This window comes from Lycium barbarum, chromosome 3 (genome assembly GCF_019175385.1).
Source record: "Lycium barbarum isolate Lr01 chromosome 3, ASM1917538v2, whole genome shotgun sequence".
In the NCBI taxonomy this organism is placed as follows: Eukaryota; Viridiplantae; Streptophyta; class Magnoliopsida; order Solanales; family Solanaceae; genus Lycium; species Lycium barbarum.
In genome coordinates, this window is record NC_083339.1 from 145,280,314 (window position 1) to 145,352,402 (window position 72,089).

Below are 72,089 nucleotides of genomic sequence, written 5' to 3' on the forward strand. Positions count from 1 at the left end.
CGACACAAATCACAACCATGAAGAAGATTTGCTAATTGGAGGAGTTGTGCTCAAGGAAATAAAATTTAATCTCATAACAACTTTAAGCCATATATCTTATGAAAGAGATTTAATATATTTATTTTAGCAGGTGTCTGGTTGTGAATTAAGTGAAATTGGAAAAAGTGGATTCACAATTTGAAGCTTCTGATTGGACATAAATTTCACTTGAGAAAAAGTTAAATTTTATGAGTCAAAAAAAGAAAAAACCACTTGAAAAAGCACGTTTTGGAAAAACTTATCTTAAAAAAATAACTAAACCATTAATCACATAGTGTAAAAAATTACTATTACTATTATTATTAGTAATAATAATATCCAAACGGTTCATGTAAATTTACCAAGAATTTAATGCGAGCATGAAATTACGGAAAGACCCATGCGGTGCTTCCCATCTGGAGCACTTGTACTTGCCTAATTCCTTACTCGTGAGATAGTAGGGTTGAAGAAGCAGATAAAAGCCACTTCTCCTCTCTATGCTCTCTTGTTTCTTATTTCTCTAATATCGCAGCAGCCCTTAAACACAAACAAACAAAGCCCTCAACACTTTCAAATCTAACAATCATTATCTGCAACAATGGGGGCTTCGCTTCCTCCTAAGGAGGCCAACCTCTTCAAACTCATCGTTGTAAGTCTTCAATAATATTATCTTCTACTTCAATCGCTGCTTTACACTCCATTATTCTCACTTGATTTTTATTCGTTGCATGTCTCTTTTTTTTTCTTTTCATTATTGTTAATTTAACCCTAGAATTCGTGCCAATTACTTCATTGACTTTACAAGATGCTTGAAGCAGTCGAATTGGATGTCTGATTTGAATGCTTTACAGTGAATTGTTTGCAGTTGAATTTTATTGGTCGCATCTAATTTTATTCATTTATAGTTAATTCTTGTTAATTTTAATCCTAGAATTCATGTTAACTACTTCACTGACTTTATAAGATGATTGAAACCATTCAAATTGGAGGATGCTACTGTAATCCTCACATAGCTTTGTGAATTTGAACTAAAGCTGGTGACTTTTCAAATTTTCGAATCCTTACTTAGGTAATTCTTTTTAGTTTACTTTACTGACTTTATAAGATGATTGAATCATTCGAATTGGATGTCTGATTTGAATTGTTACTGTAATCCTCACTTAGCATTGCGGATTTGAACTAAAGCTGGTGACTTTTCAAGATCCTTTAGCAGTGGAGAGATAATGATTCCTTCTGTCAAAATACCTGTTTGGATGGAGCAGTATAAACTATTTATTACATTTTCCATTTCCATGCTTTACTGTGAATTGTTTTCAGTTTATTTTTATTGTTCACATATCACGTTATCCATTAATGATTGATAATTTAACCCTAGAATTCATGTCAATTACTTCACTGACTTTTTAAGATGATTGAGGTATTCGAATTGGATGCCTGATTTCAGTGTTACTGTAATCCTCACTTAGCTTTGCATATTTGTACTAAAGCTGGTGACTTTTCGAGATCATGGTTCTTTCGGCATACACTATTTATTACACTGAAACTAGTATTCAATTCTATTTTCTATTCAATTGCTCGAATCTAATTTTATTCAGTTAGGTAATTTTTATTAATTTAACCATGGAATTCATGCCATTTACTTCACTGACTTTGTAAGATGATTGAAGCATTCAAATTGGATGTCTGATTTGGATGTTACTGTAATCCTCCCTTAGCTTTTGCGGAATTTGAACTAAAGTTGGTGAGTTTTCAAGATCCTTTAGCGATGGAGAGATAATGATTCATTCGGTCAAAATATTTGTTTGGATGAACATCATACAGTATTTGTTACAGTTTCCATATCAAGCATATGTTTTGATGAGTGTAAAATGGTGCCGACTGAATAACCTTAAAATCAATAAATGATTTCCATTATTTTTTCGAAGTAATGCAAGTGCTTTTTACTCCTCTAGTCGTCGATACAAGTGATAGTGTTTGTATTAGTTTTGAGTGAGTTTTTTTTTTTTTTTTCCTTTTTGGGTCTTTGTTAAGGGCAGCTCTTTATTTTATCTGATCATGTGAGTGGAGAAGATTGCGATTACAGGCTGGCAATAACACTTCCTTAGACTTCATTTTGAATTCCATTATTTTTTAACATTTGAGGCAATTGATGATGCCACTGATAGTTGTCCCCTTCAGGCTTCAATAAAGCCTTTTGCACCATTCAAGTGTGTATATATATTGTAAAGAGGCAGGAGTCCCTTGACGTACGTAAAAAAAAAAAACTTTTTCTTTCTTAGCATGTGGGCCATGGGGCCAACATATGTTAATTTATTTTTTCAAAAAAAAACAAAAACAAAAAACATATGTACATTTAATGAAAAGTGGTGTCGGATGACACTCTAGTTCAAAGGCATTACCGAAAGACCCCTGCGGAGCTTCCCATGTCGAACACTTCTACTTGCCTAATTCCTTACTTCAGAGTAGGGTTGAAGCAGATAAAAGCCACTTCCTTTATGGTCTCCTTTTTCTTATTTCTGTATTGCAGCACTTAAACACAAACAAAGCCCTCACACTTTTCACTTCCAATCTAACAATCTTTCACTTTATTCTCAACAATGGGGGCTTCGCTTCCTCCTAAGGAGGTCAAGCTCTTCAAACTCATCGTTGTAAGTCTTCAATATTATCTTCTACTTCAATCGCTGCTTTACAGTGAATTGTTTTCAATTGAATTTTATTGGTCGCATCTAATTTTATTCGGTAGGTAATTTTTATTAATTTAACCATGGAATTCATGTCAATTACTTCACTGATTTTATAAGATGATTGAAGCTTAAAAATTGAATGTCTGATTTGGATGTTAGTGTAATCCTCACTTAGCTTTTGCGGATTTTGAGCTAAAGTTGGTGTCTTTTCAAGGTCCTTTAGCGGTGGAGAGATAATGATTCATTCGGGCAATGTATTTGTTTGGATGAACAGCATACAGTATTTATTACATTTTCCATATCAAGAGTATGTTTTGATGAGTGTAAAAATTGGCGCCGACTGAATAATCTTATTATCAATAAATGATTTCCATAGTTTTTTCGAAGTAATGCAAGTGCTTTTTACTCCTCTACTCGTCGATACAAGTGATAGTGTTTGTATTAGTTTTGAGTTAGTTGGTTAGCATTCTCTTTTTCCTTTTTGGCTCTTTGTTAAGGGAGACACTTTATGTTATCTGATCATGTGAGTGGAGAAGATTGCGATTACAGGCTGGCAATAACACTTCCTTAGACTTCATTTTGAATTCCATTATTTTTTAACATTTGAGGCAATTGATGATGCCACTGATAGTTGTCCCGTTTAGGCTTCAATTTAGCCTTTTGAACCATTGAAGTATATTTTTTTGGTAAAATGGCAGGAGTCCCTTGACGTACGTAAAAAAACAACTTTTTCTTTCGTAGCATGTGGGCCATGGGGCCAAAATATGTTGATTTATTTTAGTAGGATTGACATATAGTTATCTGACTAATATTAACATTGCTTAGATAACTGCATGTGACAATTGAGTTATTTATTGCGAGTGTATTTCCTCATTCTGACTACCCATGACTTGATATGAAGAGATGGTCTGACTTTATCTTTATTCCATTTCTTGTATTGTTGGTTGTTGAAAACATGGTTAATTTGATAACCTATTCCTCAATTCCTGCAGAAATCTTACGAGGCTAAGCAGTATAAGAAAGGACTAAAAGCTGCTGATACGATTCTCAAGAAATTTCCTAATCATGGAGGTAAACCCAATTCTATTGCGGCATATCCAGAATGAAAGTTAAAAAAAAAATATGTTGTTCCTTTTCACGGTTCCGTTGAACATACACGTCAGTTTGTTCAATTTAAATTCTTTGAAACATCTATATGCATGGTGACTTTCTCTTTACCAAAAAAAAATATGCATGGTGACTTTCTACTCTAAAGCCATTTCTACCATGTTAGATTGTCAGATTCAAATCTTAACTAGCTTCACCCATTCAAAGCATCTAGCTTGTTCTCTCAGTGGTATATGCCAGAAGGCAGTAGGACATGAGTTTACATCTGAGAAGCAACAAGTTTGTTTGATGCCAAAGTTAAAAGTCCTAAACTTGTGGCATGTTTATTTGATTATTTCTAGTTGGTGTGATGTACTCTCCTTTTTGTTTCTCAATGATATGAAGATGGAGAAACACACATATGCTGATTATTTAGGTGTGTTTGGGCCTAGTCTGGTTTGGTTCAGTCTCAGTCATAGATGAAGTTGTCTTTTCTGGGACATCCGATAAAATTGGTATTGTAGATGCTGACATGAACTACAATGTGTTGTCACTGTGCTGCTGCTTACGCCTTAAATAGGTCCGAGCATGTCCAAGATAAAATAGTATCCACGAATGCAAGGGTAGAGCTATCTTGGAGAAAGGGGGTTCAATTAAACCCCCTTCAGTAAAAATTATACTGTGAAATTAGGGAAAGATTAGTTTTTTTTTTTTTTTGGGTTATATATAAGCTGTTAAATCTCTTTGACATGAGGAAAAATTCTAGTAAAATTGGTAAAGGAGGTTCAAGAATTACTCGCATGTTCATATCTCAAGTGTAACATTTTTAATCCCCTTGTATAATGTCCTGGCTCTGCTACCGCCGAATGAGGAAAACTGCCCAGTAAAACAGGAGAAATTATCAATAAACCAAATCTAAGAACACTCCTTAACATGCTTGATTGCTTCTTGGGAACTTAGTAATCAGTAAAGCGATGAACGGTGGATACTCTAAGAGAGCTATAGGCAGTATGCATGCCATCTGGCCTTTTATCCTTCGATCTTTTGAATATGTGGTTTAAACTGCTTTCATTCGAGAAGTTATAGGAGCACCAGTTTCCAAAAACTTCAAGCTGAACTACTAAACCATAACTGCTGCTACTAAAAGGCAAAATGAGAATAGGCAACCTCCTGATCATACTTGAGAAAGGAAAATGCGCACATGCAATGATCAGTCAAAAGCATAAATGGCTCACCACTTTGTCAGTTCGAAATGAAATGACTTGCTAAAAGGTAAAAAGCATAAAAACGGTGCAAAATGTGAACATACACCTTTATCCTCACACTTTAAGCAAGCATTAATAAATGCCAGCAACACCACACTTGACCCTCATCCTCCATCGCGATACCCACCTCCATCAGTATAGCTACTGCTGTCAACATCACCACCGTATTAATTACCTCCACCATTGCCATATCAACCATCACAATCACCAGATCGATCACCGTCAAACTGTATTCATTGCTTCCTCCTTATCTACTACCTTCACCGATGTATCCCCACCACAGTATCTTCCACCTTACTGCAGTATCCCTCACCGCAACGGTCGCCACTGCCAATGTTCTTGGAGCTGTAGATAGCTGCACCACCAGCTACGATGTGGACAACTTTGGTATGTTTTCCACGTTTGTGGATCAAACATCGAACTCGAGGACTTCACCTTCAACTTAGTTGGGAAAGCCCTTAGGTTTTACACCAGATTGGTGACAACCATATCTTAACCATCATCATTTTAGGAGTAATAAATTGAAACTCTTTCGGCACTGTACCAACTCACAGACCCTTGATCTTAATAGTTCGTTCCAGGTTCGCTCTCCAATGCCATTCCTGTCTCCCATAAAACCCTAAAGACCATATCAAAGCCATAATATAGTTTTTCTATCCTGATATTATTTAGTGTTGTCAAAAGCTCATTTCAGGTGCGCTTAAGTGCTAAATTTGAGACAAGCTCAGGATAGGCGATTCCGCTAACTTAGGACGTGATTCAGTGTAGGCAAGATATTAAGGCATGTGCCCCGTCGCCAAGAAGTTGTATGTTGAATAGAACGGTACCAAAAAAATTTAAAAACAACAACAACATACTCGGTATAATCCTATGAATGGGGTATGGGGAGGATGGGGTGTACACAAACTTTACCCCGATGAATGAAGTTGTTACTCATTCCCTGACATTACATATATATAAAATTTCTATTTTTTGCTTCATTGCATTTTTTTAAACTAAGGCCCACATTTTAATTGCACATTTCGCCTTGATAACACTAATTTACAAAATCATCTCCAAACTACTGACAGAAAGACTTAAGAAAGTAATATCCAAACTAGTGGATGCTCAGCAAATGGCATTCATTAAAGGAAGGCGGATCATGGATGCTATCTTGATTGCAAATGAATGTGCGGATGTGAGGAAGATATCTAAGGTTCCTGGGATTGTTTGCAAGTTAGATATAGAAAAGGCTTATGGTCACCTTAACTGGGATTACCTATGGAAGAATTTGGAGTTGATGGGTTCTGGACTTTGGAAGCAAGTGGGTTAAGTGGATTCAGTTCTGTACCAGCACAGTTAAGTTCTCAATCTTAATCAATGGCTCACCTTCTGGCTTCTTTTCTTGTGAGAGAGGACTGAGACATGGGACCCTCTATCCCCTTTTCTCTTTATTTTGGCAATGGGAGGATTCTGTGATATGTTGAAAACAACTCAAGCAAATTACCGAATCAGGGGTTTCGAGAAATGCTGGAGCCATTCTAGGATTATCAATTTCCCGCCTCCAATATTCTGGTGATACCCTTTGTCTTTTGTGATGCAGAGAGTGAGCAATTAAAGTACCTGAGAATTATCTTTATTCTATATGAAGCCATTTCTGGACTCCATGACAATTGGGGGTATGAGTTTTGTTTATCCTGTTAATGAAGTTGCTGATATCAACAGTTTAGCAAATATTTTGGGTGGCAAAATTGGAGAGTTACCTACTACATATCTTGTAATGCCCCTGGGTCCTAAGAATAAATCTATGAACATCTGGAATACTATTTTGGAGAAGCTTGTTAATTGGAAGAGTCTATATCTATCACTGGGAGATAGATTGACTCTAATTAACAATGTATTAGATGCCTTGCCAACATATATAATGTATCTATTTCCAATTCCAGGGGAGATTATTAAAAAGCTGGATACCATCCGAAGAAATTTTCTATGGCAAGGCAATTGTGAGACAAAGAAGATTCATTTAGTGGACTGGGAAATTGTCATTTCCAGCAAAGAGGTGGAATGGGAGTTATGAACCTGAAAATTAAGTTACTCGGACTCTCCTACAATGTCGTCGGGTGCGTGTCGGATCCTTCAAAAGTAGTGTATTTTTGGAGGATCCGACACGGGTACGGCAACACTTTCGAAGAGTCCGAGTAACTTAGAAAAATTCACAACCAGAGCCTTTTACTGAAATGGCTCTGGAGATTTGCATCAGAGGAACAGTTTTTGTGGAAAGAAACTATTCTGCCTAAATATGGGATGGAAGATCAATGGATTACCAAGGAAATGGAGAGTCCTTATGGTGTTGGCTTGTGGAGATCCATCAGGAATTTGTGGCCCAAAAGTTGGCATAACTCACAAGATTAGAGTAGGAAATGAAGGGAAAACATATTTCTGGCATGATGTTTGGGTTGGTCAATACTCTTTGAAGCATTTGTTCCCTGAGTTTTACAATTTGAACCAACAGAAGATGGCAACTATTTTGGAAGTTAGGGATAATTTTGGTTGGAATCTCAGTTGTAGGAGATTGCTCAATGACTGGGAGGTGGAAAGGTTGACAGGATTTTACAACACTATTGAGCAGTTCAAAGATTTTTCCACTAGTGTGGACAGTCTAGTTTAGTTGAAGGAAAAGAAGGGGATATTCTCTGTCAAATCAGCCTATGCTGGCCTTGAAATTTGATTTCGAAAGTTAAGATTCCTTAAAAGGTGGCAATTGGCATGTTTCACTTGGTTAGTGGCTAGACAGGCTGTTTTAACTCAAGACAATGTGATGAAGAGGGGTCTTCAACTATGTTCCAGAGGTTTTTTTTGTGAAACTGAAGCAGAGACGATTAATCATCTTTTCTTACACTGTAAAGTGGCAGAACAACTATGACAGATTTTTCTTAATTTGAAGGGTCTAAGATGGACAATGCCAAGGAGTACAGTTGAAGTTCTAGCTTGCTGGGACAGAGTTGGGACACAGGGAGAGCTGGAAGATCGTCCCAGCCTGCATCTGGTGGACAATAAGGAAGGAGAAGAATCATAGATGTTTTGAAAATAATAAGTATCACTTTCCAGAGGTTAAAAATGAACTGTCTAGTGTTTTTCTATTTTGGTGTATTCATGAACTCCTTCAGGAGGCAGAGGATATAGCTAAGATTTTAGATAGCATATGAAGGAATAGGTGGCAGGTTTTGCTTTTGTGACTACTATTTGTAATTACTACTGAAGTACACTATTGGTGAATTTCTTTGTTCATAATAGAAATGTTAACTGTATAAAAAACCAAACCAAAAAAACATGGCTTTTGATGATGCAGTAGCCTGATGCATGGGCTATCAATAAGATGATTGCCATTTTTTCTACGGATGCTGATGCTATTGTTTACTTACCAGAAACATTGTCCATGAAAGGATTAACATTGAATTGTATGGACCGAAAGTCAGAAGCATACGAACTTGTCCGGCTTGGATTGAAGGTGCAGTTTTCCATCCCCCCCCCCCTTCCTTTTTTGTTTTTTGCATTTTGGAATTGAAAGCTCCTAATGCTTTAGGTTGGATTCTTATTTGCGATGTATTGGAACTAATTGTACTCTCTCTTTGCAGAATGACCTTAAGAGCCATGTTTGTTGGCATGTTTATGGTCTCCTATACCGGTCTGATAGAGAGTACCGAGAAGCAATTAAGTGCTATCGAAATGCCCTCAGGATTGATCCTGACAATATTGAGATATTGCGAGACCTATCCCTTCTACAGGTGTGGACTCTTCTTAGTAACAAATGTTTCAGTTTTTGTTCTTTTTTCTTTCTTTCTGACCATTTGTGCACTTCAATTTATCTCCCCCCCCCCCCCCCCCCCTGGGGGGCTCGTCAAACCTAAAGCCTCATTAACGTGTTTTCTAGTGTTTTACGTGCTTATGTTCTTCCCAAAAATGTCCCTTAAGGAGTTCTTAACTCCACAGGTAGTATAGTAGGCAGATTCAATATGTTATTGTATTAGAAAAGGGCAGGCTAGAAGTTCATCATATATAGTTATGATTTTGCCATTATTTTTCTGTTGATACTTAGTTTCATGTTCAAGCTGACAATACCTTGGAAGCACATTGATTGTGATTTGGCTTGTGACAAATATATTTCTGGAATTACACACCGTTGGTATTTTATGCCTATTTTCATTGATCCAAGTGCTATCTCTGGAGTCTTACACAGTGTTGACATTCCATGCCTTCTCTTGTTAATCCAATTGCAATTTGACTTTTGACATGTACTTATTATGTTAATAGCATTTCAGCGATTCATTTTGTGTGCTCTTTGATGTGGCATATCTGTAGTCTGGTCATCTTCTTTAGTTGGGTTCTTAAGACGATGCTTATCACATGGAGCTGTTGATTTTCCAGAAACTTGTAGATGTGCGAACTCTGGCCCATACGGACTGCATATTGTTTTAATATGTGCGTAATGACTTGCTCTGGTTACTTGATCTTATCTTTGCATATCTAATTTAGTGAGGGGAAGGGCTTCTTGATTGATCCTCAACCTTTCAAAGTTTTATTAGAGTTATAACTAAGAGCTTATCACAGTAACAGCGCTAGCATAATGCTTCTGTCATGCTGACTACCTTTTCTCATTCATTGTTAAGTTCATCTATCCTGCTCTGTCCAATTTATGCCTTGATTTATTTTTTATAGGCACAAATGCGTGACTTGGAAGGTTTTGTTGAAACAAGACAACAATTGCTCACTCTAAAACCAAATCATCGTATGAATTGGATTGGCTTTGCCGTTGCTCATCATTTAAACTCAAAGTATGCCTTGCTTCTAGTATGGTAGAAATAGCTACTACGAGTATTATAATTTAGATGTGTTTTTTCCTTCCTTGGTATGTCGTCGTTGATGTGTTTTTCCTTCCTGGTGACTTTGTTTTGATGACGCATTTGAGGACTGCTGCATTGTGTGCTTTTCCTGATGTTGAACATCCATGTTGGGGAATAATATCAACACCTAAAACCGTTTGATTGAAAATTTGCAGCTTCTCTTTTCTACTAATCAGTCGCAAGGAGGTAGCAAAAACCTGCAAAATGCGGATTTGCTTCATCACACGATAGAGTCCAAGTCCAATATCCATTCTTTTACAATGCTCTTCCTATACCAAAAATATAAATTTTGAAGACATTTGACTCTACAAAAATGACGCTCCTTTTACCCGCAAGGGTGGCTCAGTTGGTTGAGCATGGGGCTTTCATAATGGAGGTCTCAAGTTCGAAACCCCCTGCCTATGACAGCAGGGGGTTTTTCCTTCTGGGTCAAGCTCGTCGCACCGGGCTTGCCTAGTGCGGGTTACCTCTCCTGTGTGGTTTGCGAGCTATTGCACAGGAGCTGGGTTTACCCTGTGCGCACCCGAAGGGTAGCGGCTGCGGGTTCTCATGTCATCAAAAAAAAAAAAAAAGACGCTCCTTTTCCCTATCTACAAACCAGGAAATTTGCAGTTGATCTGATTCCTCTTAGTTCCTTTGCTAGTTTAATTTCATTTTCTCTTGTTTGAGTCCACTAATAACACCTCGTTTGAGTTTATGCGTGGACAACAATTACGTTGCTTAAGTGGCTTAGTTGATATTAAGTCCTGTTCAGCATTTAGCTAATTTGCGTCAGTAGGAAAAAGAAAATGACTCTTAGCTAATTGAAGCATGAAGATGCCGCAGACGTTTTATCACTTGGTATGTTGTACCGTTTGAATCTTTCTTACCACTATTGGCATGGATTCCTATGTTGTTGAAAAGCAATAAAATTAACTAGAAAAGAAATCAAAAGTCGTCATAACAATTGAAGTCTGATATAGCTACTGGAATGAATGTATTGCATCTTCAGAACTTATAGTTTGTAGTGTCTTAGAGGAAGTTCATCATTTTCTTTCTTGTTGTCTTTAGTGGGTTTCCTTGGCCTGAATCACTAAGTTGTTTAAGTAGTTTGATGCATGGTGCTAATGGTGCTCCATCTTGTTGTTGCTGCTTTAACCATTTATTTCACAAATATTTGTGCCCTTGACATTCGATATCATTCAGTTATATTATCTAATCCGTGCATGTTGAGGTAGTTCCATTTGTTATTTGTTAGTGGATCAAAAGCTGTTGATATCCTCGAGGCATATGAGGGGACTCTTGATGATGACTATCCCCCAGAGAATGAACGCTGCGAACATGGGGAGATGCTCCTGTACAAGGTAACAGTTGCTGCTAGGAATAGGGTTTTACTTTTGTTTAAGATTTTATCTTAATCTGGGGACTCTGTTCGGTAGCAGCAGAGACACTTGTGCAAGTACCTATCTGCCTTAGCTTGGTGCTGCTAGGTTTTGCACGTTCAGGCTTGAAGCTTCCCATAATTGCATTTATTAGCATTTTTCTCTTTTCAGTAATTAAATGTAGTAGGAGAGTAGTTTTTCAAGCTGGAATTATTTACTGATCTACTGTCAATAAAATGAGTCCGGGATAACCTGAAGGTGCTGCCTAGGATAGCTGCAGCATTGTATTATAGTCAGGCAGAATACTTAAGTTGCTTTATATCTTGATAGAAAATTTTGGATGATCATGAGTTATGTGAAAACATTTTGCTTCTTTAATCACTGGTTTCCCTAGCTAACGATTTAATATAGATGAGTTTTTTTTTTCTCATGGGGGAGAATTTCTTGTACTAGCTTGATTGTGTTTGCTGGCATTGTTGATTATGGAGCTTTTAGATTTTATTTGCCTCTTAGGATGATGTTGTTTACTTCTGTAACTCCTGTGTCACGTGCTTGTGACTGTTTCAGATCTCCTTGTTGGAGGAAAGTGGCTTTCCTGAGAGGGCCCTTGAAGAATTACACAAGAAGGAGTCAAAGATGGTATGTGCATATAATTTAGTCCCTTGATTTTTTTTCCTTCAATTTAGGAATGTTTATTGATTATATTATGCCACCTTAGGTTGACAAATTGGACTATAGGGAGCAAGAAGTCTTGCTTCTTTTGAAGCTTGGCCGCCTCGAGGAAGGTGAAAAGTTGTTCAGAGTGCTTCTCACCATGAATCCTGACAATTACAGGTACATAATTATCTAGTTTGTTTGTTTTTGAACTTTGCTGTAACGGATGGTGGATGCCTTCATCTAATAAAATCACTGTCATCAGGTGAGACTGTAAGCACATCATTTCTATTTGTGTAAATCTTTCCTTTCAAAATCAGGTGTTTGTTACTAGATTACTATTTGGAGTTGTTCTCCTGAGGCATTTTTTCCCAATAGATATGCTAAGTAGAAAATGGAATTTAAATTCAGGTCTCTGCTGTTTGGTACACTGTGTTGGAACATCAGAAAGAAACTGATTAGTGATAAATATGTAGCTTTTGTCTTTAGTTGTTTCCTATCAAAATCTTTGGCTTTGTTTTGTTATGTGTTTCTTTAGTCCCTTCTGTTTTCGAGGGCTTCTCTGTTGTTCTCTTTCCTTTAAGCAGAAATCAGGTTCGTCAATTTCTTCTTTTGAAAAAGAATTACACATATGCAACTATGTGGTCTGCCAAACTTCTTAATTAGTCATTCTTTTGTAATATCTGGGTTTTCTGTGTTTGCAAAGTGGGCCAAATTAAGCAAAATAACCTAAAAAAGGTATTTATTCACCTCATGATTCAAGGTCCAGGGTAAGTGTTCTTCCTTTTCTTATTAGTTAAATGATTTTATTAAAGATAGGGAGAATTTTTGTATGCAAGTGGTACCAAAAAGTAGAGAACCTACAAAAACAAATGATCTCCAAAAAAGACACCCAAACTTCTATACAAGTTGGAACCTCACTGGTGCACCAAAAAGAAACGAGGGTTAAGAGGCTACCTCAATTGTACAAGTCTTTCTCTATCCCAAAAAACTCTCCTATTTCTCTGTCTCCATACTACAAGTAAGACTTCTTGTGGAGCATCCTTTAAGGGTGTTGGCAATGAATAGGAACTTTCATGAGGTGGGATATGGGTATTTCCTGGTATCTAATGTTTAAAATGAATCATCATACCTTGTATGTGTCGGGTACAAGGTAAGCACGAGAAAGGGGAAGCTAGTTTGAAATTTTTGTTGTTGCCTGTTTGGTTTGTATTAGTCTGTTGAGTTAAAGAGAGGAATCAATATTAAATTGGATTCCCTTATGAAATCCTTCTTTTAGTTTTACATTGATTCTCTTCATTTCCCTCATCTCGAACACCAAACTCGGGTATTTTGTGCTGGTTTGTAATAATGGCAGGCATGCATTTTTGCTTCTTATGTTGCTAGACTTTTTTCTTTTCTGGAACAACATGACCTTTACCTTGCCTTTACTCTAAACTGAAGAAGTAACTATTCCCGTGATATGTTCTGTGTAACTTTCAGATACTATGAGGGTTTACAAAGATGTTTGGGACTGTATTCTGAAAAGGGGCAATATACCGCTGATGAAATTGATAGACTAGAAAGTTTGTACAGAGTACTTGGTCATCAGTATAGTAGATCATCTGCTGTAAAGGTAATTCACTTTGTCCTGCCTTAATGATCTCCATTGATGGTACCCTCTATGGCACTTTTTTCGTTGTTTCTCAACATGATTGATGACACATTGTTCAATGTTAACCAGTAACGTTTTTTGAATATTCTAATGTTGCTGCGTCAGTATTTTGTTTTATGTCCTAAGCATTACGTTTCTCTGAATAGTTCATGAAATGTAGGATATAAACATTTTGGCTATAACATATAGTTTATGTCACACACAATCAAAGAACTTACGACAAGGTGATGTTCTTGGTGAAGAATTTTCAACTTGGTGATCTTTGGAGGTTTTAGTTCTACGTTTGTTACATGGTTCCTCACTTTCTAATGTTATATTCCTTGAAGTCGGGGTGCTTATATATTTTAGAAGAGAAAAAGACCCAGTGCTTGTGCTCCAGCTCTACATTTCACTGTGGAGATGGAGGACTTCAGTTCTCTTGTATGATATGAAGACGGCGGAAGATGCTTCAGTTTCATGGCAATGGTTGCCAATCTCTTCCCTGGCAATAATTTCCCTTCAAGTTCTTTCTGTTCCTTTCTCTTCAAAGCACCCACATAAGTGCTTATGGGGTTACAATCCACGCTCTGCATTATCCTCTTTTTCTCGTTAATGCCCAGCTATGCCTCATCCCCTGGCCTGTCTCAGGCGTTGCCAATTGTACTCCAAACAAATGCAGGACTGTCCACCTTAACTGACTCGCCATCTTGTAGTGCACTAGTAAGTTGGTTCAGGTCTTAACGGCACAGCTAAGAATTTTTCCTTTCCCCCAAATTCTCCGCCATCAATGTTGCCTCCCTAGCTGCCAACTGTGTAAAGAAAAAAATCCCTTCCTCTGCCCCCCTCGACATCCAAACTGATAGGTATTGAAATCCAGAACCCTCCCTCTTCAATAGCCTGTTGTAGAAGGACGTCACTGTAGACTATGAAATCCAGAATCCTTCCTCTTTAATAGCCTGCTGTAGAAGGACATAACTGAGAATAATCTGTTCCCCTTTCTTTCCACTTCCATATGCCTGTTTCAATTAGGTGATGTTATTCTGTAATATACCACATCCATCAGTCTCTGTAGTTCTTTTACCTCCCATCTGGTAAATTTCTCCTGAATTCAAGTCCCATACTGTCCCTCCGTTTTGCTGTCCATATACTTGTCCGTATTGCCAATAGAATGTATCAGAGTGTCTTGTAACTTTCATGACTTGCATGTATACATTTATTGTTAGTCTACTCCTTTGTTTGATAAAAATGGCATTTTATTCTCAATCTAGACCTTTCATAATCTTTGTGACTGTGAGCTGTAAATGGAGTTCTTGTGTAGTGGCTCGGGTTTTTTTGTCTAGTGGTAAGTGTGCAGTACGTGATGTGTGGGTAGGCGCGCATCACGGGTTCAAACCTTTGTGCACAAAAGTGGGGTATTTAAGCGGAGAAGGGTAGAGTATTGGGCTCATTGCCTACTGAATTCCGAATGGTGCGCCACTGGCCTCGAGGATTTCTCTGTTATCTTAAAAAATGGAGTTCTTGTGGTGTAGTAGCCAAAAATGTTCTCTTTGTTTGGTTGTGGAAAACTTGTGATCTTACTTTTTTGATGTAGGAAAAGTGATTAAATTTTCTTTATTAAACATAATTTTTCAGTATGCATAATAAATTTTCTTTGTTTATTTGTTTCTCTTGTCTTATTCTTCTATTTCCTTTTTCCATGTTCTTTTGCAGAGAATTCCACTTGATTTTCTCCGAGATGACAAGTTTCGTGAAGCTGCAGAGAATTATATTCGACCTCTTCTGACAAAAGTATTTACTCTTGCACCCCGTTTGGTTTCCTTGGTCTTAGAGCTGAGCTGATATTTCTTTTACTGATGCATATGTAGGGAGTTCCTTCTTTGTTTTCTGATCTTTATCCGCTATATGATCATCCTGGCAAGGTTAGTGCAGATGCTACTTGATGTGCAACATAAAAGAGTATTGCATGATTATTGTAATCCTGCTTATCTTTCGATTGATTTCTGGTTTCTTAATATCTTACAGGCAGATATTCTAGGGGAATTGGTTTTGAAGCTTGAACAATCACTTAAGAACACTGGTGGATACCCTGGGAGGTATACGTTTGCCCAATTTTGGTCTATGTTGCACTATGACATGTTTCTTGATTCCACCGAAGGATTAACTAAATTGCTGTACTGATCTTATTGAACTGCTTCTACCTGAACTGAATTTCCTTTTCACGTGTTATTCTTAGTCACGTTTCATGTCAATAAGAAGCTTGACTAGTCTTTATGCTGTCCATTTTGCACTATCTCAGCCTTTCTGAAGACCACCTTGAGGGCTTGACACTTGACAGTCTCTGATGAGTATTTTTGAGTCAAGATTAGACCTGTTTTGAAGAGGTTCCTGTGATAACTAATTCAGTGTTATGCAAATTTGGCAGGATAGGGGTGTTTCTGAAGAAATTCTATCTTTGAACCGAACAAAAAGATATTTAAATACAATTTTGAGATTACAGCGTTCTTGATGGTTATACCAGTTCCCAATTCTTTACTGGAGCCTATTTTAGCAGAACTTATTTTCCTTTGTCTTGGTAACCTTTATAAATGTATGTTATATTGAGTGTGTGAAAGAGCAAACAAGATGTTAAAAGTTAGTGACATATGGTCATGTGCTGTAGGGTCTCCACAGTTTTCGAAACATCACATGATATAGTTGCGCATCTGAGCACTCCCTTTTTCTTAAAAACAGTAGGTGACATCTGGATTTTATAAAAATAAAGTGAACTACAACACTCATTGAAATGCTTTTAGCTTCAAATACTTTGTGGATGCATTGCCTTTGCTAGTCAAACTTAATAAATCCTCCTGCAGATGCTGTGTTGTTCTATTCAGGATTCTCGAAGACACTACTGAGTACTGACTGCTATTATCTATCAACTTTAGATAAATACAGTGTAACCATCTAACTTGGAGTGACGGTTATTGAGTTATCTCAAAGCCATAATAATTAGCCAGATGCAGTTGAGAACTCAATTAAAATCAACTCAATTGGGACAGTATTTGCCTTTGTTAATGTGTAAATGTACTTTGTGCTTGCTGTGTTCAATGCCTATAGTAATTCTTTAGGGTCTCTGTAGGCTTTTCTATGTTTATTTTGGTTATATACTTACAGATTTAACCGTATGCTTTAAGTGCAGTGCGGAAAAGGAACCCCCCTCAACACTTATGTGGACTTTATTTTATTTGGCTCAGGTTTGCTCACATGTCCTATTAGTCAAACCTTTCTGTGTTTCCTTATCACCCTCCAAATTGCTGAAAAGCTATGTTCCTGCAGCACTATGATAGACGCGGACAAAGTGACATTGCTCTTACTAAAATTGACGAGGCAATTGAGCACACTCCAACTGTAATAGATTTATATTCTGTCAAGGTATATTGACTTATTATCATTTTTCTATTTTGTTACTTTTGTATCCTTTTGACTTTACCGTTTGGTAACATTGATTGTTGTTTCTAGAAGTTACTTTTAGAGTCTCGGTCAAGATTCTTTAAATGAAAGGTCGCCTATCTAGTCTCTTTCCCATTATTTTACAATTGAACCAAGTGACCCTTTTAATTTTGCACCCAAGGTTGTAGGGATGGCAATAGGGCAGGTTAGGGCAGGGCAAGCCTTGACCTGCTAAGATTTTGACCCGCCCTGCCCTGCCCCGTTTAGCATTTTTCAAAATATCTGCCCTGCCCTGCTAAGCCCTGCCCCGCCCCGTTTATGTTTTTACATCATTTTTTTATTCTTTATTCTGTAGTATTCTAAATAATTTTTTTCCCATTTTTATATTCCCATGTAGATGCAGAGTTTCAATATTAACATCTTGTAATTGGTCCATGAAACCCCTAACCTTAATTCTTCTCTGACTGATTGTATACTTGCATATTACTAAGAGAAAAATAATACTGACATGTTAGTTTGTGCAAGTTACATATAACATAACGTTGGGAAAATTGTATCTAATTTACACCTTTACCCAAGTACAATACTTTTAAGTTTTAAATGATTTGTTATCATTTTTAAGACACTATTTGGACAACTTTTGGAGAAAGCTTTTTAATCTGGATACTTGACAGTGAAGAATAAATTTCTTTCAAAAATCTCTAACACCACTTCTTGATCAAGAGTAAATCATTATGTTTTCCCACAAGCAAATGCATGTCATTAATTTACTGACCATCATTTTCTAATTATATATAATGTAAAGTTCTTCTGAATTTATATTGTTGTTTGAGTGAAACATCCGGCACAAATTGAAGAGAGCCACAGCCATAGTGTGACTTTGAAAAGCAAGAGCAGAGAAGGAAAGGCTGTCTTTGTAACAGGGTCATCTTTTTTTAACCCGACCCAGATATTGACCTGCCCCCTGCCCTGCCCCATCAACTTTTTGCAAAAAATAAATTTTGCCCTGCCCTGCCCCATTTAAATGTTCCCCTGCCCCGCCCCATTAAGAGAAATCCCTGCCCTGCCCCGCCCTGCCCTGCTCCAATTGCCATCCCTACAAGGTTGTGGCTTGATCATCAATGACGTTAGTGAAAACCTTGGAGAACGAGGTTCAATCCCAGCAGAGACAAAAAACGCTAGGTGAATCATTCCCATTTGCCTAATCCTTGGTGGGAAGAGTTGCCCAATAATTGTGCTGGTGGGAGATAGAATATGTCTGGTAGAATGGTCGAGGTGTGCACAAGCTGACTTGGACACCAAATGATTCGTACAGGCTCTGGTTGGGACTTGGGATTAATATTTAGTAGTTGTTACACATGGATTACCAGTTTACCACCAGTGTTTGGCGGGTCTCTTTTTGGTTTGGTTAGAGATGGTATGTTAGTGTAAGGATAGGTTGTGAGATTTAGAAAACGTCTAGTTTTAGAAAGCACCTAAAGGCAAATTGTTTTTATACACGAATATGGGCTATGGTAAATTGGAATCGAAATAGAGGATTCTTACAGTGACCTCAACTAGTTTGGAATCGTGGTATAGTTGGCTGATTGATATGTTGAAGATCGGTAACCTTCATGCCCTATCCAATAACACCAAAACCTGTTACTAAATGTAGGAATAGGGAAAGGACACATGAATGATAGTTATCCATTTCTTATGTAGTCGGTAGAGCATCAAATTTACGTCTGAGAGCTAATTTTGACTCTTAAGATGATTGCTGGATTTCCGAATTGCTGTTTTATTGCTTGCTGTTTGTGATGTTATGTGCTTGAAGTTGGGTCTGTATGATCATCTGCAAAATGTTTTTTTTTTGGTTATTTCATATCTTTACACCAAAAAATGAAATAGCAAAACACAACTCATTTGTCAAAGCTCTAGCTTTGCTACAAAGTAACCTCTCCCTTATAAAAAATCCATTTCAACCCAAGTATGGGCTTTGGTTGTATTTCAAAATTTTCCTTTTAATGTTAGTTTTGGCACTGAACTCTTTGAGAATCTGCTACGATTTCGAACTCACTTTCATCTTCCCTTTTTTTGTTTGATCCAAAGTTAGGCCTTCTGTTTACCATCAATGAATATAATAGATATTATAACACATGATAAATTGTGTGTCTTTGTTTGTCCCCGCCTTTTTGGTAATTGTCATACTCTTGCATATTTTCTGATCCTCCATTGCCTTTGTAATTAACATTCTTTATTACAAGAAAAGCCAAAAATTGACCTTGCAACGTTCACATTGACAAGAAGCCTATCTGATACTGAGACTAGTTCTTTTGACATATTAACCAGAGACAAAATTTGCAACTTCCTTCTTTCCACTCAAATTCTATGAATGTTCCAGGATTTTGGTACCTGGAGTAACTTAAGATTTGTTTAGTAAATCATTGCTTTTGCCTCATGTATTTACGCTTGAATACCTTTTCTTGTTTTCTGTTCAAAACAGAGCCGCATACTAAAGCATGCTGGTGACTTGGCAGCAGCTGCTGCACTTGCTGATGAAGCTAGGTGTATGGATCTTGCAGATCGATATGTTAATAGCGAATGTGTTAAGCGTATGCTTCAGGCAGATCAGGTGGAAATCTTTGTTATGCGTTCTCTCTTTTACTTGACTGTATTTTCTCTTGTAGTTGTCAATTCTTATGAATTACCTTGTCTCCTAATTTGTCTTCCAATTACTTTGTGCTGGACATATGACTGAAGGTCGCATTGGCTGAGAAGACTGCTGTACTATTCACCAAAGATGGGGAGCAGCACAATAACCTTTACGATATGCAGTGCATGTGGTAAGTCTCTTCTTGGAGCCTGATCATGATCTGCAGTTCTGTGTGTGAGGATCTTACTCTTCTTGTTTAATTTAATATATGAAAGGTATGAACTAGCATCAGGGGAAAGTTATCTTCGCCAAGGTGAGCTGGGAAGGGCCTTAAAGAAATTTCTGGCGGTGGAGAAGCATTACGCGGATATTACAGAGGATCAATTTGATTTTCACTCCTACTGCCTAAGGAAAATGACTCTTCGGGCCTACGTGGAAATGTTGAAGTTTCAAGATCGGCTTCATTCATATGCTTATTTTCGCAAAGCAGCTTGTGGTGCTATCAGGTACTGATTATTGACTTGCTCAATCTTCAAATTTTTGGTTGCTCTCAACTCTGTGGTGGTATTTTGCATCATGAGTGAACTTTCCTGTTAAGTAGAACAATAGAAGACTTCTGCTTATACTATTCTAGCTTTCCCGTTTGATTACCTGCACGCTTACTGAGAATTGCTTTGCTGAAACTTTTTATTTTTAATATGCTTTGTTTTGCCTGTACATCAGATGCTATCTGAAGCTGTATGATTCTCCTTTGAAGTCAGCATCTGAAGAGGATGATGCCATGTCCAAGTTGGCCCCTTCTCAGAAAAAGAAATTAAAGCAAAAACTGAGGAAGGCCGAAGCACGAGCTAAGAAAGTACTCTAATTTGCTTCTTTTTGTTCTTTGAAAATATTAACTTAGGACAGGTGCCTTAATCTTCTGAACTGTTTTTAGGAAGCAGAAGTTAAGATTGAGGAATCCAATGCAACTAGTGTTGCTAAATCTGGAAAGCGCCATGTGAAGCCTGTAGATCCTGACCCACATGGTGAAAAATTGATTCAGGTATTCCTTTTCTGCCATCTGTCACATCTTTTAGGTATGAAGTATGAAGTATCCATCAATTTTTTGCACAATATCGGGTATGACTTTAGAGTAGTGGAGGAACTATTAAATAATCTTTTTTTTAAATGAAAATTCCATTATCTTTTTATGGAGTTAATTATGCTGGGTTATGTTGTTGCACTTTGGATTTGAATTTGGATGGAATATGAAGTATCCATGTAAGATGTTTTGAAGATATAAGTAGCTCAATACAGAAGTAAGATGAATTTAATTTTGTTATGTCATTTTGGGTGTAACAAAAAAATATGTAGATGAATCAATCATGATGTCATAGAATCCCTGTGAGCTGAGCAGGTGATATTTTTTGCTTTTTGTAATCTTTAAATATCGATTCCAGCACTTCCTTTGTGCAAATGTTTTAATATACTGTTACCATTTCAAATTTATTTTTGAGTGATCAATATCTGTTACTCTGGATATCGTGTCAAACATTTGGAACGCTCGAAAAAAATGCAAATATGTCCAGTAAAATGGGAACAACAAAGTTTTGTTAATTTCGGCCACTTAATATTTTGTGATTCTGATAAGAGTATTATCTTGTCACTAAACCTTTCAGATTGAAGATCCTCTGGCAGAAGCTTCAAAGTACCTCAAGCTTCTCCTTAAGCACTCATCAAATTGCTTGGATACGCATTTGCTGTCCTTTGAAGTAAACATGAGGAAGCATAAGATCTTGCTTGCCTTGCAGGTAATATCCTATATAATGAAAATTTATTCTCTCAGCCGAAGATTCTGCCAATTTCCATCTTTGTGACATAGTAGTGGCCACGCATCTAGTTAGCAGCTTGAGATTACTATGCTTCCTTGTCTTTCCCCCTTGGTTTAGCTGGATCCATGAATTCTAGTCTTCCTTCTCTGCTGTGGTACACAAGAAAAAAGATAAGAGAATGTCACCTAAAATAGTTGGGTCATGTTCTATATAGATCCTTAAATGCACTGTCATTAAAGATGTTAAAAGAATGAGGTAGACCTCTAATCGTATGGAGGATAGCTTTCTCAAAAGACTTACATAGAACATAATGAAAGCATGGAAGCAAATATGTTCATAGGAGATATCAAGAACTAAGGTTAATCATTGTTGGTACTTTTTTTCCAGGTCTGGTATTTGATATGAGTTTTATTAGTTTGGTCAGGGATTGTATGCTAGTGTCAGGATGTTTAAAAGTATTCCTAATTCCACGAATTTAAGTGTTAGAATGAAAGGGCGATGCTGGGCTTCTCCAACACTATTCTAGACCTGGATTTGATTGACCCTCCACTTCAGGGAGCACAATTTACCTGGTCAAGAGGGGAGGAGTCTCTCCAAGCCTCTAGAATTGACAGGTTCCTTATCTCAACAGAATGGAGCGAGATGTTCAATACTATCAAACAGTACCCCTTGCCTAGAGTTTTTTCTGATCATAAACCAATTATCCTGGAAAGTGGAGATTGGGAGACCACACCTTCTTATTTCAAATTTGAAAACATGTGGCTTCAAGCTGAGGGTTTCATGGACATGATAGAAGGATGGTGGATTTCTTACACTGTATTAGGCACCCCAGACTTTGTGCTAATGCAGAAACTAAGGAATCTCAAGAAAGACATTACTAAATGGAATAGGGAGGTCTATGGAACAATCGAGACTCAAAGGAACAAGGCACTCAAAGAACTTTGGAAGCTGGACCAGTTAGCTGAGCTCAGAGCTCTCTCTACAGAAGAGAAAGGTCAGACATTGAATCTCAAACTTGAAATTCAGCAAATAGCAACCGCTGAAGAGATCTCATGGAGACAAAAATCAAGATGTTTATGGTTGAAAGAGGGGGATAAGAATACAAAGTTTTTCCAAAGAATGGCCAACTCTCATAGAAAGGGCAATACCATTGACAGACTCAAAATAGGGGATGAAGTAATTGAAGACAAAGGAAGGATCAAGGATGGTATTCTGGAGTACTATCAACAAATTTACAAAGAAACTGAATCTTGGAGACCCTCAGCTGTCTTTGAAGGTCTGTCAAGTCTCAACACAGTGGATAAAGAGGACCTTGAACTTCCTTTCACCGAAATGGAGATTTTAGAAGCTCTCATGACTTGTGCCCCTGACAAAGCTCCAGGCCCTGATGGTTTCACTATGGCTTTCTTTCAAAAATCATGGAACTTCATCAAAGCAGACCTGCTAGCAGCTTTTAATTTCTTTCATCAGAACTGCCAAATGGTGAGATCATGCAATGCCTCTTTCATTGCTCTTATCCCAAAGAAGAAAGGGGCCGCAGAGCTTAGAGATTATAGGCCTATAAGTCTTATAGGCAGTGTCTACAAATTGCTGGCCAAAATTTTAGCTAAGAGGCTCGGAAAAGTGGTGGATTCCTTAGTTTCTGGACAACAGAGTGCTTTTCTGAAGAATAGACAGATCACTGATGCATCTATGATTGCCAATGAAGTGCTAGACTGGAAAATTAAAAGTGGTGAGACTGGGATCCTATGCAAATTAGATATTGAGAAAGCTTTTGATCAGCTTAACTGGGCTTATTTAGTCAACATTTTGAAGCAAATGGGTTTCGGGGAAAGGTGGATAAGGTGGATTTATTTCTGTATTTCGACAGTGAAGTTTTCAATTCTGGTGAACAGAAGTCCAGTTGGGTTTTTCTCTTCTCAAAAGGGACTCAGGCAGGGGGATCCATTGTCCCCTTTCCTCTTTATCATTGCGATGGAAGGATTATCTCAGCTGTTAGCAAAGGCCAAAGAACTTCAGTGGATTCAAGGGTTCCAAGTGGGCAGAAATCCTTCCACCTCAGTCTCAGTCTCTCATCTACTCTATGCAGATGACACCCTTATATTTTGTGGAGCTGATTGTCAGCAGGTCTCTAATCTCAACACTACCCTCATGATCTTTGAGGCCATCTCTGGACTTCATATCAACATGCGTAAGAGCACTATATATCCAGTGAATGAAGTGACCAACCTAGAAGCTCTTGCTGATATTCTTAGCTGCAAAACAGGCTCCTTTCCCACCACCAATTTGGACTTCCTTTGGGTGCTAAATTCAAATCATCTGGGATATGGAGTGGGGTCATTGAAAGAATGGAGAAAAGACTAGCCACTTGGAAGATGCAATATCTCTCATTGGGTGGCAGGCTCACCCTCATCAAAAGTGTCCTAGACAGCATTCCCACTTACTTTATGTCACTCTTCCCTATGCCAACCTCAGTTCTAAAGCAAATTGACAGGCTTAAAAGGAAATTCCTATGGGAAGGTAACAGTGTTACTCATAAATTCTCTTTGGTCAAATGGCAATCAGTTATTCAACCCAAAGGCCAAGGGGGGCTGGGGATTAGAAATCTTAAGTTTCATAACAACAGCCTACTCATGAAGTGGCTTTGGAGATATGGTCAAAATGAGGCAGGGTACTGGAAGGAAATCATCAAAGCTAAATATGGTATTCAAGACCACTGGACTGCAAAGAAAAGCAATGAACCACATGGTGTTGGAGTATGGAAACACATCAGTAGTCTCCAAGAGGAATTCTTCCAGGCTGTCTCATTCAAGGCTGGAAATGGGCTCAAGATCAGATTTTGGCAGGACAAATGGCTTGGGGACACTTTAGTAAAAGATTTATTTCCCTCACTATTTCTGATAGCTTCTAACAAAGAAGCAACATTAGCTCAATATAGAGTTAACAACTGTTGGACGCCAATTTTAAGGAGAAACTTACAGGATTGGGAAGTTGATGATTTTCTTTCTCTATTAGAAAGTTTGGGACAAAGTACTTTGGTGGCAGATTTTCAAGACAGAATACTCTGGGGCAATTCTAAGGAAAAGATTTTCACTGTGAAGGAATGTTACAACAACTGGTGCTCTCAAAATAGCCTTTTAGAGGTTTGGCCTTGGAAGCTTGTATGGAGAACCAGACAGCCTCTCAGAGTTACTTGCTTCACTTGGACTGCACTGAAGGAAGCATGCCTAACACAAGACAATCTTAGAAGGAGAGGTGTAATAGTTGTTAACATGTGTACCATGTGCAAGCAGACCAATGAAAGTGTCAACCATCTATTTTTGCACTGCCCTGCAGCAGCTAGCCTCTGGTTTTTCTTCTACTCTATGCTTGGTCTACAATGGGTAATGCCCTTCAACATCAAAGATGCATATGCTAGCTGGATACTCTGGAGAGTTGACAAATCCATTAAAAGAATTTGGAGAATGATCCCAGCAGTAATTTTTTGGACCCTATGGAAGGAGAGAAACAACAGATGCTTTGAAGGAATCTCAACTCCTATTTGCTCTCTAAAGTCTAGGTGTTTAGTTAGTCTTTTTAGTTGGCATTTTTTTGCCCCTGTAAACAATGTGGGTAACTTTCTAGATTTTATCAGCTCCTTTTCTCTAGTTCAGTAGAGATAGGATATCTTTAGATTGTTCTACAGGTTTTGCCAAGCCTGCCAGCTTTTCCCATCTGTAACCTTGCATCTTCTTGATGTTTTACTAATGAATTTTATTACTTTACCAAAAAAAAGAATGAAATGGGCCAAGATGTAACGGAAAGGTTATTGAGGCTTTGTTTGGTTGACCTGCACCTTGTTTGAGATTGAGATGTAGCTATAGTAGTAGTTGTTTTGAGGAATATTGACAAACAATCACTTTGATATTTGTCCTTTTCCAGGCAATCAAGCATTTAATGCGGTTGGATGCAAATGATCCAAAATCACATCTGTGTTTGGTATGCTTTTTATGGCATCAAGAATTTCATTGATTATTGTTTTAAAAACACGTCATGCTTTATTTCTCGAAGTATTCATATTTTCTTCTTTCTCGTATGGACTATGATCTCTTGCAGATAAAGTTCTTCCATAAAGTTGACTCCTTGCCTACTCCAGTAACCGATACTGAAAAGCTCATCTGGGGTGTCTTGGAAGCAGAGCGACCTGCCTTTAGGTTATCTTGAATGCATTTTTTCTTTCTCTATGTATCTTATGTTTTAGTGTTATCAGTGTTGATACGCTACCAGTTATAGTACTAACACTAGTTTGAGAATTCATATAACTGAACCCAACTGGTTTGGGATTGTGGATCTTGTTATTGTATGATGTTATTGATCTTGTTGTTATACTAAGGTTTCTGTATGTTTCCAATTGACCTTTTCAGCCAGTTGCATGGCAAGTCTCTCATTGAGGCAAACAACACTTTTCTTGAAAAACATAGAGGTCAGTGTCTGACAGTCATGTACTTTTATTAGTTTATACACCTGTTTTACATCATTACTCCATTCTCAGTCTTGGTGTAAACATGAATTCTCGTTGCATGGTGTTTGCAGAATCATTGATGCATAGGGCTGCTGTGGCTGAGTTGCTATATGTTCTGGAACCAAACAAGAAGGCTGAGGCTGTCAAGTTAATTGAAGACTCGGTTAATGATCTCGTTTCTATGTATGACCCTGTTTTCATCACATTAATTTATATTATCATCACATATCTAATAGTATTTCGTTGTATATGCCTGTTAGCAAGACATCAATTCATATTTTTTACTTTTTCTCCAAATTAGAGACGGAGGACAAGGAAATGTCAGGTCGTGGAAACTGGAAGACTGCATTACAGTTCACAAACTCCTCGAGATAACTCTGGTTGACCATGATGCTGCATCCAGTAAGTTATTTACTATTGCACATCCTTCTCTAGTTTTTCATTTTGTACATCTTAAGTCTTTCCTTGGCCTGTAGTTGAGGTTCTGGTATTGTAGTCTTTTTTTTTTTTCCTTTTCATGTATCCGTTTCTGTTGATTTGGGTGGCTGCTGGATTATGTTATTTTGTCTATGTTATGTATGAGCTGATACTTTTTGTTAAATACATCATTGACAGCCTATCTTAAATGATATTTGGTGATTCTATGGGTGGTGATGTTTTTGAGACATTGTTGTAGGATTGAAAGTTCGTTGTGCTGAGTACTTTCCATGCTCGACTTACTTTGGAGGTATTAAAAGCTCAGCTGCTACAAGTTCAGCTAACAATCAGATACAAAAATCCCCTGCAAATGGAGCTGTAGGCTTAAATGCTGGTGAAGATTCTTCTGTTTCATCAAACGGGAGATTAGAGAAACTAAACGCGCTTAAGGATCTACACATCTAATTGTACACTTCGAGCTGAAGTAATCTCTCTGGAAGAGTGCTGGAGAAGCTGAGTGGAACTGTATCGAGCTTCTAGAGTATACACTGACACTAATAGGGTGGTTATAGAGGAAATTTGGAGGTCTAAAAGGGGTTCTTGTTGCTTCTAGACTGGTTCTCCAACCCTGATTTGATCTGATTATTGTTTTGTCATGAAGATGGTAGTAGCGCACTCGTCTTGCCAGGGGTCGGGTCAAATACCAGGAAAGAGTTTGTAGCTTGGCGCAAATCATTTTCAACAACTTTCAGATTTGAAGTGTGAGCTCTCGGAAGACTTAAGTATGGGTCCTTCATTCCATCGGCATAGGAAAAAGATGATTTATAGGGCGTGTTGTATTTTTTTTCATTTAGTTCTCCGATTTCTTTTATTATGTATAAATGCTGTTCTATGTGAAAGAAATTTTGCAATAGTATTCAGAGAAAATGGTACTCATATGGCGGATGATATTTGTGACTCAGTTTTAGAATTAATGGACTGGTAGAAGTGGTTTCTAATATTTTTTTTTTCTGAAACTGCTTTTTACCTATACTTGAGTGGCTAGACTGAAAATTAGAACGTTGGTCGAGGTGGATCTTTATATGAACCTTTTCTTCTAATTTTCTCTAAAAAAGCTTCAGGACAAATAACTATCTCGAGATTGTGTGTAATGATTTCTTTTTCCTGTGAACTTCTCTTTTCTTATTGTGCCGATAAAAGAGGCAAGATTAGATGTAACATATTTGAGCTGGGAAAGACTGCATAATAATTAAACCTTTACGGCACTTTGAAATAAATTCTTTGTTGTTAATTTGTTTGTCTCATTGCTTTGCGTACGAAAAGAAAGAGCCGATATTTATATTCTTTTTCAGAGGATGATATTTATGTTTAATTTCGAAAGGTCAGATGGACTTGTTCCTATTTCTAGCTTTGGTTGCTGACTTGGTACAGAACTTCATGCGGGGGGTGGGGGTAAGGATAAGGATGCTTCTGGTTTCTGATTGAATTCCCTTTAAGGTAGACTATGCTAAGTATTCGTTACAATTTAATCTGTATCTGATTACCATGAGCAACATATGTAGTAAGAGTTCCCCCATTTCTTTCATCACTATTTCAAAAGGCTAAAGCAATGATTAAGTGAATGTTAAGGTTAAATCTAAATTGCATATATCTAAACGTGCTTACTACACTAGTAGTAGGAAATAGGGTGAGCATAGAGCTCTTAAAAAAGAATAGGGTTGGTTGAGTGCCTATTTCTTAAGAGTTAAGCTAATTTACTTTGATAATGTGGATTTTTTTTTTAATTTTTTTTTACGCTATTACATCACTTATTACAAAACAAAGATAAATGGCTTGTTACATTTAAGATAAAATGACACTTCTGGTGTAATCTTTTTAGCTGTCAGTATATAAAAAAACTCATTTCTTAATCTTAATCTGCAACGTTCAAGCTTGAAAATCACTGTTTTCGAATTGTTTTCTCTCTGATCAATTACCATAATTCTTTTCTTGCTTTTGTTTTTCTTTTGCCAATTTTCTTTATTTTAATAACTTGTATTTACACCATTTTCCCTTTAATAGTCGGTAATAGTATTTCCTATCTTTAAGGAGTTGAGATCTTTATTACAAACCCGTAGTTAAACTCAATAATACTCCATGCAATTCATAATAAAGAGCCTAAGATAGATCATCATTGATGTAAACAAATTTCTAAATATTTACTCCCTGTATCCTAATTTGTTTGAATTTTTTCGTTTTTCGAGAGTCAAACTTCTTAGTTTTGACGGTGTGTTTGAATATAGAATCTTTAAATATTTCGAATTAAAATTTACATATTTGGAAATTATGTAACAAGTACTATTAAGTCACCATAATTAATACGGAGTAATTTAAAATATTTAAAAGACATATGAAAAAAATACATCCAAAATTAACTCATTTGACTCTCGAAAAGCGAAAAATATCAAATAATTTGAGTCGCAGGGAGTATATCTTTTTCCATCTCTACATTTTACAATTACTATTAATGACAACATTAGTGGCAGATGTTTTTGAAAGATGTCCTATACAATTTTGGGAATAAAAGTACAGTCAAAGGATTTGCTGCTGAAGGTATCCTCCCTTTGTCTAGAAAGCTTGTCTTTTACCTGCCTAGTGCTGTTTTGTGTGAGTGAGAGAGTAAAGGAGAAAATTTTGAACTTTGAAGAAAGCAAGAAAAAGAAAGAGTGTGTTTTGTTCTTGTTCTTTGGAAACTCCATAGAGAAAATAGCGAAGAGAGGTAAAGCAAGAAAATATCAAGAACCAGAAATTACAAGCTCAGCTCAAGTACAGCAAGAAACAATTAGGGGAGGAGTTATGAGGATGAAACAAGAACCCAGATTAGAGGCTCCTTCAGTAAGAATCTTCAGCTCTACATTTTTGTGATCATATCCTGTTTTTTTGTTTGTTTTTGTTTTTGTTTTTTGTGGTTCAAAGAAGAACAAAAACAAAGGGCTATAATCTCTAAAACTCTAATGACATAAAGATTCTCTCTTTTTTACTTCACTAGCTTGTTTTCTTTCATCTCATTTTCTTAAGACTCATGTTATTGTTTTTTGCTGAGTTAAGGTTGTGTTGCATGTTACATTAACTAAGGCGTGTTAACCTATTTTAGAGGTGCAAAAGTTCAAAAGGATTTAGCTGATTTTTTTGCTAGTGGTTGGTTGGACATTTGGTTGGCATGGTTGGTGAAAAGGTCTTTTTTTTTTTGGTGGAAAGATTTTGGAAATGGTCAAGAATAAAAGTGTGGCTTTCATTTTGATTAGAGATCCATTCTCCAGATTGTGTTTTTAGATTTAATATGTGATTTCGCCTTCATCTTTGGAGGGTCAATAAATGGAAAAATTTAGTGTTTGCGTCATCTTCGTTTAGCAAAGTGACACCCGATTTAAGTTTCCAAAGTCTTGCTTCTAACTTAAGAAGATTATTATATTCAGTAGTAAGAGTCCTTTCAAAATTTTGAAGAAAAAAGCGAACTCTCAATACCAGTGAGACGTCGAAGTAGAGTTCTTTTTTGGTGAAAAATATTCCCAAAGGAAGATTTATTCCAATGGGTTACTTCGTTAGTAAAATCGTCTACTGCATCTATCAATTTTTTTTTAGACTCCCAGGACTCATGAACAATATTTTCAAAATCTGGATGAGAAGTACATATAGTCTCAAACCGAAAAGCTTCAGTTCTCGGCAGGAGGGATGGAGCAGTGGATAAGGGAAGGCAAGGGAGGGGGGGGGGGGCGATGGTCTGGGTGAGTGCGTCGAAGATGGCAAACATTGCTTTCAGGAAATAAATCAATCCATTTATAATTCGCTAAAAGTCTATCCAGATGTTCAAGTATATTGTTTTCACGTTTTATTCTATAAGTCCAGGTAAATCGTGTACCTCTATATACAAGGTCAAGTTCATTGGCACGATCTGTTTGTTCCGACTATTAGCTGATGTGAATAACTTATAAATATATATGTTTGTGCTTTTGGAGAAATATTGCTTGCTATTAATCAAGACAATATTCTAGCACTTGGATTACATATGTACAATGGCTTCGTCGGTTCATGTCAAGTTTTACCTACTATGAAGCTGCTTATTTGGTTTTCCTGTTAGCTCCTACTTAGACAAATAGACTTGCATCAACTAACTGCCCAATCCTTTGTGTTTTGACAGGGTTTTGTGCCTTCACCATCCCGTCCTCAAACTCGCACTTATTTGAAGGCAATCATGGATAATTGTAAGTTTAGGACTGCTACGCTAAGGTCTCCAGTTCGAAATGTTAAGGTACTCTATTGAAACTTTACAAACTGTTCTTGGATAAGTAAGAGTGAACTTTTATTATTAATAGTACCAAGAGTGCGTTAATATGTACAGCCAAAAATTTACTGAACACTCTCAAACTAAGAGAGTCTGTGAAGTCTACACAAGTGTATACACCACTTCCCAGTCAAACATGTTTCGTCGGATATATTTACAGAGGATAGAGAAATATAGTTGTGAGTGGGAGCATATAACTTTGGATGTGTATTTATACTGCTGGACATTTTTTACAGAAGATAGAGAAATATAGTTGTGAGTGGGAGCATATACCTGTAGAGTGTAGAATGATGCTAGTGATGAGTATTTATCTTTAATATTTATACTGCTGGACATTTTTTCTGCAGTCCCCTTTCTAATAATGTTAAAATGGCGTATGATGTATACTTTTCTTTTATTAATGAAATCAATGTAAACATCACTTCTTATTCTACAAGTGTCGCACCCTTCCAGTACTTGTAGTGAGTTTCCTGCTCATCTTATCACTGGAACCTCTCGTACAACAAAAGAAAAGGTTCATGACTCCGTGCATCAATCTATCCTAACAAAGCATGGTCCCTTGGGTGTTGGAAATCAGAAACAGGGGCAACACACTCAAACAGCTCCTTCTTACCCTGAAGTTGTAGTCGAGAACAGTGCAACAGTAAGCAAGGCTGTTGCTGTGTCCAATGCTAATGCCAGAGAACCAGAAACCAGAAGTGGCCAGAGTGGTGCGCGTCCAACAAAATCCATGAGTCTCAACCTCACAAGGATAGCTGCACTTGTGAATGACTATTCATCTGACGATGAGATTGAATCAAGACCCGATGACCTGTCAGTCATGGTTAATGGGTATAAAGTTAAAACGGAAACAGCACCTGTCCTGGAGAAGATCTTCCATAAGTACGGAGATATTGCGAGGAATAGCTCTGTCACTTCAGTGAAGTTCTCTTCATCAGTCCTGGAATTGGTTTGCGACATCTATAACAAATTGGAGGCAACAAATTTGCAAAGCATAAGCTCCACAGAACTCCAATCTATGCTTGCCGAAGCTCGAGATCTTGAGTCTGTCAAAGTAGCTGTCGGGTGGCTCCGTCTAAGGTTGAATGATATCTCCCAAGCCAAGCAACTTCTCCAGGACAGTAGCAAACTGAAGGAGGCAAAAACCAGGAACCTTGTAGTTATGGAGATGAACAAGAAGGGACTGGAAGAATTGGAGGATCAGTTGGCCACTTGCACTGCAACATGTCGTGCTTTGCAAGAAAGAATCCGCCAAAAAAAGGATGAGTGTGGCATTGCCCGTTCTGAGAACTAAAAGATCATGCAGGACTTCACAAATTCGAAGGCTAAGGTGGAAGGTTTCGTCAAGAAGTCCTTGGTCCATGACCTTCTTTGAGCAGCCTGGTGTTTTTGTGGTTGTTTTATCTTAGTTTTTAGTTCCACAAGTAGTATAGTAAGCAGATTCGATAGGAAGTTATAGTATTAGAAAAGGGCGGACTAGAAGTTCATCATATATAGTAATGATTTTTGCCATTATTTTTCCATTGATATTTACTTTCATTTTCAATTAATTATACATAAGATTACTTGATTGAACTAATTTAATAGTATACTAATAATTGAACATCAATCGAGCGACTTAATGAAGAATTAAATGTAAGTGAATGTAAACAACAGATGGTTGCTTCAGCAACTTCTTGTTGTTTATTGTAAACAATCAGTGTTTGTTTAAACAACCACTGGTTGCTTAGTATAATTTACGAAAAGTTGGATTCTTATGTAAACACCAAGTGATTGTCCGAGCAACTTGTACAACCAGTATTTATTTAAATAATCAATGGTTGTTTAATACTTATAAGTTACAAAGAGTAATCCTTATGTAAACAACCGGTGGTTGCTTGAGTAATTTCTTGTTGTTTATTATAAACAACAAGGTTTTGTTTAAGCAACCCCATATTTTTCAAATAACTTGCGGTTGTGCAAGCACAATTTTCAAGTCTAAATAACCACGACTATCATGTCTAAACACCTACATGTTTTAAAGAAAATACAACACTAAAAAGAAGTAATTTTTTTCTAATTTAAGTAGATGCATATGGACATGAATTAGTCTGTTTTCTTTGTAAAGTAATCTTAGGATTAGAACCTAAACTTGCAATGGTTACATGTGTAACCAGAGATAGTTTTTTTAAACAACTCGTGGTTGATCCGTACACAAAATCTAAATTTGCACATGTTGCATACATACACAATCACATTTTTTTTTTAAAACAATTTGAGATTGCTTATACACAATCTGAACTAGCAAAAGTTGCTTGTATGAACAATCACAAATTGTTGTTTATATACAAAGCCTAAATTTGCACAAGTTGCACCCGTAAACAACTACATATTCTCTTAAAATAATTTGAGGTTGTTTACACACATTCATGAATTTGCAAAAGTTTCATGTGTAAATAACCACATATTTTAACAATTCATGATTAATTATTTATACATTTACCTGAACTTACAAAGATTTCAAGTGTAAACAACCACAAGATTTTTAAGAAACATGCGGCTATTTACGTATAAAATAAATAGCCTTGAATTTTAAAAACTATGCATGTACTAGAACAACATAAACAACCATAATTTCTTAAAAAAATCATGATTGTTATGCATTGAACTTGAACTGGTTCATATTCTATGTGTAAACGACAACTGGCTTAAACATATCGTGGTTGTTTATATATTGAACATGTTGGTTCATCTTCTTTTTATACTAGACGACCTATATCCTTGCTGCGCACGGGCCCAACACTTTAGATTATAATACATTTATGTGTATGTAGTTGTTTTTGAATAGTGATAATATATATATATATATATATTATGTTCAAAACACGATTAATATAACATTGTAGTTTGTGCTCCGTATCTAAAATTTTATTATATTAATGTTCGCTATGAACACAAAATCGGCAAATTTATTAATATTTTTTAAAAGAGAAGACTTGTTTAAAAGGAAACTATTTTCTTCTCTTTGGGATAAAACAATAGCAATATTTAAGCATCAGTTGATACTTTCAATTTTAATTTGATTAATTTAAAGGTGTAAAATACTTATTATTTTTTTTATCAAATTTTGATTTGGACAATTCTAATATAAATTATTAAATTAATTTTACATGTTTAAAACGAAACAAAGTAGAAATTGATTTTTTATTTAAACGAAGAAATACTATTTTTTAAGTTTTAGTAAATATTCTCGGTTTAGCTCATTTTACTTGTCATGTTGTCTTTTGCATGGTTTTTTAAGAAAACGTCGATTAGAATTATAATTTGACTAATTTACCTTATTCATTATTTGATCTACATTTGATATATTTTTTTTACGACATTAATTTATTTTCACATTTATTAGAGTAAGAATAAAAATAAAAAAGTAATTAAATTCTATCTTATTTTAAAAATAAATATTTTAAGTATATTTATTTTAGTAAACATAACAAATAAATGACATGGCGGAATAGCAAATACAACAGTTTAATATCTAGATTAGATCTCAGGCTAATATAAAAAAAGAAAGAAAATTGTATGGTTTGACTACTTAACCCTTTGAAGAAAAGCTATTTCATGGATTGACACGCACGTGGTAATGAAATCATCATTATTGACTTAATGAGATACATTGGAAATTACATGAATATTGTTTGATTTTTTAATAGGGGGTGCACTTTTTTTTTGACATTATTAATTTGCACTATTTTTATGCATATATATATATATATATATATATATATATATATATATATATACTATGTTCAAAACACGATTAATATAACATTGTAGTTTGTACTCCGTATCTAAAACTTTATTATATTAGTGTTTACTACGAATATAAAGTCTGCACTTTTTTTTTAACATTATATTTTTTTTAATATGGGGTTCACTTTTTTTTTTATATTGCTTGATTTTGATAATATGGGGTCCATTTTTTTTTTCCCATGAGTTTGGAGATGGTGAGTTCCATTTTTTTTATTGCTCGGTGTTATTTAGTATGGGGCCCACCCTCCGACAGGATTCAATCAAAAAGCTTGTCTTGGACAAGGCCTTCCCCCCCCACTTTTTTTAAGGGACAACGAACGACGAAGCATGGGTCTAAACCCATGCTTTATAAAGTTTTTTTTTTATATTGCTTGGTGTTGTTTAGTATGGGGCCCACCTTTTTGGACATTATTAGTTGGACATTATATATATATATATATATATATATATATATATATATATATAAATATATATTATATGCATAAAAATAGTGCAAACTAATAATGTCCAAAAAGGTGGGCCCCATACTAAACAACACCAAGTAATATAAAAAAAAAAACTTTATAAAGCATGGGTTTAGACCCATGCTTCGTCGTTCGTTGTCCCTTAAAAAAAGAGGGGGGGGGGGGGGGAAGGCCTTGTCCAAGACAAGCTTTTTGATTCAATCCTGTCGGAAGAGAATATTTCGGGGGGTGGGCCCCATACTAAATAACACCGAGCAATAAAAAAAATGGAACTCACCATCTCCAAACTCATGAGAAAAAAATAATGGACCCCATATTATCAAAATCAAGCAATATAAAAAAAAAAGTGAACCCCATATTAAAAAAAATATAATGTTAAAAAAAAAGTGCAGATTTTATATTCGTAGTAAACACTAATATAATAAAGTTTTAGATACGGAGTACAAACTACAATGTTATATTAATCGTGTTTTGAACATAGTATATATATATATATATATACCCCCCCCCCCCCCCCCCCCCCCCCTCTTTTTTTAAGGGACAACGAACGACGAAGCATGGGTCTAAACCCATGCTTTATAAAGTTTTTTTTTTTATATTGCTTGGTGTTGTTTAGTATGGGGCCCACCTTTTTGGACATTATTAGTTTGCACTATTTTTATGCATATAATATATATATATATATACTATGTTCAAAACACGATTAATATAACATTATAGTTCGTGCTCCGTATCTAAAACTTTATTATATTAGTGTTTGCTATGAATACAAAGTCTGCACTTTTTTTTTTATATTGCTTGATTTTGTCAATATGGGATACTATGTTCAAAACACGATTAATATAACATTGTAGGTTGTGCTCCGTATCTAAAACTTTATTATATTAGTGTTTGCTACGAATACAAAGTCTGCACTCTTTTTTTGACATTGTTTGTTTTTTTAATATGGGATTCATTTTTTTTTTATATTGCTTGATTTTGTTAATATGGAGTCCACCCTTTTTTTTTCCCGTGAGTTTGGAGATGGTGGGTTCCACTTTATTTACTTTTTTTTTAAAATATTGATTGGTGTTTTTTTTATTTTTTAATATTGGTTGGTGTTTAATATGGGGATCACACTTTTTTTTTAAATGCTTAATTGGTTGGTGTTTTTTTTTGAATTTTTTAATATTGGTTGGTGTTTAATATGGGGACCACATTTTTTTAAAGTATTTTAAGTATGTTGCTGTACAATAATTCCATTTGCTCCTACTAATGTTGTTGTACAATAATTCCATTTGCTCCCTCTAATGGGTTGATACGCATGTGGCAATGAATCCATCATCATTGATTTAATTGTTTGATTTTCTAAGCATTTTTGTATTTTAAGTATGTTGCTGTACAATAATTTCATTTGCTCTCACTAATGGGTTGATACGCATGTGACAATGAATCCATCATTATTGATTTAATTGTTTGATTTTCTAAGCATTTTTGTATTTTAAGTATGTTGTTGTACAATAATTTCATTTGCTCCCACTAATGGGTTGATACGCATGTGGCAATGAATCCATCATCATTGATTTAATTGTTTGATTTTCTAAGCATTTTTGTATTTTAAGTATGTTGCTGTACAATAATTTCATTTGCTCCCTCTAATGGGTTGATACGCATGTGACAATGAATCAATCATTATTGATTTAATTGTTTGATTTTCTAAGCACTTTTTTTTAACATTGTTTGTTTTTTAATATGGGATTCACTTTTTTTTTTAATATTGCTTGATTTTGTTAATATGGGATCCACTTTTTTTTTCCCGTGAGTTTGGATGTGGTGGGTTCCACTTTTTTTTTTTTCTTTGTTTTTTTATTATTGGTTGGTGTTTAATATGAGACCCACAATTATTATTTTTAAATATTAGTAGTTGTTTAAAATATGTGGGCCACAATTTTTTTTTTAATTATTAGTAGTTGTTTAAAATATATGGGCCCATAATTTTTTTTTTGGCCCACAAACGGACGACGAAAAGGTGTGGTGCCTGACGACGAAGAAGTGAGGAAACTCACTCTTCTAAATAGTTAGAAAACAAGTACAAGGGCTTAATATAACAATAATTTTCAGCCAGAATTTTGATCTAAATCAATCCAAATCACATCCAAGTGATGTTAAGTTCTTTATTCAACCTCTAAATATCATTTTCAATAATGTCAAACAACACTCGCTTCAAAACAACACAAAAATCAAATTCACTTGAAACACAATCTTCTTAGATGAATTTTTAACAATCTCCAAGAACTCCTGTTCAAAAATGGTATAACTTTTCAGATCTGAAGAAGAAGAAAAGAAGTTGGAGAAAAGAAGAAGAAGAAAGAAGAAAGAAAAGGAGGAGGAGAATAAAAGATGAGAGATGAAAGAGGTGGTATGGATTTTTTTGAATCTTTTTACTTTTAATTATTTATCCTAAACTTTTAATAATTCTCATCTAGGCCCCGTGTAAATTTAACCAGCCTTGTAAAATAAAAGAAAATGAAATCTCTTATTCTTCGTTCCACTCTTATAGAGCCCTTTTAGCTCGTTTTCTCGACTGACTATTACTCAAGAATTTTAACTAATATACTCTGATAATATAAATTCTTTTTACATTATCACATCTCCTACTAAAATACACGATAAATGACCTCTAATAATGATACTCCTTTTTTACTGTCGGTTCGTATAAGACGTTTCTTAATCACAATCCGCAACGTGCAAGCTTGAAAATCACCGTTTTGTAATTGTATTTTTTACTTTTTGATAACCCATACTTTATTTCTCTATGGTCAATTATGAATTACGTTCATTCTTTTTTTTCGGAAAAGGGTCATATTTGCCTCTCACCCATTAAAACTAGCTATGTTTACGTGAAGGGGTAAATATAGCTCTAAAATATAACTAGAGGGGTATATTTATTTGAAAAAGTATAATAATGGACAAATATAGGGTAAATATGACCCTTTTCTGTTCTTTATTGCTTTTGTTGTTTTTTTTACTATTAAAGACTACATTAATGGCTAATGTTTTTGAAACCTGTCTCGTACAATTGCAGGAGTAAACGTGCTGGTAAGCATTAAAACGTGTAACAGAGAGGATTCTTTTGCAGAGGAGCTCAGTTAGCATGGAATTGGTTAGAGTTCTTTCTATCATTTAATCATGCACTTTCTTAATTTAGTGTTTCTTAAGTAATTAATTACCTTGCTAAACGAAAAGGCTTGCCATGCATTTAGGCAAGTGAAAATTAATATAATAGTAAATTTTACCAAAAAGTATAATACAATAGTAAACTAAAGGGAAATTCGTGCTTTTAGTCTCGAAAATATTGATAAATTTTTGATCTTTATCCTTATGATATCTAGTTAAACATGTTTAGTATAGTTCGTTAAAATGTGAAGTTATCATACATTGATTTTTTGAATGCACTCTCGTTTTAAGTAGCTAAAACCTCTATGTGGAAAAGTTATTTATTGCAGATATTCACTGGTACTACAATAAATAGAATCAGTGGATATAGAGCGAGTCCCCCTTCTTGCATCTTTCACAAATCTAAGCAATTATGAATTGTTAAACCATGTAATTGCTCATGTGCTATATTATATTTATGTTGTTACCACTTTTAGGGTGATTATATAACAGATTTCATATATAAAGTGATTAAAAACACATTTTGTTAAATATGTTGTGCCAAATATAGATAACAACGATCAACATTTAAAGATTGGTTTGATTTTGTAAAAAATCGAATTTCAATTTTTAACAATTTGGCTAGGTTTTAAACGAGCTTTGTAATTGAAACAGAAATGCTATGATTTAAATTCACTTTTGGCCATTTTGAAACTCTCAAATCAGCCTATTTTCGGAGTGGTTGGGTGGGTGAGTTGGGTGGTGATGATCGGTGGAATGCCATATGTAGAACTTGTTCTTTCTACTTTCATTCGGGAAATTATTTTTTTCATATAAAAATAAATTATTTTTCTAAAGTAAATATTTCCCAAAACTTTTTGACCAACGAATATGAGAAAATTTAAAAATATTTTCTGAGGAATGTTTTGCTCCATACCAAACGCACCCTAAGTAAAAAAAACAGAGGAGTTTGGGCTGGTTGAGTTACTATTTCTCAAGAGTTTTAACTAATATACTTTGATAATATAAATTCTTTTAACATTATCAGATCTTCTACCAGAAAATATGATAAATGACCTCCAAATAGTGATAATTCTTTTTTACTTTTCTATAAAACATTTCTTAATCACAATCCGCAACGTGCAAGCTTGAAAATCAAGTTTTATAATTGTATTTTTTAACTTTTTGATAATCCGTACTTCTGTATGCTGAATTACGAATTACTGTCATTCTGTCTTTTGCTTTTGTTGTTCTTTTGCCAATTTCTTTATTTTAATAATTTGTATTAACATCATTCTTTCCCTTTAGTAGCTCTGCTCTTATTTGACGCCTTAGCTTAACAATATTCCACGCAAACTCATTGGGAGCTTAAGATAGATTACTGATATAAACAAATTTCTGAATATCTCTGCAACATATCTTTTTCTATCATTACCCTACTCCCAAAGTCATTTTTTCTTAACAACAAGGTCATCTAACTTTCCTTATATCACTTCAAAAGTCACCCAATAATATTTGACCAGCAAAATATGACATGACATTTAGTTTCACATGGACTTTTTCTTTTTTTTCTTTCTCAGTCAGCATTGCAATAAGATCCGACCCCATCCAAACCCATAACCCAAATTAACCCTTATGAACCCTATTCTCTCTTAATTAAAATAGAATTTCACTCTCTTTGGGAAAAAATTGGCCCATCATTTTATTAAAACCGTGTCAATCTTTTTTTCCCCCTTGTCTTAGGCGAAGTCCAGAAGGATTTTGTTAACGACATTAAGTAAATGTAGTTCCTGAAGTCTGGCCATTTCTCGTGACCCACAAATCGTCATAAATCGTACTCCTATCATATATTCGCAGCACTAATAATTAATCAGAATAAGAGCATCCTCGTTTTCTCTAATATTCCATGCAACACCGTCGACATAGTGATTCATTTTCGCATTAAATAATGCTCGTGGGGAAGAGATGAACCCCTTTCTTTGAGATTTCATAACTTTTGATTTCAACACACCAGTAGTTTTCAAGTTCTGAATTTTTGGTGAGAGTAAAAAAGGTTCTCTCGTGATTTTGTCCAACTGAGTAAGGTTAATAAGAGTTAATTTGGATTATGGATTCGGATTGAGTTGAGTCGGGTCTTATTGCCATGTGGACTGAAAAAAAAAGTTCATGTCGACTAAATTAAATGCCATATCTTACTTTGTTGGCCAAAAAATTAACTGTGTGATTTTTGATGTGATATAGAGAAAGTTGAATAACCTTATTGTTAAAAAAAAAAAAAAAAAAACTTTGAGAGATCATTATCCATAATTGGGTGAACTGTACAAATGTATTTAAAACCTATCTCATACAATTATGGAAATAAACTTACAGTCATTAATACAATTGTGTAACAGAGTGGATTCTTGTTGGTGCACAACGTATACTTTTGCATAGCTTGTCCTTTTCCCAAGCTCTGTCTGCTGGTTTGTGTGAGTGAGATGAGTGAAAGGAAAAAAATCTGAACTTTCAAGAAAGCAGAGAGTGTATTGGTTATTGGTTCTTTAGAGGATATTAGAGATCAAAATGGGAAAGAGAAGTAGACCAAGAACAAGAAATTACAAATACTGAAGGAAGAGGCTCTTCTCAAGAATTTCAAAAGAAAGAAACAATGGCTAAGGGAAGAGTGATGAGGATGAAAAATGAACCCACACTAGGGGCTGGTTCATCTCTTCAATCAACACATCTGGTTAAACTCCTCAGTCTTTTTTTTAATCTTTTTGGTTCAGAGTTTAATCTTTAAACTCTAATGACATAAAGATTGTTTCTTTTTTCACTTCACTAGCTTGTTTTCTTTCTTCTCATTTTAAAGGAAAAGGAAAGCACAAAAGCTATAAAGGAAAAGAAAAGGACAAAAGCTATTTTGATCCAAAAATTCTTTTTTGTTGTCCGTTACTAATGGTCACTGCACATGTATATATAGGAAAAAAATAATGTTATTTCATGTGGGGCATGAGTCAACTTTCTAATTGTCATCTTGGTGTGTGGAATAATTGTCTGAGCACGCACTTGTCTCCTTCTCTTCTTTCTAGGAATTTTCATGTGGGGGGCATGACTCTCCACTTTTCAACTATCAGCTTTCTCCTTCTCTTCTTTCTTTTGAACGAGGATTTTCATATCCAATATCAAGATTCTTTCTTTTATCACCATTTTCATTTTTATTTCCATTACCCCCCTTCAAGTTGGAGGGTGAGGTGCGAACCCCCAACTTGTGTAAAAGAAAATGGTGAGAAGGTCCAGGATGGGGTTTAGTGAACAAATCTGCCACTTGAGAAGAAGAGGGAATGAAAGATAAAGAAATTAGGCCATTTAAGTATTGTTGGCGGACGAAGTGACAATCAATGTCAACATGCTTCGTCCGCTCATGAAAGACGGGATTTTTAGCTATGTGTATTGCTGCTTGGCTGTCCGATTGAAGGGAAATTGGAAGTGAGGGTTTGAGGGATAGATCGGAAAGAAGGCGAACGAGCCAAGTCAGCTCAGCAACGACCCTTCTCATCAACCTATACTCAGCTTCGGCCGATGAGAGGGAAATAGAGGGTTGTTTCTTGGATTTCCAAGAAATAGGACTTCCTCCCAAACTAATGAACAAACCACTGACAGATCGTCTAGTATCTTGGCACGTAGCCCAGTCAGAATCACAGAATGCGAGCAATTGAAATGAAGGAGTGTTATTGAGAAAAATCCCTAGACCAGGGTCTGCGAGCAAGTATCGAAGTACGTCTTTTGCCGCATCCATATGTCCATGATGTGGCTTCTGCATATATTGACTCAGATATTGTACGGAGAAGCTCAGATCTGGTCTAGTGTGCGTCAAAAAGTTCAGTTGACCAATCAAACGTCGATATAAAGATGGATCTGGAAGAAGGGTGTCCATTTCAGCTGACAATTTGATTGTGGGATCAAGAGGAGATGTAGCAGGTCTCAAATCATGGCAGTTATACTCATTCAACATCTCTAAAATGAATTTCCTTTGACTGAGAATCAATCCCTGAGGTTCACGGATAACTTCAATCCCCAAAAAGTAGTGTAAGTCACCCAAATCTTTTATTTTGAACTCATTATCCAGAAAAGTCTTTAAATCATCGAGTTCCTCTTTGTTGTTTCCTGTAAGTAATATATCGTCCACGTAAACTGCTATAATGGAAATAGAGGAATCATGACATTTGTCAAATAATGAATAATCGTTTAAAGAATGATGAAATCCTTTGTAACTCAAAGTTGATGTTAGTCTTGAATACCACTGGCGAGATGCTTGTCGAAGACCATATAGAGATTTCTTCAAACGACACACAAGTGTAGGATCAGTCACTTGCAAACCAGATGGTAATCTCATATAAACTTCTTCATCTAAATCCCCATGAATAAACGCATTATTGACGTCCAATTGATAAAGTCCCCAACCCTTTTTAATGGCTATTGCAAGCAGACATCTAATGGTAGTAATTTTGACCACTGGACTAAAAGTTTCAGTGAAGTCGATGCCTTCCTCTTGTATATCACCTCGAACTACCAATCGAGCTTTTAGTCTCTCTAAGGACCCATCAGAATTCAATTTGGTTTTGTAGACCCATTTTGAAGGCAATGCCTTCTTTCCAGAGGGCAATGGGATAAGTTCCCATGTGTCATTTGTAATCAGTGCCTCAAGCTCTTTTGTCATAGCATCTTGCCAACCAGGATATAAAATAGCTTGTGAAAAACTTTTTGGTTCAAAAATTTGAGAAAGAGAATTATGGTATTGTTTGTTAAAATCAGACAAAGCATTAAAAGAGAAAGGAGCTGCAGAAACAGTAGAGGCAAAACAGGAAGAAGTGACATCAGAAAAATGAATAGAATTGCAAACATAGTCATGAAGATAGGCTGGGGTCTGTACAGACCTAGTGGATCTCCTTAAAGTAGATTCAGACTCCGCATGTGGATTAAGGTTATTTGAAACAGTGGAATTTTGAGTTGTACTTAGAGGTAAGGAATGAGTTGTGATAGGGGAATCTGCTGTAGTTGGTGTTTGAGGCTGAGTTGTGACGGGAGAGTGTGTAGTATTTGGTGATTTATTAGGTGATTTAGGGAGACAAGGTTCTGGAGAAATGTCTGAAGGTGTTGAATTTGGTGGGCTATTTGAAAGATCAGGATTATAGCTATTGTCAATGTCCATCAAAGGGAAAATAGAATCAGTGTCTTTTAAGGAACTGAAAGGGTATATTTCCTCATGAAATACCACATCTCTAGAAATAAAGAACTTTTGTGTATGTAGATTAAGCAGCTTATATCCCTTTTTCCCAAAAGGGTAACCAATAAACACACAAGGTTGTGCTCTAGGTTCCAATTTTGTCCTTCCATGGGATAAAGTAGATGCAAAGCAAAGGCAACCAAAACATTTTAAGTGTGAATATGTAGGAGGGTGACCAAAAAGTTTCTCATAAGGTGTTTTGAAAGATAAGATTCTAGTAGGACACCTATTTATCAAGTATGTGGCTGTCATAAGGCAGTCCCCCCAAAACTTAGTTGGAAGGTGAGATTGGAATAACAGGGCTCTACAAACCTCTAATAAATGTCTATGTTTCCTTTCAACCACACCATTTTGTTGTGGTATGGCAACACAAGAAGTTTGATGAATTATGCCTTGAGAAGAAAAAAATGAAGATGTTTCGAAACTGGATCCTAATTCCCAAGCATTGTCAGACCTAACAATTTTCACCTTTTGTCCAAATTGCCTTTCTACTATTGCAAGGAATGATTTTAAAACGGAGAATGCATTGGACTTAGTAGACAATAGAAAAGTCCAAGTACTTCTAGTGAAATCATCTACTATAGTTAGGAAATACTTGTACCCATCATAGGTAGGTGTTTTGTATGGTCCCCATGTGTCAATGTGTATGAGATCAAAGCTTTGCTTAGTGGAAATATTACTGTTAGGAAAAGGCAATTTGCTTTGCTTTGCTAATGGACAAATGGAACAAGGAAACACAAATTTAGAACAAACATTGAAAGAAATTCCATTGATATTCTTTATATTTGACAAAGGTATGTGGCCCAATCTATGATGCCATAGTCTACTCTTAACATCCGAAACTAAACTACAATTGAAGCTGGATGAAACATCCTTTAGGGAATTAACAACATAGCTAGGAAACTTGACACTAGAACTTGGAAGTAAATTAGTTTTTGGATTGCTATTGTTGAGAAGATAGAGTCCTTTTTGGGTTTTACCAAGCATCATGGGGCTCCTCATTGAAGGGCCCTGCATATAGCAATGAAAAGGAGAAAAAATCATGAAATTAGAAAGCTGCTTGCATAATTTGTGGACTGACAAAAGGTTAAAATGAAAGCTAGGAATAAAGAGAACATTACGTATGGTAAGATTAGAAAATAGCTTCATGGATCCATACTGAGAAACAGAAACTTTTTGAGAATTTGGCAACTTGACAAAGATAGGATAGGGGAGAGTTCTCATGTTGATAAAAAAATCTTTTATGTAACTCATGTGCTCTGTAGCACCAGAGTCAATGATCCAAGTCTTGTTAGTAAATTTTGAAACATCAATTTTTGAAAAATCAATTTTGGAATTTAAAGAAAATGGACTTAATCTTATACCAGCACAGTTTGCATTTGCTATGACATCAGAACTTGTGGACTGATCCTCTGTTTTCACTTGTTTCAACATCTGCATGATTTGAGTTAACTGTTCTGGACTGAGTAGTTTTCCTTGCTCATTAGAGTAAGCAGCAGCAATAAATGGATCTCCAGAATCCTCATTGTAAGACACAACATTGCTTTGAGCAGATTTTTGGTAATTTCTTTGTTTGGTGAACTTAAAATTGGGTGGAAAACCATGTAGTTTATAACATTTCTCAATAGAGTGTCCAGATTTCTTGCAGTACTTGCAAACAGAGTTAGAATTTTTGTTGTCATAAGTTCCCCTTTGGACTCTATAGTCAGTTGTGAAATTTCTTTGTCCGGTGGTTTTTTGTTGTGTAACAGCAAAAGAAGACGATTCTCCAGGGAATTTAGGGGTATTTTGCATTTCCCTTTGTTTCTCCTCTTGTACCAAGAGGGCATAAGCATTAGCAATAGTGGGAAGGGGTGAAATCATGAGTATATTTCCCCTTGCCCCACAGAAAGAGTCATTCAATCCCATCAAAAATTTGACTAATCTTTCATCCTGTTTAAATTTTACATTCTTTTCTTTTGCTCCACAGGAACAAATATAAGAATAAGGAATAAAAGAGTCCAAGGTATCTAATTCATCCCACAAACGTTTGATTTTGGTGAAGTAAGTTGCAACATCAGATGAGCCTTGCACAAGGTCACTAAGTTCTTTTTGAAGTTGGTATAATCTAGCTCCAGAACTTTGTCCAAATCTGGCTTCAAGTTCAGCCCAGATATCTTTAGCAGAGTGATAATATAGGACACTTTCAGATATGTCCCTTGAGAGTGAATTTAATAACCAAGAAATAACCATATTGTTGGATCTAGACCATGAAGCATGAAGATCAGATCCAACAGTAGGTTCAGCAGTAGTTCCATCAATGAAACCTGCTTTATTCTTAGCAGTGAGGGCAATCCACATAGCCCTTTTCCACCCCCCAAAGCTTTTCCCATCGAAAATAATATTAATAAGTAAGGCACCAGGTGAATCAGATGGTGCTATGTAAAAAGGATGAGATGAATTAATGATTTCAGTAACAGAAGTATTCCCAACTGCAAGAGTAACATGAGTCTCAAGAGTTGGTTCAACCATGTTTAAAAAAAAATTAAACAGAAGACAAGATTAAAAAAAAACAAAAAAGAGTGATTTTAATCACTGCTCTGATACCATAAAGGAAAAGGAAAGCACAAAAGCTATAAAGGAAAAGAAAAGGACAAAAGCTATTTTGATCCAAAAATTCTTTTTTGTTGTCCGTTACTAATGGTCACTGCACATGTATATATAGGAAAAAAATAATGTTATTTCATGTGGGGCATGAGTCCATTTTCTAATTGTCATCTTGGTGTGTGGAATAATTGTCTGAGCACGCACTTGTCTCCTTCTCTTCTTTCTAGGAATTTTCATGTGGGGGGCATGACTCTCCACTTTTCAACTATCAGCTTCCTCATTCTCTTCTTTCTTTTGAACGAGGATTTTCATATCCAATATCAAGATTCTTTCTTTTATCACCATTTTCATTTTTATTTCCATTACATTTTCTGTGAAAACCAAAGGTTGTGTTGCATGTTACATTAACTTAGATGTGTTAACCTATTTTAGAGGTGCAATAAGTTCAAAAAGTTGTGTTGCATGTTACATTAACTTGGTTTTCATGTTTTTTTTTTTTTTTTTTTTTTAGTGAAGGAACGATAAAGACTTCATTCACTAAGTAGTGTTATAAAGATTATGCACAGAAGTGCTATAGTGTTGCGTTTAAAAAAGAAGGGCAATGCCCTGTTGTACTAACTGAACAAAAATTATTTCCTATACTAGAAGCTGAATTACAGCTACAATATGTATTGAGCGTGAAGTGGGGTTTTGGTGGTTTACAGCTTATTAATAGGTGTTTTGGGTTTTTGTGAGCTGGCATAGCATGTTAAGTAGTGCAGTAGTATTCAGTGGCAATTATTTAAGCTAAAATAATAAGGAGCTTAAAATTGATTAGAGATTTAAAGCTAAGGAATTTGGAACAATTATTTAAGCTAAGATAATAGTTAAAATGGGCCGAAGGGAGTAATAGTTTATATTTCTCATATGTCAAACTTTAGTAATACTCCATGCAAACCATAATAAGGAGCTTAAAATTGATTAGAGATTTAAACGAAAATTTTGTATCATTGCTTTATTAAGGACAACATGAAAATAATATCACACATCCTGAATCACTTTCATACCAATTTTAGAAGCAAAATTGCAGGCAATTGACACGTGTAACAACTTTCTTGGCTGGACAATGTTCTTGCAGAGCATAGTACTCTGTTGCCTCAAAGCTCAGTAATTGCTGTTGAGTGTGAGAGGGAGAAAAAAAAATTGAACTTTGAAGAAAACAAAGGGAACAAAAAGAGTGTATTGGAATATTGGGTCTTTGAAAACTAATAAAAAAAAAACACAGAAATGGGAAAGAGGGGAAGATCAAGAAAGGATCAAACACAAAAATATCCAAGTGTTGAAGGAGCACCTTCTCAAGAATCTCAACAACAAGAAACAATGGCTTTGTTATGGAGTGGAAGAGTGACAAGAATGAAACAAGAACCCACAATAGGCACTGGTTCAGCTCTGGTAAACTCTTCAGCTCTGCATTTTTGTGATAATATCATTTTTTTTTTTTGGTTGTGGGGGTGAGGGTGTTCAGAGAAAATAAAAATAAGGGGTTATAATTTTTGAACCCTAATGACTTGAAGATCATTGCTTTTTTTTTTTACTTCACGTCCTTGTTTGCTTAACACTCATGGTGTTGTTTTTTGCTGTGTTAAGGTTGTTGCATGTAACATAACATTAACTTAAATGTGTTAAAGAGGAAATGTTTTTTAAGGATATGTGCACTGTTCTAGAGTGCTAGGGCTAAAATTGCAAATGACTTTTGGATAGGTCATGTGGGTTCCAAATTCCAATTGTTCCCTACGATTAAGTCCGACTTTTAAGGATTCCTCATGCTGGAGTAAGGGTCCTTGGACAAGTTGTCTCTGAGATTGTGTTTTGTGTCTAGCCATAAGGAGATGCTACTACTTAATGTGTGCCTCGCACTTTAAGAGGGATGGATTTCCATGTCCTAGAAGGTCGAGGAGCTCTGGTGGCTTGCTCAGGCAAAAGTTTTGATAGTGAAACTTTTGTCCATAAGGTGTGTGGTTGTCGAGAAAGTGCTGAAGCAGAGAGGAGCGCAATATTGTTCACCCTCAGTTTTTGTATCCCAAGGCCTCCCTGGTGCTTAGTACGGGTGACAGCGTCCCAATTTAGGAGATGTATTTCTCGATGGGATTCAGTAGATAGCCATAAAAATTCGTTGTCAACGTTCTAGGAACTGAATGATATTGTTGGGAATGGCAATGTACTGCCGAACATGGTTTGGTAGGTGATTTAGTGTTGATTTAATTCATGTGGCTCTTCCTGCCATTGTCAAAAACTTGCTCTTCCTGCCATTGTTAAAAACTTAGTTTTCCTTCCTGATAGGCGGATCTTAAAATGGTCAATTAGGAACTGGAATCTTTTTGTCACGACCTAGCCCCGTGGGCCGCGACTGGTGCCCTACTTGGGCACCCAAACGGACATACAAACTAAATCATCATTTTTAAACAGAGTTGAGAACGAATATTATCAAACGCATTCAAGTATATAGCAGAAGCCGACAAGGCTATATTTCAATATTTAGATAATTTCCAGAAAAATTTCGGCAGAGTTTCCTTTGTTTTACAGACTATCCAAATTAACCCTGCGCACAGATAATACCAACAATGACCACCCAGGGCCAACAAAGCAACATTTAAACATATGCGGACCGGCCGCCGCGGCGAATGGGATCGCCCAAACACAACATATACACGCATCCGTACAGAAAGACCCCAACCCACAAATATGTCTACAGACCTCTAAACAGACCGACGGAATCATATAACGGGACAGGGCCCCGCCGTACCCATGAACGAGAATATATATATATACAGTAGTGACAGACTGTACCAAAAGATGGGCTCTGAATAAAAGAGCGCTCCAAATGGCAGAAAAGATATCCTAGACGGACGGATCAGCAAACCTGTCGTCGGTACCTGCGCGGCATGAAAACGCAGCCCCCGAAGAAAGGGGGTCAGTACGAAATATGTACTGAATATGTAAAGCCTGAATTACAGAAACAAAATCATAACTGGTACAGAACGTACAGAAAAAGTGAGTAGAAAATCCAAAGTATCAAATACATATCTTCAAAACATGCGGAGTGTGTACAGAAACATATGTCATATCAAATCCGGCCCCTGCCAAGGGACTCGGCAAACAGAACGTGGCCACCCTCCCGACGCTGGTGCCACAACACAGAAGAATCAGAATAGGGGCATAACCCCGTAACATAGTATATCCTATCAGATGGCCATGGCAAATCATATCAGAACATGTGTACATGGCACAGCATACTCCACAAACCCATGTACACGTATACCTGCCCCCTCACATCGAGGCACGGCGAACAATGCAGAGGATTACGCTTGACAACATATCCTGGCCCGGGCTCAGTGTGGGAAACATTGGGGCATCCACGAATAGAGTAGTGAGAAACTAAATGCAGTTAAAATATCATAAATATTTTCAGAGACTCGATGAGGCATATCAATGACAAATCAATTCAATGAAGTCAGACGGGATCATAATAAGTGAGTTTCGGATGTCATAATGAATTACAGAAGCATACCTTTCTGAAGTCGTTCCGAGTGCCAAAACAATTTATAAGACTTAATGAATTATTTAAAACAATTTTTGTTTAGTAGTTAAAAGAGTAGTCATATGCATAAAATCATTATCATAAATTCAAACATAAGTAAAATGATCATATTTGAAATTCGAAATGATAATCATACCAAATTCTTTCAAAAGTCGTCTGAATTACATAAAGGAAAGTCGCGGGACCCACGAACGGGTATCGACCCGAATCGGGCCCGCTCATGGAAAACATACTCATTATACATCATGCAAACTCTTATGAAAATATTGGAGCAATCCGAGCCTTTATGCAAAAGATATGGCATTTCGTAGTTACGGAATTCTTTAAAACAACTTTTTGTACAAAGTTTGGAAATCAATGCTTTCGAAGACACAATTGTTCATACTTCATCACAACATACATAAGAATGCCAAGAAATATATATAAGGATCATAACGTGCTCGGATTTCGAATTTGGAATTTCCTCGAGGCTCGTGATATAACCTATTGAAAACTAAGGCATGCCAAAAGAAAGAAGGGTTGCGCTTTACATACCTCGTACGCACTCCAAGATAGCCAATCTAAAGTAAATTCCAATCTACGCCTCGGGCTCCCCAAGGTCTACAAATATGCCAACGAATATCCAATATTAAACATAGGCACTTAAGCCATTCATTCCAAACTAACATTAAATTCTACAGAAAATTCGGCAGCACTTCCCCTGTAAATAGGCCATCCCGAGAATTTAACTCGCTCAAAATCAACAGCAACAACCACAATAACCAACCTAGCAACTCCAATAACCAATCCGAAAGACAATATTACATTAATACTCTCTTTTTCATCATTCGACAACTTTCCAAATATTCAATTCAACGGCTTACCTTCAAGCCAACATCAACGCCTATACATTCAAATACTAACCCAAACCCATACTAACAACATTCAAGAACATTCTAAACAATTCACATAATATTTCCAACGATCCAACAATTTCTCCAAATTGGGCCGAAAACAGCCCCTAAACTATAACATAACGATGCCCGAAATTCTAACGAACACTTACAACACACCAAGCAGCCCATATACACTTCTTACGACTTATTTCATGCCATCTTTTCAGCAAATTTCAGGGAAAATACAACAGCAGCCACACGACACCACATCATCTATCCATATGCAAGTAAATCACATTATTATCTCTATAATCCTTACAACAACCCACAACAATTTTAACTCCAACTCTAACCATTAAATTCCTTCATTCTCATCACATAATCTATGATTACAACAACCAAAATATTAATTCAAATCAACCCATCAAATTTCAATTAAAAACAGCCCTACGGCATTCAACAACATTCCAACATTCGTGCAATTCATGTTACCAAGTTACAACTATGCTTCAACATCAAGATACATAATTTCACACATACAATTTACATTTGCATATTCCCCACACGTCCAACTTCATCATCAAACACATAGAAAAATGATCAACTCTTACCTTAACAAGTTGGCTTTTTCCACTTAGCTAGAATTTGTGAAATGAACTAATACTTGTTCTTGTTGCTCCAAATGAATTCTCCACGTTATTATCACCTTCCTAAGGGCTGAAATACCTAGAAAATCTGATTTTTGGATCAACAAATTTGAGCTCCAATTTTGCTAGCCATGGCCGAATGCCATGGCTTATGCTCTCTCTCTCTCTAGCTTGTATATCAACGTTTCCTTCACGTATACACCATATTAAACCTTTAATCCAAATTGATAACATGAGTGGGAGGTTGAAATTACCTTTAGCAATCAGAATCTTCAAGAATCTTGTTCCTCTTTCCAGCTGCTTGCTTAACAACACACAAAAAAAAAACTTAAGCTACAACTTCTCTTTAACTAATATCATGTCAAGGGTCTAGGATTTAGCTTATATGATGGCTCAATTAGAAAGGGGGTTTGGGAGAGAAAATAAGGGTTTTGGATCTGTTTTAGGTCGTGTGAAATGATATAGGGCAAAGTGGTGACTTATCTATTGAGTTTAATGGGCCTCATGGGCCGAAATGTGAGTGTTTGGGTCGGATCCAAACTTGCTGCCCTGGCAGCCCAACTTACATCGTCCATATCTCCTTATCCCGATATCACCACTGAATATGTAAAGCCTGAATTACAGAAACAAAATCATAACTGGTACAGAACGTACAGAAAAAGTGAGTAGAAGTTGGGCTGCCAGGGCATCAAGTTTGGACCCGACCCAAACACTCACATTTCGGCCCATGAGGCCCATTAAACTCAATAGATAAGTCACCACTTTGCCCTATATCATTTTGACGAGCGGTTTGTTGCATTACAAACTAGACTCGATGAACTTCATATTAGGCTTTTGAAACACCTTAAAACTCCTCATATTCAAGGAGATATGCCTCCTACAATATAGACTAAAATCGGGTCCGAAATTTTACTGAAGTTGTTCCGATTCATTTCGTTTAACTTCTAATCCTCTTCCAACCTTATGTAACCTCTTATGCATACATATACACACTTATATACATCAATAAAAATCCATATACACATCTCGAAGGGTCCAGAGACTCACAATAACCTTAAACATAACTAGAGAACTCACAAAACTTTGACGAAACTCCAATCGCAAAAGTATATTCATATCTTTTGTCCACCCTCTATATCATTACTAATAATCTCAAATACTTTAAAAGGTCACTCGCATTACTTCATATACATACTCATAGCGCGATTCCACACCCTTTAGGTAACCGTGTCGCCTTGGGATACTTAAGGAAACCATGTATATATAACGATATTCTTACTAACTCGATTAACTTTCCTTGAACCTTCTTAACTCATTCTTTCTTGTTTTAATACAAGTAGCACAGATTATTATGGAGTGTAACACTTTTCTAGTTGGTCGACTAGTAAAAAGTGGTAACCCAAGTATCGGCCAAAACTGATACCCTCCTTCATGCTAATGGATGATAGCACAAAATTTTTATCACTAGGAGAAGTATTTTTTGAAAAGAAAATTTTTGATTTAGGAAAATTTATTTTTTGCCCTGAAATTTCTGTTAAATTTGTTGAGGGTATCGATAATGGCGTGACATGTCCCAGTTGTAATTATTGAGACTAGAATTATATCATCTAATAGCAATGGACCATTACAGCAAATTTTTAATGGGAGCCACTTGTGGCTCGCGACCTGTGATTCAATATGCCTGGAAAAAAATCAAGAGACATGATAAACAGATAAGGGGAGAGTGGATCGCCTTGGCATATCCCTCGGGTAGGGGTAGAAAAGGGCGTACATGTACCATTTAAAAGAATGGCTATGCTAGTAGTTGTTACACAGGACATGAAGAGCTATAAAAGACGATAGAATATGGAAATATTGTAAAGCCATGTGAACAAAAGACCATTCAAGTCGGTCAAAAGCCTTTCCAAGGTCTAAATTTAGAAGTATATTAGAAACTTTCCAGATTTAGTTCTTAGGAAATTAACTATTGCTTGTACAATTATGGCGTTGTCACAAGCTCTCTTACCCTTTTGGAAGCTTTTTTGGGTAGGGCTAATGATTGTATCAAGGTAAGGTTTTAGATGATTGACTATTGGCTTTGTAATAATCTTATAAACAGTATTACATAAGCCAATAGGTTGGTATTGGCTAATCATATGAGCACTAGAAACCTTAGGAATTAGACACTGATGAGTTCTATTAACAGTAGGAGGAATAGCACTGTCTCTGAATATACTTGTTGGCAAAAAGAGGTAACTGAAGACCCTCTATGTTTCCAATATTTTGATAGAAAAAAGGATGTAAACCATTGGGGCTCGGGACCTTTAGCGGTTTAAAAGATTTGAGTGCAGTAGCAATCTCAATTCAGAGAGTGGGCAGTTGAGAGTCAATATGTCAGCGTCCGAAAAAATATTTGGCAGTGGGGGTAGTAAGGAAGTGTTGGACATATGGTTGGCATGGTTGGTGAAAAGTTTTTTTGTTTTTATTTTTGTTTTTGGTGAAAAAGATTTTGGAAATGATCAAGAATGAAAGTGTAAATTTCATTTTGATTAGAGATCCATTCTCCAGATTGTGTTTTTAGATTTAATATGTGATTTCGCCTTCGTTTATGGAGGGTCGATAAATGGAAAATTTTAGTGCTTGTGTCACCTTTGTTTAGCCAAGTGATACGCTATTTAAGTTAAGTGATACGCTATTTAAGTTTCCAAAATCTTCTTCTAACTTAAGAAGATTGTTATATTCAGTAGTAAGAGTCCTTTCAATATTTTGAAGAAAAAAGCTGGTGGGGTAATGAATTGAACTCTGGATACCTGAGACGTCGAAGTAGAGTTTTCTTTTGGTGAAAAATATTCCCAAAGCAAGATTTATTCCAATGGGTCACTTCGTTATTCGTCTACTATAAAGCTGCTTATTTGGTTTTCCTATAAGCCCCTACTTAGACAAATAGACTTGCATCAACTAACTGCCTATTCCTTTTTGTTTTGACAGGATTTTGTGCCTTCACCATCCCGTCCTCAAACCCGCACTTATTTGAAGGCAGTCATGGATAATTGTAGGTTTAAGACTGCTACGCCAAGGTCTCCAGTTCGAAATGTTAAGGTACCCTATCGAAACTTCTCAAACTATTTTTGGACAAGTAAGAGTGAACTTTCGTTATTAAGAGTAGTACACGGAAGGTGTTAAATATGTACAGTAAATTTTTTACAAAAAACTCTTCAACTAAGAGAGTCTATGAAGTCTACACAAGTGTACAAACCACTGTCCAAGGACATATTGAACCAAAAATTCAAGAACTGCAAACATCTAAAGTTCAAGTAACTTATAGTTGTGGCTTTGTCTTCAAAAATTTTGTCCGTCTCCTTCCCGATATCAAATAAAATACAAGCTGGAATGATCTTCCAAAGGTTTCTTTTCCTTCTTTTCAACTTTTTGTCCTCTCCAGCTATCGGAACTGCTTTAACCGATTCTTGGTATAGTCTATTTCACTCCAGATATGCTTCATTAGGAATATACACCATTTTTCCGAAACGTAATTACACTTCTGCTAGGCAGCTTGATTGCTTGTTTCTGCATATTATCATGAGTAAGACAAGCCTCGTGAGAGGCTATCCATTGAAAGGATGCTGCCCAGCGAGGTGCTTTAGATCTCCAGGTCATCTTTCATGGAGAGATTTGTTCTTCCTCAGAGTGACAGCAAGATTTAACTGAAAAGATCTCATCTTTGCTTGGGACTATTTTGAGGTGATCGGTGTTGTTCACGTCCATTTTTAGTTTCTTTAAACTGCACAGTAACTGTGCCCCTCATCAACTTCCTAAAAGGGCAGCCGGGTGCACTAAGCTCCCGCTGCACGAGGAAGGGCCGGATGACATGGGTCCGTCAACTTCCCAGTCAAACATATTTTTTCGTGTATTGTTACAGAAGATAGTTGTGTGATGGAGTACATTACTTTGGATGTGACTGTAGAATGATGCTAGATGAGTAATTATCTTTAATCTTTATATTGCTGAACATTTTTCTGCAGTCCGTTCTAGTAAAGTTGAAATGGCTAATGATATATACTTTGATTTATTAATGAAATTAGTCTAAATATCGTGTCTTATTCTTCAGGCATCGCACCCTTCCAGTGCTACTGCTCATCTTATCTCTGGAATTTCTAAAGCAATAAATGAAAAGGCTGATGATTCCGTGCAACAATCTATTCTAACTAACCATGGTGCCCTGGGTGGGGAAAATCAGAAACAGGGGCAACACACTCAAACAGCTCCTTCTTTCCCTGAAGTTGTAATGGAGAACAATGCAACCGTAAGTAAGGCTGATGTTGTGTCCAATGCTAATGTCCCGGAACCACAAACCAGAAGTGGCCAGAGTGGTGCGCGTCCAACAAAATCCATGAGTCTTAACCTTACAAGGGTAGCTGCACTAATGAATGACTATTTATCTGATCCTGATGAGATTGAATCAAGACCTGGTGACCTGTCAGTCATTAACGGGTATAGGGTTAAGCAGGAATCAGCACCTATCCTGGAGAAGATTTTCCAGAAGCATGGTGATATTGCAAGGCATAGCTCTTTCACTTCAACAATTTGTTCATCACTCCTGGAGTTTGTTTGCGACATCTATAAGAAGTTGGAGGAAACAGATTTCCTAAGTTTAACCCCCAAGGAGATCCAATCCATGCTTGCTGAAGTTAGAGATCTCGAATCTGCTGCCAAAATAGATGTTGGGTGGCTCAGTCAAAGGTTGAACAATATCTCTCAGGCCAACCAACTTGTACATGACAGTTGCAAACTTAAGGAGGCAAAAACTAGGAACCTTGTAGTGATGGAGACATACAAGAAGGAACAGGATGAATTGAAGAAAGAGTTAGCCGCTTGCATCGCAACATGCCGTGTTTTGCAAGAAAAAATCAGCAAAAAAGAGGATGAGTTTGGCATCGCGCGTTCTGAAAACGAAAAGATCATGCAGCAGTTTGAAGACTCGAAGGCTAAGGTGAAAGGTTTCCTCAAGAAGCCCTTGGTCCATGACCTTCTTTGAGCAGCCTGGTATTTGTGGTTGTTTGTCTTGTATAGGACGTTGTAAATGGTCCTTTTCACTAATTTTTAATCCCCTTTGCTTATAAGAGGAATCCTATTATTCCATATATGACAATTCTTATTTTCAACCCTTGAATCATTAGGCCCTAACTGCATGAGTTGCAGAAGAACTGAAACAGAAAAAGAATGACCAGTTTTATTTGCCACTGAGGATTGGAATGAGCAGAGATGTAGAAACTCTTATAGCAGCTGCATTGCTCTCCAATTAAGAGAACAAATGTTGATACTTGAGTTCTTTTCTCCTTATGATTCATTATTTCCTGCAAACTATCTGATCGTGTCTACTCTTTTGCCATATCCAGAGCATCCATTGCTTCACAAGCTGCAGGAATAATCTTGCTTCTACTTCTTTCCATTTCAAATTTCTTCATGTGAATTTTAAAACTTAAGTTGGAGCTACAGTGCAGCAACTAAGCTTAAGTCATTCTTGTTTTCTGAAACGCAAGATTTCTCACTTTGATGTGCCACCACTCCTCGGTCAGTTCAAACAATTGGCAGATTTTGTTGGTTATTTTGATGGTAGCTTTAGGTTTTTTTTCACCCTTAATACTCCTTTCATCCCATTTTAGCGGTAGCTTTAGTTTTTTTCATGCTCATTAAGAAAATAATAAATGAAAGATATAGTTTACGAAGTTACCTTATTTGTTAGATTTTTTTTAAAATTGAGTAGTATTAAAAAATCTACTTCTTTAATGTTAAATGTATAGTTGAAATAATGACAAACTTGTGTCTTATTTGGGGAAGTTACTATTATTATTATTTATTTATTTTTATAAGAAATTTTGGGACAATTATTTTAAATTAAAACGACAGTTAAAATGGGATAGAGGGAGTAGTAGTTTATATTTCTCATATGTCAAACTTAGCTAGCATTTGACCATAGATTTTGGATAAGATTTTGAAAATTTATGTTCAAAGATCTGTTTGGCCATGAAATTTGAACAAATTTTTGAAAATCTATCTTCAAAATATTTTCAAGTTCCAAAAACCAGTTTTTGGGAGAAATTTCATTTCCACTCACAAAACTTTAAATTATTTTTTTTTCAAGTAAAATGCATGTTCAAAAACAACTTCAAGATTCAAAATCACAACTACAAAAACTCAAATTTTTAAGTTTCAACCTCAAAATCTATGATCGTTAAGTAATACTCCATGCAAATCATAACAAGGAGCTTAAAATTGATTAGGTATTTAAACGAAAAATTTGAACATGGCTACAACATTTCATTTATTTGCCGGTCTCTACAAACGTTTTATTAAGGACAACATTAATGTTAGACGCCCTCAAAATTCAAATAAGTTTTATGTTCCCTCCGTTTCAATTGATGTGAACTCATTTGAATGAGCACGGAGTTTAAGAAAAAAAAGAATGACTTTTAAACTTATGGTGTAAAATGAAGCACATATATTTTATATGACTATAAATCATTGCATAACATTAAATTGTTTTCAAATATAGAAAGGGGTCATTCTTTTTGACACGGACTAGAAGGAGTACAATTTTAGAAAGTAAAACTACAGGCAATAGACACGTGTAACAACTTTCTTGGCTGTACAATGTTCTTGCAGAGCAGGAGTACTCTGTTTCCTTTACCAAAGCTCAGTAGTTGCTGTTGAGTGTGAGAGAGAGAAAAAAAAAATGAACTTTGAAGAAAACAAAGGGAAAAATAAGAGTGTATTGGAATATTGGGTCTTTGAAAACTAGTAACTAAAAAATACAGAAATGGGGAAGAGGGGAAGACCAAGAAAGGATCAAACACAAGAAAATTCAAGTGTTAAAGGAGCCCCTTCTCAAAAATCTCAACAACAAGAAACAATGGCTTATTTATTGAGTGGAAAAGTGAAAAAGATGAAACTAGAACCTAAAGTAGGCCATGGTTCAGCTCTAGTAAACTCTTCAGCTCAACATTTTTATGATCATGTCTTCTTCTTCTTCTTCTTTTTTTTTTTTTTTTTTTGGTTCAGAGAAAAATAAAATAAAAGGGCTTGTTATCTTTAAACCCTAATGACTTAAAGATTGTTTCTTTTTTACTTGTTTTTCTTGGTGTTGTTTTTTGCTGTCTTTGATGTATTGCATGCTACATTAACTTCAATGTGCTAAGAGCATGTGTATGACTTATGAGACATATTGAAAATGATTCTTTCTTCAAAGTAATTCTGAACTGCAAAAGTTAAGAGCATGGGTATGACTTATGAAACATATTGTTTTCTAGGGAGTTTTGGCTAGTATCATTACATAAATGCTAAAGTAAGCATGATATCATAGGTTATATATTCACTCTGCTTTGATATTTGAGAAGGGTAAAAATTGAGAGAGGAACAGGACAAAGCAAACTGAAATCATCATGTTTTGGTTTTTATTCTGTCAATAAAAGAAATGGTGATATCATTAGAAGCCATTTTCTGTAATGCAAAGGATATCTGTGGTCCTATTTCGTTTATCATTAGCATGTTATTTGCTCCAAACTATTTTGTAATGTACATAAGCTACACATATAAGTTTGGGCTTTTGAACTATATTGCTTGTTGTTCATCAAAGTAATATTCTATTGCTTAGAAGTTAGATTACGTTATGTAAAATGGTTCAGTTCATGTCAAGTTCACCTACTATAAAGTTCCTTAGTTTTCTTAATCCCCTAGATAGACAAATAGACTTGCATCAACTAGTTGCCTGATCCTTTTTTTGTTTTGACAGGGTTTTGCGTCATCAAAGGCTTCACCATCCCGTCCTCAAACTCGCAATTATTTGAAGGCAGTCATTGATCAGTGTGAGTTTAAAACTGCTACGCCAAGGTCTCCAGTTCGACATGTTAAGGTACACTATTGAAACTTTTTCAAACTCCCTTGATAAGTATGACTGAATTTTCATTCATATATAGTAGCACCAAGAAGGTGCTAAACATGTGATAGCATATGGATGGGCAGTTCCATCTCCTATCAATATGTACAGCTAAAATTTACAGTAACACTCTTCAAGTAAGAGAGTCTATGAAGTCCACACAAGAGTACGGACCACTATCCAAGAACATATTGAACAAAATTTCAAGCAAATAGTTTTGGCTCTGTCTTCAAAAATATTGTCCGTTGCCTTTCAGGTTATCCAAAAAAATATAAGCTGGAATCGCCTTCTTAAGGCTTCTTTTCCTCCTTGTCAGCTTTCTGCCCGCGCCAGCTACCCCTGCTTTAACTGATTCTGGTATTGTCCATTCACACCAGATATGGTTAGGAATAGACACTGTACTTCCCAAGGATAATTGTGCATCTATTGGTCAGCTTGATTGCACATTATAATGAGTACGACAAGCCTCATGAGAGGCTATTCATTGAAAGCTTGCTGCCCTGGAAGATGCTTTGGATTGGTTGATCATCTTAAATTGGCAGATTTGTTCTTCCTCTCTTAATCTAAATAGCAAGTTACAACTGACAAGATCCCATCTTTGCTTGTGGGACCCTTTTGAAGCGATTGTTATTGTTCTCATCCTTTTTAGCTTATTTAAACTAAACAGTAACTGTGTCACTCGTCAACTTCCCAGTCAAACATATTCCATCCGAAATTATTACAGATGATAGAGAAATATAGTTCAGTGTCCGACATGCCAAAGCTTTTAAATAACTTCGAGTATGACTCTGTAGAATGAGGTTAGGGACATGAGTATTTCTCTTTAATTCTTATACAGGTGAAATGTTTTTCAATGGTCCTTTTAAATGAAGTTAGAATGGCTTACAGTGTATAATTTTCATTTGTGAACAGTCTAAACTTCGTTTCTTATCCTACAGGCGTCGTATCCTTCAAGTGCTACTTGTGATTTTCCTGCTCAAAAAACACCCTCTTTCCCTGAAGTTGAGAACACTGCAACAGTAAGGAGGCAAAAGCCATATACCTTGTAGTGATAGAGACAAAAATGAAAGAAAGGGAAAAGTTGAAGGAAGAGTTAGCTGCTTTGCAAGAAAGACTTCGCAAAAAAGAGGATGAGCGTGGCATTGCGCAGTGTGAAGACGAAAGGATCATGCAGCGCATTGCAGATTCGAAGGCCAAGTGTTGACACCCAATTTTGTCCCGCCTCTCTTCCAAAATACCCATTTATGCTCCTAACATTTTGTGGAAAAATAAAAAATATATATATTGTATTTACTATGATTATTAGCCTTTTATCAAAATCGGGGCTTCATTATTATATTTCAGTTACTTATTATTATTATTATTAATATTATTATTATTATTATCATTATTATTATTATTATTATTATTATTTATTACTATTATTATAATTCACAATTTTATCATTTTTTTTTTTAGTATTTTTTTTTACCAGCTTACGCACACGCATCGCATTTATCTTTTTTGTGTAATTAAATAATAGTATTTTATTTTACTGTGAATTTTTAAAAAATATTATTGCACGACTATTATAACATCATATAATTTTATTACCCGAGTTCTAATAATTACACATTTTGGTATTATGTGATATTATGTCATTCTCAGTACATCGTTAATCAAAATGAGTCTCTTATTTAAATATTGGAAGACAAACTGTTCCTTACACGCAGTCCGTATTTCGACTTACCGAATCCCAAATTAAAGTCCGATTAACTCCTAATATCTTTTGGACTAGCCCATATCTTTTATCTCAATTTTTAAACCCAGTCTATGTTTTTAATTTTAGCCCATTCTCAATACTCAGTCCAAAAATGGACCCAGTCCAAAAAATACCGGGTCCGACCCGCATCAGCTCCAACATAAGGGAAACCCTAGGGTTTCCCTTTATTCTTTTTCTCCTCCGCGCCTCCCTTCCCCCTTTCCCTTCTCTTCTTTCTCTTTCCGCTTTCTCGCCTCTCCTTCATCATCTTCATCCCCACCACGCCGCCGCTCCTCTCTTGTCGTCATCCCCACCACGCCGTTCCCTTTCCCTACCCCCGCTCCTTTCTTTCCCTTTCATCATCATCATCGCCGACGACCCCCACACCGCTACCCCACCACGCTCCTCTTCCTTTTTCCCCCGCTCCTCTCCCCCTGTTTTTTCTTCAACACAAAAGAACCCCCCAAATCCCCATAAATAGTAGGGAAGGATGACAGTTCCAGGACCGGGAAAAAAATCCCCTATTTTGTAGTTTTTTTTTTTGTTGTTGTTGTTTGGAGCGGCAAAAATCCCTCGAGATTAGACAGGTTTTAGAACCCCCCAAAAGTGCCTTGCAAAAACAAATTTTGGAATTCAGGAAATCCCCCTAAGAATTAAGCTCTCAGCCGCACAATAACCCTTTTGAAAATTCAAGTCCTTTAGCTTAAAATTCCATAGAAAACGGAAGGTGTTCGTTTTGTTGCTAAACATACTCTAAGCCAAAATTTTGATTTTTATCCATCTCTTTTATTTCTGGGAACTAAGTTTTGAAGTGTTCGAGGGATATCGAGACCTTCGCCTCACTTCGCTGCACCCGAAGAAGGTCAGTGAACTTCATTCCTTTCATTTATTTTTCAGTCCTTGCATATAATGTGTTTATGTGATTAGTCTGCTGTTTAGTTTAGTTGTCGTTAGGGTATGCTTAAAATGCTGATATGATGTGGTTTGCTATTTCATCTGGTTGTGTATTGTTAGTTTACTTTCGTTCTGTTTTAGTTCAGTTTAGGACGTGTCGAATGTTTCTGATAAGTGCTCAATTTGTATTATACTTCTAGTATGACTGTTTAGTTAAGTCTATTCATGCTTAATCCTATTTTTTTTTAACTTGTTTTTGGTTTCATGTTTGGACAATTTGACGAATGATTAAAGTATGGGCTATTGGATAATGTGATTTAATGCGTATGTGTTTTAGTTTTACATTCCAGTTTTCAGTTTGAATCTATCCTCTTCTTCAGTCTTCAGTGTCGCGAGGTGTGTTCTTTGTGGTTATGGTCCAAAATAGTTCAACATAGCTCTCCAAATCTTACTCTAGTTCCAGTAATTTTGGGAGTATGCATTGTTTATTTGTTTTCAAGTAATTACTAAAATATCGAGTTCTAGTTTATTTCCCTATTGCTGTAATGGATTGATACAGTGCTAAAATTAAATTATGTCCTGTTCCGTGACTGAGTTAAAATCAATTTCATGCTTAGATTAGGATACGAAGTATGATTTTCCCAGTTCATATGCCTTCTATGTCTGTTTCTTTTCTCTAAATAAGGCTGAACAACATTTGGGATTCGGCTTCGATATCTTTTAATATATGTTGGGCTTTGCTGAATTCTGAAAATGATATTTGAGGCTCTCTATTGATAAAACATACCAATTGTGTGTGTGTGTGTATCGCCTTGTGGATCAAATTTCCTGTGTTTGGAAAAGTTTTTTTTTTTTTTTTTGGTTCTTGAGTGCTGTCATCTGTCACTCTCCTGAAACAATTTGGTTCCAAGTACTATGTGTTGATGTTCTGCGTTCTAGGTTCATTCTCTCAACTTTTCTTGTGTCTGTTGTATTGAGTTGGTCTTATTGATGCCTTGTATGGCTTTACACTGACTTGTATTGCATTGGTTTGGCTTCACTTGAATAAGTTATCACTTAGGTTTAACTTATGAAAGTCTTAAATTTGTCTAAAAATGGTTTTAAAAGATGAAATGGATTTCTAAGTGGACTAATGTGGTCTGTTCGCAAGTTATTTTAGTTCTAAGTGTTGGTACTGTTACTAGTAACATTTCTTTTAACAAGATCGAATAACTTATGTATCATTTTTTTGTTCTAATGAAGATAAATAGTGTGAAATGATCATGTGAAATCAAATTTGGTCCTCTGTGTGTGCCAAATGACCCTGGTTTCTTCATTTTGCATTATAAGTCCAAAAAAATAATTTGAAAACTGTTTGGCATTCCTTTAAAATGATTATACTTGAAGGAATGCATCTCCTTTTGACAAAGGTCAGCAATTTCCTTTCTTCTTTGAAATTCATTTTTTATGGTTTGATGTTTATATGAGTTATTTTATGCAAATTAGTTAATCTCAGTTTAATTCTACTCAGTTGACTTCATGTGCGTTTAGTATATTAATCGTGTTGTCTGATTGGTAATTGATTTAAGATTTAAGCATCAAACCTGCTCGTATGTTGGGTTAGATACCCAAGTTAGTGTTAATCTTTGCCATATGCTTGTTTCGATGATTAGTCTGAATGAGTGTGCTTTAGGTCCAATTTGATATGATATTGTTAAGTGTCGTTTGCTGATTATTGTGCGATTCAGTTAGGTTATTTGATGCTAGTATTAGTTGGCATTGGTATGCATGATCAGTTGGTAGATATGCGTAAGTTTGGAATTTCATGTATCCGTTCCATACGAACTATATTTCTCTTTCACCATCTCTGATTTAGTCATTGCTATTGGTTTAAGTGGTAGTTCAGCTTGTTATTTTAAGGAAGGTTGTGCTAAGTATGTTGATCCTTTGCTCTTGAATGGCATTCGTGCTAGCAAAATTACCTTTTAGATTAGATAATTACCCATTGGTATTCATGCATATCCTGTTTCTTAGTTGTTCAAAGCTCTCATCCTTATATGGGAGATGATTTTCTTTTAGATTTCTGGGCTGATAGAGCAGTGAGATTCAGCATTTTAGAACCAGAATGCTTTGCGCTCCTATTTAGCTTGAAATTTGGATTTACCTTCTCCATATTATAAAGCCATAAGTATGCTTCCTTTATTTGGTTCTGTCTAGTTCTTGTGTTGACCTCAACTGACCCTAGGAATTTGTAATTTCGTCAACATGATAAAGTTCGGGTCTATCAAAATCGGTAAGGTTCAACTTTGAGTCAATCACTATGCTTTTTTTTAGTTTAACCAATGCAGTATTTCCTTTCTATATATCTGATTCTTTTTTTTTTTTTTTGGGAAACCAGATGGTAATAGCCATAACGATTTAATTCCCTTCTCAATACTCTTCTTTACTTGGGATATTCATAACCCAAAGTGCTAGCCTTACTTGGGAAAATATGGACTGGTTAAGTTGAGACATAATCATCCCTTTTCTTATTTATGTTGTGATCTAAGCATGCCCATAGAGATGCGGAGGTGATTTGATGTGAAACATGTTATGTTCAATTTGATATGGATTTGTACGAAAGTTTTAAAGTTGTGTCGATTCGTTGGTGGGTTGGAGGATATAATTTGGCTTCACATTTGGGTCTAATTTTTGTCGAGAGTTGTATCCTTTCATGGGTTCTGTAAACTCCTGCATCCATGATATGTTTCCTATATGCTTTGTCTGTCCTGTAACTTGCTGGATGTTCTAGTCTTTGTAGTCATTTTTTGGCGTATTCTTTACTGTCAGTGAGGCTGATGCCTAGTTCAATTTATAAGTGTTTCTGGCTGGCATTTGCATTTGACGTGGTGGTACTTGAAGTTCTTTCTTTGAGTTATGAATTTGCATTATTAATTATTTAGACTCATACTAATCCTTTTCCTTTTTATTTTTTATGCATGACCATCGCATACGAGCCCGAGGGACTCGTTCTTCTTCCGCATTCGGTGTTGGGCTAAAAGCCCAACGCAATCTTCTCGGGTCATCCCCCATCAGTCCCATCCGCAGCCAAAATAAAAAGCATAAAAATCCTGGGCCAAGGCCCAATAGCAGGCAGATCCGTAGCAGTCTTTTAACAAATGGGTTGAGCCCATTTCAACAACAGCAGCCCCGATTGCAGCCGCTCTTTTAAAAAATGGGCTGATCCCATTTAAATTATCTACTCCTCTATTTATTTTGTGCATTTAATTTGTATTATGCAATTAACTCTTTGTTTGTTTTGTTTTGTTAGTTTAGATAAATCCTAATGAATTAGTAGGTTTAGTTTTAGTAACGGGTAGTTAGTTTAAGGAAGACTAACAATCAACTCCATAAATTTTATTATCTTATTTTTATGTTAAAACTATTTATAACGTCTAATGTTTATATTTATTCGGAATGATTGATTCGCAAAATGGCATGACTATATATTTTATCGTTTCAAGACGTCATTAATATGTCACTACAAATTCAAATATATTTTATAGTGAACTCATTCAAGTTGAAACAATCATGCATATTTTTAGTTAAGCGTAATTAATATAACATATTTTGAATTCTATTTATAAGTCTAAATTTTTCTATATTGCTACATTCATATAACGTAATCTATTCAAAGTTCAAAATTGCTAAATTCTTTTTTTCAAAAGCTATTTTTATGGGCAAAGTATCATAATTTCATACAAGTCTTATCTTGAATAGCATTTATTATATTTTTCATATGAAGTCTTAGTAATATTTAAGCTTTATTTTAAATAGCATTTAAAATCTTCTTTTATGCGAGTCATTATATTTTCTACAAGTATTATTTTAAATAGCATTATTTATTGTTTTCATCTAAAGTCTAAGCAATATCTATAAGTCTTATTTTTAAGTAGCGTATAAAGTCTTCTTTTGTGCAAATTATTATTATTATTATTATTATTATTATTTTTTATTTTTTTTCATAAAACTCAACTAACATTACTTTCCTTCAATACCTAAGCAATATTTGTAAGTCATTTTTAATTCAAACATTATATTGAGCCCTAATTAATTAACCTAAGTTTGGTCGGATAACCGTAAGTTAACGGATTCTAAAGGATGCCTAACCCCTTCCCTTTAGGATAATATAGAGCCCTTACCTAGAATCACACTGGTTAAGCAGACCATTAACGGAGGTTTAGTTTTTTAACTTTACCTTAGTTAATATTTAGGTGTCCTAATTCACCGTTAAATTAATTAGGTGGCGACTCCTTAAAATCAAAACAAAATAGGAATCACCAATACGTCATTACTCTTAATTTTGACTCCGGGTTAAAATGGGGGTGTGACAGCTTGGCGACTCCACTGGGGAACTTAGGTTCTTAACCATAACAACTTAGGTTAATAAATAATTTGTTGGACGTTTTTGTTTGTTTTGCTTTATTTTTCCTGTATTTTTGCTTTATATGCTTTTAAATGTTTATTATTGTTTTATTCTTTATATGCATTTCTATGTAATATGTATGTTATTGCTTTCCTTAAATTGACATTCCGCTCATATTTCTTCCACTCCTGGAAAACTCACACATATTCACACACTTAAAGCGGCTTCGCAGTTTGCGCCCGTGCACTACTAAATTACCCCTTTTAGTTGGATTGGTCTTGTGGATTTAGTCGATCGGCGGTGCAGTCGACGGCCACAGACTTTCCACTTCCAAGTTGTCCGCTTGGGGGAGCCTTGTGTCATAGGAAAACCATTCTTAGTCTACCTAGGTAGAGCGAAAACCAAAACCTTGTAAGGACATGCATCATTTTAAACCTAGGAGGCTTAATACCCTTGGTGTATTAAGTCCATTAGTCAACCTTACCAAATGTCCAAATGAGTCTATGACTCTAAGTGACACTACTCACTATCTATGCGCATTATTTGGAGGACAAATATGTGGATTATGTGGACCTAATACTCTATAGATAAATATTTCAAGGAAACTAACCTTTTGTTGCAGGTTGTTGTGGAGCATCCAAAATTAATGCCGGAGGTTTGAAGACAGCCAAAGGAAATTAGTGGAGTTGAAGTATTAGATATCTTAGATTAACTTTGAATTGTATTATTGACTGGCATGTAATAAATTTTTATTACTCTTGTAAACTAGTTTTAGAAAGAGTTATGGAATGACACATCAAAAAACATGTTTGTCCTTCAAATGTTCGTTAGGCCTACCTCTGGCATAAAGAGGTCCCTTGCATTATAGAACGTGATGTATTATGTGCAATAATGTGTTTATATGCAATAATATGTCCTTACCGTATACTGACTCATTTTCTTTTTTCTTTTTCTTGTTTTATCTTTTTTTTTTTTTTTTTTTTTTTTTTTTTTTTTTTTTCTTTTTAAAAATTATTTTTCAAAAAAGGTTGACTTGTGCTAAAGGGGAACTGGCGGAGCATCCATATTTCACACGGTCTAGAGCCAAGAAATCAGACTCTGACTCATCACTAATCATCTGGTTAACTAAAAAGACTCGTTCTAAAATGGAGCAAAGTTTGATCAATGCAACCACTTCATCTGAGCCATCTCTTAGTTTACCGATCACGAGTGATCCCACATCTTCTAATCAACCAGAAACACATTTGGAGATCATTGCTCGTTTGGAGCGACGAGTTGCTGAATTAAGTCACATGGTACTTCACAACCGGTCATTTTCTCAAACGCCACCACATATGACTCCGTCCCAGGGAGTTCGTCAGACTTTGCCTATGCCACCTCCATTCCCAAATTTGGACGAATTTAACCAAGCAAATTATTTTACCACCTCTCAGCCGGTTCGTTCCGAACCCCTCACTCAAAATGCTCCCTTTTTATTTACAACCACCTCTTCAAAAACTCAGTTCATACCGCCGGCACATGATGTTACCAATACACATCAAGTTCCGCCAGTATATACTTATACCACAGCTCCACCCATGACACAAATCCAGGGACAATGTCGCACAGATGTTGATCATTATGTCGAAGTTGAAAATGAGGCACGGTCAATTAATGATGAAATGATAAATAGAAAGCTCAAAAGTTTGGAGGATGCCATGAGAAGTTTGCGTGGACTTGGTAGTAACCAAAGCGTAAGATATGAAGAATTATGTGCATTTCCTGAGGTAGAATTGCCACCAGGTTACAAGATTCCAAAATTTGAGAAGTTTGATGGGTCGGGGAACCCTTTCTTCCATTTGAAGGTCTATTGTGAAAAGTTGATTGGTGTGGGGAAGAATGAAGGGATAAGAGTCAAACTATTCAATCAGAGTTTGAGTGGAAAAGCCTTGGAGTGGTATTCTAAGCAAGATACAACCAAATGGCGTACTTGGGATGACTTGGCAAATGCTTTTGTGGATCATTACAAGTTTCATGTTGAGATCGCTCCTGACAGAATCTCAATTACAAAGTTGCAGAAAAAGGCGATCGAATCATTTCGAGAATATGCTATACGGTGGAGAGAAGAAGCATCTAGGGTACACCCACCCATGGAGGAGACAGAAATGGTTACTTTCTTCATTCAAGCACTAGAACCGGAATACTATGAACGTTTGGTGACAATGAGTGGAAAAACTTTTGCAGAAGTGATCAAAGCTGGGGACATGATCGAAGATGGCATTAAGACAGGGAGAATAACGAGTCTTGCGGCTTTGCAGTCTACTAGTAGGGCTATACAAACAGGTACTCTCGGAAGCGGAAAGAAAAAAGAAAAGAAAGCAGCCTCAGTAATGGCTTTGGGAAACACCTCATACCGCCATCAACGACCACCACAATACCAGCCTAACGCTCACCACTCACAATATTTCCAATATTCTCCATATACATACGACCAAACTTTGTCATCTTACCAACCTCAATCACCACAAATATCCTACCCTGTTTACAACACACAACCAGCATATCGAGCTCCACGACCACCAACATATCCAGCTCCACCATCACAAACTCATCATCCAAACAATGCATCCGCACCTCGCCCAAATAAACCGTTTCGCAATTTCACACCATTAGGAGAGCCACTGAGCGTTGTTTTTGAAAGGCTGCAAGCTTCAGGCTTAGTATATCCTGTGGAAGGTAGAATTCCAGATCCATTACCCAGAAGCTTTGATCCCACTAAAACATGTGCATATCATTCGGGGGTAAAAGGCCATTCCACTGATCGTTGTTACGCATTGAAGCATAAGGTTGAGGATCTTATTGAAGCAAAACAGATCACGGTCAAACCACCAACACCAAATGTGGTTAACAATCCACTCCCGACCCATGATGGGGCCACGATAAATATGATTGGAATAGATGAAAATGTTGACGACCCAGCCGAATTTATAGTGCCTGTGGATCGTGTGGAGGATCATGATTTTGTAGCCGTTGCTTCTCCGGCTGTAGTGATAAGGGGTTGTGTGCCTGTCGAGATATTAGGAGCTTCATCAATACCTGTGGAAGTAGTTCGAGCACCAAATCAGTTGCCAGTGCTCGATACAAAAGCCGTACCATGGAATTATCAACAAACTGTGATGGAGTGTCGAGGAAAGGACACGATCACTGACAAGGTTAAGACGTCAGGAATGACAAGGTCTGGGAGGTGCTATTCTCCAGAAGAACTAGTTAGATTGGGGCAACTTAAGGAAACCAACGTACCTCCCAAAAGGGTCGTGACTGAATTCGAAGCAGAAGAATTTTTTAGGAAGATTAAGGCCAGTGAGTACTCAGTTGTGGATCAGTTGAAAAAGACCAATGCCCAAATTCCTATTCTCTCTTTGCTTTTGAGTTCGGATGTGCACAGAAATGCACTCTTGAAGATTTTGAATGAAACATATGTTCCAAGTGAAACAACTAGTGAGGAGTTAGCTGGGATGATCGAGCGCGTGCTTGACAGTCATCGAATCAGTTTCGATAATGAAGAACTGCCGCCAGAAGGATGCATGCATAACAAAGCGCTCTATATAACTGTCAAGTGTCGTAACATGTTTGTGGCTAAAGTGTTGATTGATGGGGGTTCTGGACTTAACATCTGTCCATTAACAAGTCTGAAGAAGATCGGATATAATGTTAGTGAGCTCAAGACAAGTGATGTGAATATTCGAGCATTTGATGGGGCTCAAAGGCGCCCTATTGGAGAAATAGAGTTGAAAGTGTTGATTGGTCCTGTTGAATTCATTATGGATTTTCAAGTACTGGATATTTCCACGACATACAACATGCTGTTAGGAAGACCGTGGATACATCTGGCTGGGGCTGTACCATCTACTTTGCACCAAACTGTCAAATTCGAGTGGGATCAGCAACAAATATGTATACATGGAGAAGGGGATACGTCTTTCTATCTAGAGCAATCCACCCCATTCATCGAGGCAGAAGGAGGGTTCGACGGAGCAGCTTACCACGCTTGGGAGGTTGTGAATGTCACTAAAGAGAGTGAAGTGTGTCAAACTCAGGAGTTCAAAAGATCATGCGCCGCAATTATGGTTGCAAAAGAAATGCTGAGAAATGGGTACCAACCTGGATTCGGGTTGGGTAAGACATTAAATGGGCGGGTCGAGCCAGTCGTTCTCCCTACGCAACAGTTTACATTCGGTTTGGGATATGAGCCAACTGAGGAAGAAGTGAAGAAAGCACGAAAGAATAAAAAGAAAGAGGTTCCATTGCCAAAACCTATTCCTACCATTGATCAAACTTTCTCAAAACCTTCAGATCTAATTATTGAGGTTGCCTATGATGATATCGTGGAGGGAATCAAGAACCTGTTCGTGGAAGATGAAGATGATCATGCTGTGATAATCAAAGACTTTGCTGAAATATTGACTTTATAGGCTGTTGAGCCAGGACCTGAGTTGCGGAATTGGACTTCTATCTTAGCCCCAGCCCGCCGGGGGTTTCAGTAATTTAAGTTTAAATTTCCTTTGTAATAGGCCGGAGGCATCAACTAGAACATTTAGTTCCTTTTGTCATGCTGCCTCTATGTTTTGTTACGGCCTTTTTGAATTCAGAGTTTGTCATTTTTGTTATGGTAACGAACTACGTTTGGCCTGACTTCCTGTTGGATACGTAGGCAGCCCACATCGGGTTCGGCCACTCTTTTAAAATCATTTCCAGTATCTTTGTTTATGGTAACGAACTACGTTTGGCCTGACTTCCTGTTGGATACGTAGGCAGCCCACATCGGGTTCGGCCACTTTTTCAAAATATTTCAGTATCTTTGTTTATGGTTGGAACTACGTTTGGCCTGACTTCCTGTTGGATACGTAGGCAACCCACATCGGGTTCGGCCACTTTTTCAAAATATTTCAGTGTTTTTGTTGTATGGGTGGAACTACGTGTGGCCTGATTTCCTTTTGGATACGTAGGCAACCCGAGGCGGGTTCGGCCCTTCTATTTTAAAATTTTCAATATCTTCGGTTTGTCCAAACCATTTTAATTCCTATAACATACATAAGGATTTTTTATATAAGATTTTGGTCTTCCCACCGTTTAAATTCATGTGTCTTAGTATCTTGAAACTGGGACAAATTTTTGAAATCGGCCAAATCACTTTCAAAAATTTTCATTACAACTTTCTCACTTTTCGATTTGTTTAGAATCAAGTGCCTCCAGGACTGGAAACTGGGACAAAATCTTGAAGTCGGTCAAATCACTTTCAAAAGCTTTCATTATAAGTTCTTACTTTTCAATTGTCCAGAATCAAGCGTCTCCAGGACTTAAACTGGGACAAAATTTTAGAAATAGCATAAAAGTTGTCTTAAATATTTAACCGTTTTTTAATAAAAGTCCATCTATATTTCTAATAAATTCAAAAAAATCAAGTCTTCACAATCATTTTTATCTATCTATTAGATATTGCCCCTCAGAGTCATACAAATCTCGTTACTCATGTTTTGCAAAATATGTTTTATAACTGAAACTCCCCGGCAAAGCAAGATATGTGGTGAGACATCGAAGAACGTGGACGCGACCGAGACAAAAATCCAGTCAAGGGCCAAGTTCCCCAACATGCACAAGTCAACCAATTTTCTTTTAAACTCACAATTTTTCTTTGATGAGACAGGTTCAACTAACATGAACGTGGTGCATATTTTAAATTATAGACATGATCCAAGAGTTAGCTTCCTTTAAAATGCAAATATTGTTCAACTTGGATGCAAAGGTAGCTTATGATGAACGGTGGACGTCGTACCACTCGTTATGAAATCCCGATCGCAGCAGTGGACATGAATTTATCTTCTCAACAAAGGGTTGTGAGTATAATTCTTTCAAACCCAGCTATTTACATATCCTTATCACTAACAGTTGCTTTAGCTCGTGGCATTTCTCGATGGATCAAATACACATAATCGTGGACTTAACTTTCTTCAAAAGGGACTGACTGTGGTCACCCGTTATTGGTTGTGGGTATAAGCGTGGATACCTTTCTACAATACCATTTTAAGTGGACGTGGATTTACATTTACATTGTGGATGTGAGCAAGGAGGCAGAAGTAGATTTATATATAAT

The 72,089-nt window shown here is 36.3% G+C and overlaps 3 protein-coding genes and 1 long non-coding RNA gene across 15 annotated transcripts; 3 read left to right on the top strand and 1 right to left on the bottom strand.

Annotated features, from left to right (window-relative positions):
* The first annotated feature begins 469 nt into the window (after positions 1-469).
* Positions 470-27,371, top strand: LOC132633350 (N-terminal acetyltransferase A complex auxiliary subunit NAA15-like). 2 transcript variants are annotated; one of them, XM_060349696.1, is made up of 26 exons: positions 470-667; positions 3,695-3,773; positions 8,458-8,540; positions 8,668-8,817; positions 9,749-9,864; positions 11,171-11,276; positions 11,862-11,933; positions 12,013-12,128; positions 13,431-13,563; positions 15,292-15,369; positions 15,447-15,500; positions 15,604-15,674; positions 16,760-16,814; positions 16,897-16,992; positions 19,493-19,621; positions 19,750-19,832; positions 19,918-20,148; positions 20,366-20,498; positions 20,577-20,684; positions 21,301-21,432; positions 25,375-25,431; positions 25,549-25,646; positions 25,857-25,915; positions 26,026-26,137; positions 26,256-26,356; positions 26,631-27,371. In XM_060349696.1, the coding sequence occupies exons 1-26, from the start codon at positions 617-619 to the stop codon at positions 26,834-26,836; spliced, it is 2,709 nt and encodes a 902-aa protein (XP_060205679.1). In that variant the 5' UTR covers positions 470-616; the 3' UTR covers positions 26,837-27,371. The 2 variants fall into 2 exon arrangements, with proteins under 2 accessions (XP_060205679.1, XP_060205680.1); XM_060349697.1 differs by lacking the exon at positions 470-667 and adding an exon at positions 2,513-2,666.
* A 1,520-nt stretch (positions 27,372-28,891) lies between these two features.
* LOC132634358 (uncharacterized) lies at positions 28,892-32,194 on the top strand. Its single transcript, XM_060350619.1, has 3 exons — positions 28,892-29,245; positions 30,549-30,659; positions 31,146-32,194. Exons 2-3 carry the CDS (start codon positions 30,652-30,654, stop codon positions 31,984-31,986), a joined length of 849 nt encoding a protein of 282 aa, XP_060206602.1. The 5' UTR covers positions 28,892-29,245; positions 30,549-30,651; the 3' UTR covers positions 31,987-32,194.
* Positions 32,195-36,951: 4,757 nt separating this feature from the next.
* Positions 36,952-56,332, top strand: LOC132633351 (MATH domain and coiled-coil domain-containing protein At2g42465-like). Of its 11 annotated transcripts, none has more exons than XM_060349701.1 (6): positions 36,955-37,343; positions 38,010-38,087; positions 40,474-40,805; positions 46,999-47,360; positions 53,996-54,106; positions 55,116-56,332. In XM_060349701.1, the coding sequence occupies exons 4-6, from the start codon at positions 47,196-47,198 to the stop codon at positions 56,040-56,042; spliced, it is 1,203 nt and encodes a 400-aa protein (XP_060205684.1). In that variant the 5' UTR covers positions 36,955-37,343; positions 38,010-38,087; positions 40,474-40,805; positions 46,999-47,195; the 3' UTR covers positions 56,043-56,332. The 11 variants fall into 11 exon arrangements, with proteins under 11 accessions (XP_060205690.1, XP_060205692.1, XP_060205684.1 ...); XM_060349705.1 differs by having other exon boundaries at positions 47,047-47,360; XM_060349706.1 differs by having other exon boundaries at positions 36,955-37,340.
* On the bottom strand, positions 48,412-51,551 carry LOC132633353 (uncharacterized). The gene is made up of 3 exons (XR_009579642.1): positions 50,993-51,551; positions 50,041-50,106; positions 48,412-48,841 (listed from the first exon to the last, which is right to left on the bottom strand). It is a non-coding gene; the product is annotated as an uncharacterized LOC132633353 (long non-coding RNA).
* Positions 56,333-72,089: the final 15,757 nt, after the last annotated feature.

Bases quoted from the DNA above. Each gene is read 5' to 3' on its own strand.
- LOC132633350 (XM_060349696.1), top strand. From the start codon at position 617: ATGGGGGCTTCGCTTCCTCCTAAGGAGGCCAACCTCTTCAAACTCATC. The intron at 20,685-21,300 runs GTATTCCTTTTC...TAAACCTTTCAG, and splicing joins ATGGTGAAAAATTGATTCAG to ATTGAAGATCCTCTGGCAGA. The intron at 25,916-26,025 runs GTCAGTGTCTGA...TGGTGTTTGCAG, and splicing joins TTTTCTTGAAAAACATAGAG to AATCATTGATGCATAGGGCT.
- LOC132633351 (XM_060349701.1), top strand. From the start codon at position 47,196: ATGGGAAAGAGGGGAAGATCAAGAAAGGATCAAACACAAAAATATCCA. The intron at 47,361-53,995 runs GTAAACTCTTCA...TTGTTTTGACAG, and splicing joins TAGGCACTGGTTCAGCTCTG to GATTTTGTGCCTTCACCATC. The intron at 54,107-55,115 runs GTACCCTATCGA...CTTATTCTTCAG, and splicing joins CTCCAGTTCGAAATGTTAAG to GCATCGCACCCTTCCAGTGC.